Genomic DNA, 71178 nt, shown 5'->3' on the forward strand with positions numbered 1-71178 from the left:
AGCACGCCTGCTAGAGTACAAATATTACCAGGAGCAAATACCTAGTTTCAACTCCTGCTCCTCAACTGCAAGGACAACTTCACAAGTGGAGGAAAAGTGTTGCGTGTGTTTCCCTCTCTCTACATCTCTCCCTCTACCAAAACAAAAGAAAATGGGGGGGGGGGGGAGTCACTGGGTATGGTGGAGCCATGCAGACACCAAACCTCAGCAATAAATCCTGGTGGTAGATTAAAAAAAAAAAGAGTTAAAAATGTCTTTAACATTTATTTGAAGTATATGTATCTTGAAGTCCCATATATATTTTGTTTAAATTTTTATATTTATTTATTTTATTTTCCCTTTTGTTGTCCTTGTTGTTTCTTATTGTAGTTGTAGTTATTATTGTTGTTGTTATTATGTCGTCATTGTTAGGTAGGACAGAGAGAAATGGAGAGAGGAGGGGAAGGCAGAGAGGGGGAGAGAAAGATAGACACCTGCAGACCTGCTTCACCGCTTGTGTAGCAACTCCCCTGCAGGTGGGAAGCCGGGGACTTGAACCAGGATCCTTACGCCAGTCCTTGTACTTCATGCCATGTGCACTTAACCACTGCGCTACCACCTGACTTCCCAAAATATATATATTTTAACTAGCACATTACAATCCAACATTTCCAGGACTCATGGGGTAACTGATTCTTCTGTCATCTAAATGCAAGATAGAGGTTGAACCATAACAGATTTCCAAATATGTAGTTGGAGTCATCAAAAAGAAAGAGCAGCCTTCTGGAGCTTGGAATGCAGAGGGTTTATGAGCAGAAAGCAGTAAGCTGAGTCCGGAGGCCCTGGAGAGGTAGCCAGACCTGGAGACAGACCTACTGACCAGTAGCTTGGGTTTTCCTGCCTCTTGAAGGCAGGAGCTGAGGTCTCAGGTGTGCAGAGAACACAAGGAAGGAATTGGATAACTCTATAGGACAGCTGCAGTAACAAACCAAGGACTGGAGACATAACACAATGGCCTCAATAGGATGGGAAGAAGTATATCCCCTCAACAAGAGACCATCATTGACCCTGTGCTGGTGATGCAACACCAACAGATCCAACAGAAGCAAATGCAAAGGCCTCAGCATCCCTGAAACGCACTCCATGTTCCAGAATGTTCACTGTACTTCATAGGGCAAAGGTCACAGCATTTATCAGATAAGGGGTGGTGGGAGGGTGGAACATTCAGACTGAGGACTTGTTCAAGCTCACAGGTCACATAGAGACAATAGTTGGGCCCGAACCATGCCCTTCTCTTCTGTATCCCTGACTTGATCAGAGGTCCAGATTGAGCAGAGCCCCTCCAGAGAATAGCTAGGAAATGAGCTGGTTCACGCTGTAGACTTCCTGGGAGCACATGCAACGGTGCCTTGCCAAATTGGGTGTTATCAGATTTATACCATGTCACCACAAGGCATATCACTTCCCCTCCCTCATGAAGAAAGGGATGTCGAGTGAGGGATACAGGGGGCTGGAGTGTCTGACTTTTAAAAAGTCAGAGCTTGTACCCACAGAGTGGGAATCTGTCAGAATCTGTCATTCTTTTTATTTTCTCCTTCGAAGTCACTTGAACTTTGGCATTGAGCTTATAGCTTATCTCTTCTTGTGTTTGCTAAACTTGTGGGTGGGAGATGTCATCCTTCTCTCTTAATTTAATGGAAAACTAGCTACAAGTGTTGCATTTGGAGAAGGTCACTCATCTCTGTGATCTCAAGACTCACGTGCATAAAAGTCCAGCCCAAAGCCTCAAAATTGCCCTGACTAGACATGAGAGAGAAAAGACCTGGCCTTGAATTTGCCGGTCAGTTTCTCTCCCCTTGGTTTGGGTTGTCTGTTTGCTGGTGGGAGCCATCCAATCGTCACTGGTGGTATCAGCCCCTTGAGCAGGCTCTGAGTGAGTCAAGTCCAGATGCTACAGGAAGTTCAGGATCAGACAGAACTGTGGGTCTGTGGGGAGGCAACTCAGTAGCCCAGCTCTTTGTCAGACACCTAAAAGGCGCTGCTGATCAAGACCTCCTCAGAAGCCTCTGGGGCATAATTTGTCTGATGGTGAAACTTCCATGATCCATTTCCCTACTCTGCCCCATTAGATATCAGAGAACAGCACCATCAAGCATGCCAATTACTATCTGCTGTCAATGGGTGTCCCTTTTCTTCCAAACAACATAACAGCATGGCTAGACACGCACAGAGAGAAACACGGGGGTTGGGGGGGAGATCCATTGATCAGTGGTGTTTGCTATCCTGATTATTTCATATCCATTCAGAGAGCAATTCTGATGCCTGTTTTTGCAATAATAGGTATTTCATTTCTTCATACACATGAAGGTAAAGACTCCTTGCCCTCCTGGAGGAGATTAGGGTCTAATACAGGCACCCTCAGGGGACCATGGCTGTGCCTCTTATCCTTTAAGTCACTTTTCCTACTCCCATCTGAAGGAGTTGTGATAACTATAAATAGCTGTGACTTGTCAGCACACAAGCTTGCAGCACGTTCTCCAGGAATAGTCCTGACCTGTGACCCAAAAGGTATTTTGTAACTTGGGCACTGTCAGGGGGTGCTGAACAGAGAGGACACTGCCGTCTACACTAGAGGGAGAGCTCGCTGGTGCTGGGGCTCAAGTGATGGCTCCCTCTTCCCCTGTGCCCCATGCTACACACACACTGCTCAGGGGGGAAGATTCCCTAGAGAAATAATCCAAACAGAAGTTGGAATAGAAGTACTTGGAAAGCTCTCTGAACCCAAGGACTCCTAGAGGAGGTGTCCAGGCAGAAGACGGAAGAAAAAAATAGGAGGAGCAGCAGGAAAGCCAGCAGGAAGGCCTGGGCACTTGAGAGAACTCTTGAGCTGGAGAAGAAGACAAGCAGGAGCCAGGCTGAGAAGGTAGACTAGAGCCTGGCATTTAAGGGCTAGCAGCCCTGCTACAATGTAGGAGGTGTTCCTCTTTCTTTCATGAGAAAAACTAGAACTTGTAGTGAGAGAGGTGCAAGTTACCTGAGGGTAGTGTCATGCCCAGAAAGTGATCCCAGGGCTGTGGGAACCTCTGGGCCAACCAGGACCCCATGGTCTTTGAATCTAGGTCTCTGGAGCAGAAGCAGCACAGGGCTAGCTAGTCCCTAACCATGGGGAGAAGGTGGAGGTTTGAAGGAGTAAATGTCAAAGTTCAAACAGAGAAGGGAAGGGTGAGCAGGCGGGTGGAGAGGGGTAGTGGGGGTGTTTCAGAGACCAGAAATGGAGACATAGGGATCCACTGGGGTCCTCTCTATGCTTCATGACAAACAGGGCCACCTGAACTCCCAGGGAGTGCTGCTGTTACAACTCTCCAAGGCTGGTGCCAATCAGGGATCCCCAAAAGGCCAAACTACCCAGCTAGAACCCCAACTCTCTTGTTCTGCCATCTAGGCATGTAATACCTTCTTTCTTTCCCCCTACTGTATCTATGCCTTTTAAAAGTCCATTTCAGGAGCTGGAGACATAGTTTACGAGGCAGGGCATGTGCCTTGCCATGCCTGAGACCCAGGTTTGAACCCTGCCAACACATGGGAGCACAGGAGGAAGTTCCAGTGTTTTGATGTCTCTCTCCTTCTCTCAGTCTCTCTTTCCACAACTGAATAAGGTCCAGAAGCAGTGAAATTTCACATACAAGAAGTCTCATCTCTACAATATATATATATATATATATATATATATATAAAATAATTGCACCTCAGGATAAAATAAAATAAAATGCATCTTGATGTTTGCACTCCTAATTTCAGTGATTTACACCTTCCCACTGTGTGCTGACTTAAGATTTCATAAGTGAGAGTGATATGGACTGTGGACAAGCCAGTAATCATCTAAGAGGAATTCCCAGCATACAAAATAGTCTCCCCACACCTATGGACATCTAATCTTTGACAAAGGGGCCCAGACTATTACATGGGGAAAGCAGAGTCTCTTCAACAAATGGTGTTGGAAACAATGGGTTGAAATATGCAGAAGAATGAAACTGAACCACGATATTTCACCAAATACAAAAGTAAATTCCAAGTGGATCAAGGACTTGGATGTTAGACCACAAACTATCAGATACTTAGAGGAAAATATTGGCAGAACTCTTTTCTGCATAAATTTTAAAGACATCTTCAATGAAACGAATCCAATTACAAAGAAGACTAAGGCAAGTATAAACCTATGGGATTACATCAAATTAAAAAGCTTCTTCACAGCAAAAGAAACCACTACCCAAACCAAGAGACCCCTCACAGAATGGGAGAAGATCTTTACATGCCATACATCAGACAAGAGTTTAATAACCAACATATATAAAGAACTTGCCAAACTCAACAACAAGACAACAAATAACCCCATCCAAAAAATGGGGGTAGGACATGGACAGAATATTCATCACAGAAGAGATCCAGAAGGCCAAGAAACACATGAAAAAATGCTCCAAGTCTCTGATTGTCAGAGAAATGCAAATAAAGACAACAATGAGATACCACTTCACTCCTGTGAGAATATCATACATCAGAAAAGGTAACAGCAGCAAATGCTGGAGAAGATGTGGGGGTCAAAGGAACCCTCCTACATTGCTGGTGGGAATGTCAATTGGTCCAGCCTCTGTGGAGAACAGTCTGGAGAACTCTCAGAAGGCTAGACATGGACCTACCCTATGATCCTGCAATTCCTCTCCTGGGAATATATCCTAAGGAACCCAACATATCCATCCAAAAAGACCTGTGTACACATATGTTCTTGGCAGCACAATCTGTAATAGCCAAAACCTGGAAGCAACCCAGGTGTCCAACAACAGATGAGTGGCTGAGCGAGTTGTGGTATATATACACAATGGAATACTACTTAGCTGTAAAAATAGTGACTTCACAGTTTTCGGCCGATCTTGGATGGACCTTGAAATTTCATGTTAAGTGAAATTAGTCAGAAACAGGGATGCATTGGATCAACCTTCCCGTGGTGCATCCCGTGAGTACCCATTCATTGGGGAAACTGACGAACCTTCCTAGCCGACTGAATCCACATGGATCCCAGTCACTTTCAAAGCCAGCAACAAGCAGCTCCTGACAGCTTTCAACCTGACGCTGTTGACTGGCTACGGAAGAAGGGCAAACGCTAGAAGAAGAAGAAGAAGAAGAAGAAGAAGAAGAAGAAGAAGAAGAAGAAGAAGAAGGAGAAGGAGAAGGAGAAGGAGAAGGAGAAGGAGAAGGAGAAGAAGAAGAAGGAGTCAGAAACAGAAGGATGAATATGGGATGACCTCACTCTCAGGCAGAAGTTGAAAAACAAGATCAGAAAAAGAAAAAAAAAAAAAAAGTAGAACCTGAAATGGAATTGGCGTATCGCACCAAAGTAAAGACTCTGGGGTGGGTGGGTGGGGAGAATTCAGGTTCAAGAAGGATGACAGAGTACCTAGTGGGGGTTGTATTTTTATATGGGAAACTGGGGAATGTTGTGCATGTACAAACTATTGTATTTACTGTTGAATGTAAAACATTAATTCCCCAATAAAGAAATTTAAAAAAAAAAAAAAAGTCAAGGGCAGTGGTCCAAGAGGTGGTGCAGTGGATGAAGCATTGGACTCTCAAGCATGAGGTCTTGAGTTCAGTTCCCAGCAGCACATGTACCATAGTGATGTCTGGTTTTTTCTCCCTCTCTCCTTTCTCATTAATAAATAAAATCTTTTAAAAAATAGTATGGTGTCTGATGCCAATATTGTAAAAAAATTAAGCTTGATAATGATATAGATGAGAAGAGATCAGGAGATTATGTAAACAACATAAGGTTTTGAGTATAAAGGGATTCTCTGCTATTCTTCTAGATAAAGACATAGATGGAAATATAAATAGCCTCCATTTAGATACACACATATTATGCACACACTTATATACACATACACACATCTTAAAAGAGACTGGCACCTTAGAGGCTAGTGGGTCATGGAGCTTTGCACTTGAACACACTGATGTTTGCTGAATTAGAGAAAACTTTTACTGTGCCCATCTGCCTATCCGCCCATCTTAGTGTGATTTTTTTTTTCTTTTATCACTGACCATTGCTCTCAGGAGTTAATATTTGAACTCGACCATAAAAAGAGTCGATGGCTGCTGACCTGTGGCCAACATTGAAAGGGGAAGGAGATTCTATAAATCAGCTCCACAGGGCGGCCGGGCCACCGAGCTGCAGATCAGCTGTGGAGAGAGGACCTCGTCGTCACCATGAACTTCTCCGGGAAATACCAGCTGCAGAACCAGGAAAACTTTGAGCCTTTCATGAAGGCTATTGGTGAGCATGGGATGGGGGGGGCACTTCTGGGGGTCACAGGAACTGATGGTGACTAGTCAGAGGCTCAGTGTAACAATGGCCAGGATAGGTCTAGCTTTAAACACACATGGCTACGTTTTGACTTTTGCAGTTGCTTGTAGCTTAAGCCTTGCTCCCAGGACAAGACCACTGTACAGATTAGTGGAAAGAGCATTGAATTAGGGTCTGGCCTAGACTGCACACACCTCTGCTGGTAGTTTAATGTATGATTCTGTTCATTCAGTCATGCAGTCATTCATTATTCTACCAAACACTGAATCAAGGGAATGTTGAGTCTTGTGCTGGATAGATTTTTCTAGAGAAAGAAGAGAATGCAAAACTGTGGTAAAGTGTTCCCTAGTTCCCATGTACTAAGGCTGACTTGGTGCCAAGTTCTTGAAATGTTATATTCTACTGGGAACTATCATTTTTCAGTTAAGGTAATTGAGGCCTAGAAAAGTTACATATAGGTAAGAGAGATGGTATAATGGTTCTACAAAAAAAAGAAAAAAGAAGAAGAAAAAAAAGAACAACAGCAGCAACAACAACAACAGCAGCAACAACAACAAAAACCTTTATGCCTAAGGCTCCAAAATCCCAAGTTCAATCTTCCACACCACAGTAAGCCAGAGTAGAGTAGTGCTCTGGTTTAAAAAAAAAAAAAAAAAAGGTGGGAGTGCACCTGCTTGAGTGCACATTTTACAGTGTGCAGGGACCCGGGGTCAAGCGTCCAGTTCCCACCTGCAGGAGGAAAGCTTTACAAGTAGTGAAGCAATGCTGCAGGTGTTCCTCTCTCTCTCTCTCTCTCTCCATATATATATTCCCCTTCCTCTTGACTTCTGGATATCTCTATCAAATAAATAAAGATAATTTAAATTTTTTAAACTAAGTTTCAAATGTTACTAATGTAATCCTAATCAAGCTCATGTACACATTGCAATTTGTATTGCAATGCCCTGTAGGGAACCTGTTCTGAGACCCAGCTTGAAGGATACTAGTACCCTGGCAGGTGTGGGAAGGACATGTACTCCAGAGAGGGAGAATTCTGTGACCAAGAGGCAGTTGACAAGAAAGGGTGCTGGAAGGAAGACAGCAAAGGCAGAAAGAGGATAAACTTTGGTGCCAAAAGTTTGAACCTGCCTCTAGGGGACGAGTCATGCCACTTGCATCTCTCATCACTTACCTGTGCAATATGACCCCCTACTCCAACATGGTTTGTGAACTTCAGTCCCCAGAGCAATGCATATATGCTTGGAAGTTTGCAAAGCTGTGTTCTGGAGCAGAAACTCCTTGTGCAGAAAGAAGGGAAGGAGAGGGAGAGAAAGAGAGGTGTGTATATAGGTGTGCCTGGCACAGTGTAGTTTAGTGTGTGCTCTGGCATCATTATTAAATACCTGCTATTCCACTCTCAAGAGTAACTAGGGGCTGGGAGGTGGTACACTCAGTTGCTTGCATAAGTTACCATGGACAAGGACTGGGATTCAAGCCTCCCCTCCCAACCTGCAGGGGGAAGGTTCACAAGCACTGGAGCAATGCTGTAGATGTCTCTCTTTCTCTCTCCCTCTTTATCTCCCCCACCCCCTCTTGAATCTCTCCATCCTAACAAAAAGAAAAGAAAAAAAGGGCAATTCATCTTGGGAGATAGACTATGTGACCCTTAGGAGACTGGGGCCTGAGTTGCTTATATTCAAGAGCAAAATCTCCTGGGACTAGAGGAGTGAGACAGGGTGCTTACAAGAGGACAGTTATTCAGGTAAGAGGAGCATCACATTCTTAAATGACTTGGCAAGAGAGCAGACAGGTCAGGTGAGTCCTTTGACAGTCCCCACAGAGGTCAAAGTCAGAGCTGCTAGTTGCTTACAGGACTCCAGTTAAGAGCCTGTGTCCTCTGAGAGACGTAGTATATCCCCACCCACCTGGCTCCCAAACACATCTTTCTCTTAAGACCACTGTACTGCCCCTCAGTCTCTGCCTCCTTTAAATTGCATGTGGCTCCCTCCAGGTCTGCCTGATGACCTCATCCAGAAAGGAAAGGACATCAAGGGGGTGTCGGAGATTGTGCAGAATGGCAATCACTTCAAGCTCACCATCACCACTGGCTCCAAAGTGATCCACAATGAGTTCACCTTGGGAGAGGAGTGTGAGCTGGAAACCATGACTGGGGAGAAGGTCAAGGTAAGATTCACCACCTCTCCACCCCCACAGCCACTCTCACTTCCAGCACTTTCCCTGGATCCTAGGCTCACAACTTCCTTCTTCAAGGCCACCACCTCAAAATTCACACCATGGACCTCATGTCTCACCCTGCTTCTGGGGTGAAGTCAGGGAAACAGAGACAGATTTTAAAAAAGAGTTGCCTAGAGCAGTCACTCTAGATGCTCCACAACTGTCTGGAGTGCTGTGCTCCCTGAATCTGAGCTCTCCCATATGGAAGATACAGGTGGTACAGAGCAGTGCTCCTAGGATCCGTGGTATCATGGACCTTTGAGCAAAGTCCAGCGGTAGACAAGGGGTATCAATTAAAAGCCTCTAACAGTCTTAACATCACCATGAACCCAAATAAAAATGGCTACTGCTGTGCCCAGAGTTGGTAGTCATGGGAGACTTCTTGGAGGAGGTGCTGACAATATCAGAATACCAAGCAGGCCCTCCAATTAAGCCTTCAGGGTCATCATTGAGCTGTTGCCTTAGTTCATCTGTAAAATGGGCAAGTCACTGCCTCTGGTGAAGGTAGGCAGGGCTCAGTACATTGGCTATTTGCCTCTTCTGATGGCTCTTTATTTCTGCCTCTCCTGATTTAACATAACAAGTGAAAGAATCTGTGACAAGTGTTGGGAGGGAAATTCTTTTGCCCTTATAAGGGGCAGGCCATGATGGGTTTGACCACAGGCCTTTTCTATTTTGGAGGCAACTTTTTAAAAATATTTATTTATTTATTTATTTATTTATTTATTTATTTTTGTTGTTGTTGGGGCAGCTTGGAATGTTCCTACTCATGACTACAGAATGTGAGCTCAGATCTACAAGGATGCAGAGGGCACATAGGCTCCTAAGTTATTTACTTTTAATGAAAAAGAGATGCAGAAGGAAAGAGAGAGACAGAGACCAGAGCATTGCTCATCTCTGGCTTATGGTGATACCAGGAATTAAACCTGAGATCTCAGAGCCTCAGGCAAGAAAGTCATTTGCAGAATAGCTATGCTGTCTCTCAAGACCTGGAGGCAAATCTTTAATTTTGACTATATCTTCTGCTTCCTGGTGAGTTTCTGTTACCTCCGCTGAGATACAAACAAGATTGCGATATCAAGGATAACCATCTGGGAGGAATAGTGTGTACCAAAGTAAAACATGTGTTCTGCCAACTGGTTGATATTTCTTTCTTTTTTGTTTGTTTTTTTTACTATTATCTTTACTTATTGAGTAGAGACAGTCAGAAATTGAGAGGGAAGGGGAACATAGAGAGGGAGAGAGGCACATCTTGCAGCACTACTTCATCACTCTGCAAAGCATTCCCCCTGCAGGTGGACTGGGAGCTCACACCTGGGTCCTTACGCACTATAACGTGTGCTCAATTGGGTGCACCACCACCCAGCCCCTAACTGGATGATATTTCTCAGTCTTCTGCTACCTCCCTTCAATTAGCTTGGAGAAGTGAGATGTCACTCAGTTTTATTATAGTGTTTGCATTTGATACCACTTAGGTGTCCTATGCTCATTAATAGACCAAATGCCATAATTTAAGTCAGACAAAAGAATCCTTGACATTTTCCTTAGCCCATAATGCACCATGCTTTTGTTTAGAGCCAGGGAATTAGGATGAAAGAGACAGTCATAGCCCAAAAGGACTGGTTTGGTTGCTATTACCAGAACTGGGGTAGGGAAGCCAGTCTCATCAGGAAGTGTCTCCTCCTGCCCCAGATCCTTCCTCACCAGCCATCCCTTCTGCCCCCTTGCAGGCAGTAGTCCAGAAGGAAGGTGAGAACAAACTGGTGACAACATTCAAAGGCATCAAGTCTGTGACTGAACTCAATGGTGACACCATCACCAATGTAAGTGAACAGTCTGAGCTCGGGGTTTCCAGTGCTCATGGGGTGAGGAAGGGTAAAGGGTGAGGAGCCCCCCTCCCTGGAGCCTTTCAGATTATCAAATGATCTCTGCTATCAATTACTGTAGACCCATTATGGACCCAGCAGCCTGAACACATTATCTCTAATCTCCCCCAACAACCCTGAATTTGCCAAATGGGGAGATAAAATAGCCAGGACCTGGCAGAGCTTGACGTCTTCTGAAGTGGGTCTGAGCACAGTGCACAGCTTTAGGGGGAGTTAATTACTATGTTATATAGAGATAGGGTAGGACTGTATACAATCATACACAGGCAGGAAGTTACCTTGTTCAAACAAACCAGTATAGTGTATTGTGATAATTTCCTAGTAGGTAGGAGCACTATATCTTAAGGAAGGCATGAACTTTTCTTTTATTCACCAAAGTCCTCCCCCTCCCATGTGTTGGCAGTGTGCTGACAGACTATTCCTCAGACTATTTCTACCACTTTCCTGATAAAAGTTGTCCTCTCATCTCCCTAGCTCTTTCTCTTGTCATTCCAGTCCCCTCTCCCCCTTCCTTCACCAACATAGGACAGGAGGGGAGTTGGGTAGAGGAGATGGGGTCCTTCAGAGTCACCAACACAGCCCACCTGTCCTGTATCTACTGAGATGTGATTACAAGACTTGCTCACAGACACAAGAGCAGAAATCTACTCATTCCCTTCTGAGGCCCCAGTGATTCTCGGCTCAGTTCTTCCCACAGACAGCACCTACATGCAAGAAAGACTTTGCATGGCCCCAGAATAGGTTCTTTCATTACTTTTTAATTTTTTTAAAAAATTTTATGTCATTGTAGACATTGCTCCTAGAATGCCTCCCTTCTGTCTCAGCATTAACTAGTACGTCACAAAGGCCTTCCTCTGCCCTATAATTCCAGGTCACCCAGTAAGGTCGTCTTTGCCCTTTTGCCATTTATATATAAGGAGAATCATGTTCCTGGCAACATTATGTCATCTTACAAGCCTGGCACACTCTCATTGTGATATTATACATGGTGCCTGACTGTTGCCACATTCTGTCCCTAAATTGGGGTAAATGGGAATGTTGGAGGTCCTGCATTTGCATTCCCCAGTCTATCCCAGAGGTGTGCTTTGGGGAGTAACAGAATACAGAACACTCCCCAAGGGGATTTTCATTACTCTGGTCAACTGGAAAAATCCTTTAAATAGCTTGAGAGTCAGCCATGAAAAGTGTGCCCCACCCCCACCCAGGACACTAACAACAAACATGGCAAGGGAACATCAGCAGGGCAGCAGGAGGAGAGCTTGACCCAGACTCCATATTGGCCAGAGTCCTTTCATGTGGTCCATCTCCCATGATCCTCCATCTCTTGTAATGGAGGCAGAATGAGGAACTCCATAGGCAGGCAGCCCTGTCCTGAGTCATCCAGCTAAGGATGAAACCATGTCTCAAACTTAGCCTTTCTGTTTCAGTCCATGTTGCTGAAACTACAGAACTTCTTTTTAACTCTGACACTAGTACCCCATGGCATGGCCACAGTCATGTTGAAAAGAACCAAAACCTGGGAAGGGTGGGAAGAAAAGGAGCATTCCTCAATAACTAATGAAATCAGTGGTTTCACATATTCTTCAGCAGGGAGGAAAAGTACATACTTACCTACTAAATTCCAAGCCAGTGCTTAGGGGCTTGTATGTATCTGTGTCCCTGGCATTCAACACACAGTTGGCATATTAGAGGCACGTTATGAATCTGAGAAATGAGTCAGATTGAACTGGTTTGGATGGTCTTGCTATATAATAGACATGATATAGAACAGAATTCAGTAAAACAGAGATAGGAGAACACTCCATGAGGAAGAGCTGTGAGATAGATTTGGTGAAGGAATTTCAGCAAAGTTCGCCACTCTTCCTCCTCCAGAAAACAGAGGAATCATTGAGTTGCTTCTTGTTGTCAGCATACTTGGACTTATTTTCCAGGAACAGTTATTTTTCATAGCTCAGAACTTGCATGTGCATTTCATGACTTCTTCTCTGACTTTCAGACCATGACGCTGGGCAACATTGTCTTTAAGAGAATCAGCAAGAGAATCTAGACAAGTCTGCAGTTCCTATTCTTTTACTGTGTAAAAATAATGTAATAAAGTGAAATTTGTTTTAAAATATTTGTTCTTCTTGGTGGCTTGTCATTGTTGGTACTATTATTATTGCTGTGTACTGATCACCCATGTGGTTATCACCCTTGATAATCTGCAAATTGCATCCTATTGGGTCAGGTCTGAATGGTGGTTTCCTTTTCTTTCCTTTTTTTTTCTTTCCTTTCCTTTCTCCCTCCCTTCTTCCTTTCTTTCTTTTTAATTTCCTTCCTTCCTTTATCTCTTTTTCTATCAGTGTCATCATGGGGGCAGAACAGCCCTGGAGTGGCCTTTCCCTGACACTCACACAGGTAAGGAGTTGGTTTGAGCAAGAAGGAGTAGAGACTAAGTGTTCCAAAGTCCCACCTCTCCACAGAGCCCTACCCCACTAGGGAGAGATAGAAAGAGGCTGGGAGTGTGAGTTGACTTGCCAATGTCCATGTCCAGTGGAGAAGCAACTACAGAAGCTAGACCTTCTACCTTCTGTACCTCAGAAAGAATTTTGGCCCATACCAAAGAGGGATAAATAGGGAAGCTTCCAATGGAGAGGATGGGACATGGAACTCTGGTGGTGGGAACTGTATAGAATTGTACCCCTATTATTTTACAATCTTGTTGATCATTATTAAATCACTAATTAATTTTTTTTAAAGAGGGGTTAGGGATGCTGACCCAGAGGACAGCTTCCTTTGGGAAGAGAGCTGGGCAGCAGAGGTGTTTTTTGCTTGTTTTTTTAAATTTCTTTATTGGGGGATTAATGGTTTACAGCTGACAGCAAAACACAATAGTTTGTACATGAAGAACATTTTCCAGCTTCCCACATAACAGTTCAACCCCCACTAGGAGCATAGGGGCTCTTAAGTCACGAGTGTGGTCACAGTTGTCCCACTGCCGCTAGCCACTGAGCCAGCAAATAAACTATTATCCCTCCCAAGGAAGCACTGAGAGAGAAACTAAGCAGGAAGCACCAGAGGTGGAAAGAGGAAGTTCATCTGGAGATCCCCTCTATCTATGGGTAGAAACGGAAGAGGGAAGGAAAGGGTTTCTTCTGAATAGCACTTTGTCATGGGTTGCGTTTCATCTCCTGCAATGTGCATGTTGATGTTCTGACCCCAAGCATCTCTTTGTGACGTGATCTTCAATAGCCATTGCAGATGAAATTGCTTACAATGAGATCATAATGGAATATGGAGATCCCCAGGTCAACATGGCTAGTGTCTTTATTTAAAAGGGAAATTTGGTCTTGGGGAGGTGTGGAAGCATAGACCTCTCACCTTCTGCATCTCATAAAGAACTTTAGTCCATACCCCTAGAAGGAAAGAATAAGAAAGCTTCCAATGGAGGGGATGGGTCATGGAACTTTAAGCTCCCAGAAGTGAATCCAGCCCAGGGAAATCCCTTATCAAAGTGCCTTAATTAATGAGTGACTCAGCCATGTCCCCCACCACCTCCTCTCTCCCCAGTTCTAGAGTCAAACCTCACAACTTGACATCTCCTTGCCTCTTTTTCCTTGAACTTCCACCAGCTCTCAGTCACCATCTTATAAATAGCACACAATCTTCCAAGTTCACCACCTAGAAGCAAATTCCTAAGCCTGTATTTAAGAGTCTCTCTCAAGGGTCAGTAAACTTTTCTGCAAAAAAGCCAGCGAATAAATATTTTCAGCTTTGTGGGTCATCAGGTCTCTTTCTCAACCCTGCTATTGTGACATGAAATCAGCTACAGACAATACACAAACAAATGGACATGCTCCAAAATTCACAAACACTGAATTGGGAATGTCGTATAAGCTTTTTATATCAATAAAATAATCTCTGGGACAGAGAGAGAGAGAGAGAGGGAACCAGATAGTACTCTGGCATATATGATACTAGGAATTTGCTTTATTTGGTCATTGCTTGAACTTCACTGCTCCAGGCCAAACTTTTTAGAGAGACAGAGGGAGAAAGGGAAAGACACCATAACATTGAAGCTTCCCCCAGTGCACTTCCCTCAGGTTTGAACCTAGTCTGCATGTGATAAAGCAGATATCCTTCCTTGGTGAGCTATCTTGCTGGCTCACATCATTCTTCTGAAACTGTGTTCACGGTGTCTTTTGTCATATGAAACTTTAAGTATTTGAGGTAGCAAAATGAATTATTCTTTTCTTCATAGCTTTTGTGTCTTGTTTAAGAAGATCTTTATACTTTAAGTCATTAATCTACCATCATGTCTCTTTATATATTTCATCTTTATTCATCTCTTTAGTTCACCTGGAATTTGTTTTTATTTGTTTGTGCTATGACACCATGCCCCCCCCCCACATACTCTACCCCACTTATACCTATCTTTGGGTTTATTTTTTTAATTTTTAAAATTTATTTATAAAATGGAAATATTGACAAGACCATAGGATAAGAGGAGTAGAACTGCACACAATCCCCACCACCAGAACTCCATATATAGTCCCCTTCCTTGATAGCTTTCCTATTCTTTATCCCTCTGGGAGTATGGACCCATAGTCATTGTGGGAAGCAGAAGGTGGAAGGTCTGGCTTCTGTAATTGCTTCCCCATGGAACATGGGCATTGGCAGGATGATCCATACCCCCAGACTGTCTCTCTCTTTCCCTAGTGGGGCAGGGTCCCGGGGAGGTGGGGCTCCAGGACACATTGGTGGGGTTGTCTGCCCAGGGAAGTCAGGCTGGCATCATGGCATCTGGAACCTGGTGGATGGTTGAGATCAGGCCCAAGAGCTATTGCTGGGTTTTAAATGATGCTCTGATACTCTGTTGTAGTTCCTAGAATAGCAGTCCCTTGATTTTTCCAAGATCTCCCTTCATGGGACAGAAGGAAGGAAAACCTCTAGGAAAATAACCTAGGGTGGACCATTAAATGAGAGAGGTCTACATTGTCAGAGAACTATTTATCAGACAAAGCTTATTTGAAATGAAGTTTAGAACAATGGCAACAGCATAATATTGTTCATGCAAATTTTATTGAACTGTAAAAAATGATCTTCAGTATAAATATACATGTATACTTCTGACCAAAATATTTGGAAAGCTGGGTAATAGAGATTATCCCCGAGAGTTGTGAGAAATCAACAGAACTTTTTTATATTATCTGTATTTCTGAGTCTGTTTTTAATATTTATTTTATTTATTATACATAAGAGAGAGAGGTCAATGTACCACATTCTGTTACATGTGGTACATTGACCCCTCTCTTTGGCCACATATAAATCTGGGGGTGATAGCATAATAGTTATTCAAAAAGACTTTCATGTCTGAGATTCTAAAGTCCCAGGTTCAATTTCCCACACACCGTGAGCCAGAGCTGAGCTATACTCTGGTCTATCTCTGTTGTACTTTCACTTTCTTTCTATATCTCTCTCTTTAAAATAAAACAAATAAAAATTTTAAGAAAGAAAAAGAAACCACTTAAACTAGCTTAGGCCAAAGTTAATGGAGAAGGTGTTTGGGAGGAAGTTACTGACTCATATAACTATTGATAGAAAGAGCAGATGGGCCCAAGCAATCTCATGTCACATGTCACTAGCTGCTACTCTATTGAACAACATGGATATATTTCTACCATCAAAGAAAGTTCTGTTAGAGAGCACAGAACTAAAATGATTGTCAAAAAGAAAAGAAAAGAAAACAAAACAAAACAAAACACACACACACATTTTCTTGGAAGCACAGTGTTTAATTGCTTTTGTTAACTGTTGTAACATACAAACTCAAAATACATAGTTTTGTGTCTCTTCTGCTCTAAGATAAGCAAATCCATTCACTTTTTCATTCATTCATCACAAATTAGCTGAGCACCTGCTAATTTCCAAGGTCTGTTTTGGGTTCTGGAGTTACGAAGACGAAGAAAGGAACACAGTTCACGCCATCTAGGAAATCACAACCTCTGGAGGGAGGCAAAGAAGTAGAAATAGCAATTGTAGTGCCATGATCAGCCTTCTGTTGAGGGATACATTGGTACTAGGAGAGATTCTGAAACATGGCCAGCTAATCTAAGTCACTCAAGGAAGGTTTCACAGAAAAAGTGATCTCTAATTGGGTGGTGAATGATGAAAAAATGTTGACTAGCTCTCAAAACACAACGTGAGGCATGGGAGAATACTGGTAACCCAGGGGCCCTCAGAGAGTGAAGTGAATCTGATTGACGTATAGAAGGCAATTGAGATTTGGGAACTGGTTCTTGCAGGTGTTCTGAGGTGCTGTGCTGAGGAAGAACAGATGCAAGAGAGAGAGAGAGAGAGGAAAAAAAAGGAAAGAAAATTCCATGTTGGAAGTGTCCAGTTTGATGATCCCGAAAAATGTCTACAGGAGTATATGGGGCTAGATGGAGGATGGAGCAAAGGACTGGCTGAGCTCACACAGGGAGGGCTCAGAGTGAGAGGAGAATGAATCTAAAGTGTCCAGAGTGAACAAAGGCAAATCCAGGAAGTGTCACAAGGGGCAAGTAGAGAAATGGGAGCAGGAAAGGAATCTGAGAAATCACATCAGAAGATCAGCACAAGGAAGTGCTGTCACAGGAATCAACAGCTAGGGTTATCAATGGATGCAGGGAAGTCAAATTATATAAGAATTGAAAAGTACCCACTAGACTTGACCTTGGCAAGAGCTATGTTAGTGGAGTTTAGAAAGCCAGTATGCAATATGAAATATAACTTTTCAGTATGAAATTGAAATGTAAATGAAGATGAGGAATAACTATAAGAGACAGATTCTTACTTTAAGAAAAACATGGCTATGAAGATAATGAATTGAAAGGTCTCCAGAAAATTTCACAACTGAACTAAAAAGTCTATGGATAAAGAAATGCCAAGGACACAGGATGGAGAAGGCCTTGGGCTATAGGAGGGACAAGGTCCAGAGAATAGGGGAGAGTTTAACTTTGGAGGAGAAGAGAGGTCCCTATCCACTGATCTGAGGAGAGAAGGAAGAATGTATACAGACATGACATATGTTGATTTTGGAAGAGGGAACTGAGAAAATCCATTTTCTGGCCTCTGTTTTCTTCATAAAGCAGGAGGTAAGGTTCTTCTAAAAACCAAGAATTCAAGAATAGATGTGAAAATTTGACATAGCAAAGGGAAAGGAGGCACAAGGAATCATTTCTGGGCTGGGCCCACAGGTCATCAGAGGTTTGAGGTGCATACATAGGAATACCTGAGTCCAGGTGGCTGTGCTCAGCACCCCTGATTATAATAAAGGAAAAGCAGAACGGTTGCATGAATCCATGGTTGGGACTCTGTCAGGCAGGAAGGGAGAACTGGCAGAATGGAATGAAGGCAGATAAACTGAATCATTTGACAGGGAGAGAAGACAGGAGGAAAGTGAACAGCAGAGGTGACATGACAACATGGAGTAATTTGGGATGGGGAAAAGAGATGGAGAACATTTTAAAAGTAGGAAATAATGACCAGGAAGTCAGACATCAAAAATTAAAAATATGACAGGTGGTGACTGTCTAGGGTGTGACTGGCAGAATGTTATGAACATGTAGAAAATGGAGAGGGCAGAGCCTACACATTCCATGTCTTGCCGGCTGCCCTCTTATGGCTGCCCCCTTGGGAGAGGGGCTTCACTACACAGACCGGCTGACGCGGACATCGACCAGCACCTGGCAAGCCCACCCCACTAGGGAAAGTGAGAGACAGGCTGGAAGTATGGATCGACCTGTCAACACCCATGTTCAGCGGGGAAGCAATTACAGAAGCCAGACCTTCCACCTTCTGCATCCCACAATGACCTTGGGTCCATACTCCCAGAGGGTTAAAGAATAGGAAAGCTATTGGGGAGGGGCGGGGATATGGAGATCTGGTGGTGGGAATTGTGTGGAGTTGTACCCCTCTTATCCTACGGTTTTTCAATGTTTCCTTTTTATAATTTTTTTTTTTTAAGTCTGATAGCTGTTGGACTGGGTGTTGCAACATTTGCATTTGCAGGTCTCTAGAACAAGTAATCACAGAAACTGCAAAGAAGATTTCAACTCCTAGCCTTTTGTCCTACTACAAAGGAGGAATTTGAACAGAAAATGAGTAGACAAGAAGCTAGTCTTATTTGGGGTGTAAGCCCATCTGCTGGTAAAACCAAGATTAGAACAGCTCACAGGAGAATCACGATTTTGAACCACCCAGATAAAGATTTTATTTATTTATTCATGAAGAAGATAGGAGGAGAGAGCACACTCTGGTATATGTGCTGCCGGGGATTGAACACAGGACTTCATGCTCAAGAGTCAAAGGCTTTATCCACTGCACTTCCCTCCCAGACCACCCCTCTCAATTTCTGTCTCTATCCAAAATAAATAAATAAAATTTAAAAAATAAAAAAAAAATGGAAAGAGATCTAGGAGTGAGTCTATGAAGCAAGAAAACTAGATGTGAGAGAACATTAAAGACACCAAGTCTGAGAAAGACTGACTAGAAAACAAGATCTTAAACAGGAGGGGGAGGACCAGTGGCAAATAACAGTGATAGAGAGAGGCTGGGGGAGAGGTTTTATATGAGATTAGAAGAGTAATCATATGAATGTGCCAGCTGAATCCCCAGGAGAATGCTGGTACCATCTCTAAACCTGTAGTATGAGAATTGAAGTAGTTGTCTTTCTTCCTGTGAAAGCTTCCAAAGATGGTGGTATTCTCAAAGAAGAGCCAGGTACAAGTATTTTGCAAAAAGGTGGCACATCTGAAGAGTTTATAAGGAGACAGGGAGTCATTCTGAGAATGAAAGGGTGGGTATGGCAAGCTAATGCTTCGTGCAAAGTGGCACAGATGGGGTCTGGTAGGAATAACTAATTTCAAGGCACTAGCAAGAGTTCTGGGGACAAGAGTGGCTCCAGATGATGTTGAAGATTTGGCGACACCCCAAGGTAGAAGAGTCATCTCCAGAATCTTCTAAAACATTAGTGAAAGCTTGGTGTCCTCTCAAGTGGCAGAAAAACATAACTGGTTGATTTCTAAGAACTTCACTCCTGAGTGGAAAACACACAACTGCCCGGGACATGAAAATGCACACGCATGCGCACACACACACACACACACACACACACACCACATGCACATGCCACATGCTCTCCTCTGAACTTCACTCTGCATAGTTTACCACTGCATTTATCATTAACCTATGTTTTAATCCTTTGTTTTACCTCCCAGCCTAGGTTTGGGGCTTCCCTATTCCTAAGGTCTAACACTCAATAAAAACCTGTAGGATGAGTTGCACTGGATTGGGCTGGAAGTTCTGCTGAATTGAATCAAGTTGAAATGAACCAAAATGACACTAGGGAACACAGTACACTCTTATATCAACACCAGTGACAGCTACCTCATCTTCCTCACCAAGGTCTCCCCAGAAGTCCTACCACCTCCAGAATCTCTCTTGGGCCCCAGTTACACTATCTCCACCCTGCCGGGCAGGTCCTCATTGCTTCTTATGGAACAGAGCAGGGGCTGGCTCGTTGTTGGGCTCAGCCATGACCTGCATGGGCTGGTTGTTCAGAGCAGCCTCCCGCATCTTGTGGTACATGAACTCATTCTGGTGGAACATGCGCAGCTCCATCTCAGTTTGCACTCGCATGGCCTGTAGGATGCAGATAAGCAGTGACAATAAGGCCCAACATGCTAGTCTCTGACTTACTTGGCCACTTTGAAAAAGATAGACAATGGGGTAAATGACTCAGTCACTAAGACTTGACTCTACCCCCTCAGAACACGTGCGCGCGCGCGCACGAGCACACACACACACACACACACACACACACACCACCTTCCCCCACCCCACACACACTTTATTCACTAGGGTCTAATGTTCTTGCAGTAGGCTCAATTTGTTAAAGAAAAGGAGTCAGACCCTTGAGAGAGAAACTTGAAAAATTATTTTCAGTGAAGAAAGTTGATTCTCAGGTAATGTTAAGTAGGGACCTTAATTAGCACTCTGGACTAGCAAAAAAACTCACCTATTTACCATATGCATGACCCAAATTCAAGCTTTAACCCCCCCACACACTGCACTGGATCTTTGGTGCTATGAAACCACCACCCCCCTCTCTCTTTCTTTCTCTCTCTCTGAAAAATCATTCCAAAATGGTAAAGAGGCTTACCATTGTAGGGGCTTAGTCAAGTGGCTTAATCATCAGCTTCCTCACACATAAAATGCCTGAGACTCCATCATACTTTACAATCCCCTGGGAAGACTATCACAATCACTCTCTCTCTCTCTCTCTCTCTCTCTCTCTCTCTCTCACACACACACATACAGCCTCATCCTCCTGCATCCATTCAAGAAATAATTATCAAAGGCCAGCCATCACTGAGGTTTAAAGTAACACAGTAGGACTGGCAGAAACTGTTTTTGACAAACTTAACATACTAGACACAAAGTTAGCCTTCTTGGCTCTCTCAGAAAGCACAGACCATGGCCCAGTCTCAAAATGCTACTTGCCTCTAAGTCCTTGGTGATGGGATGGGAAGGTCCATGTGTCACCAGGAGAATGGCATAGGCTTTGCAGATCATCCCGTGGCCTGCCTCTATGTTACCTGCATGCCAGTTGGTCAGTCCTGCCCGCATCACAGCCATACCCAGTTGTGCATTGTTATGGTGGTAGAGCTTCCTGGAGGTGCATAATACATAATCTTAATAGAACCTCAATCTTCCTTAAACTGTACAGAATTCAACAACCTATAAAGTACCCTCCTTGGTGATACCCATCTGTTCCCTCAACCATGCTGTGAAGTGTATGAAGCCTGTTGTGGGGGATGAAGGTTCAGCAAAGGGAAGTGAATTACCAAATGTCCCACAAGCACAGTTATAAGAGCTGAGACTCTTACCGGGAACACCAAACCAGGCCCTCATGGGAAAAGTGACCAGTATTGCTCTCTGAACTTGAAAACAGGAAGCCAGGAAGTGTCAGGAGCACCCCTTCTCCCTACAGCCCCACCCCTGTCCTCTCCTCCTAACAGGGCTTCCTTTGAGCATGCTTTACAGTTTTCCCACATTTGGTTTGAGTTTCATCCTCTCTCCAAGATGAACATCACTATGCCAATTTATCCATTTGGTCAGACATACACATTCACATCCAATGTGAACAGAGAGGTAAGATAGGACTTAGTAGGGAGAAGGCAAGGGAGTCGCATTTTGCAATTTATAAGAAAGGAATACTGGTTCAAACCCCTGGCCATTACCTGCAGTGGGGACACTTCATGAGAGGTAAATCAGGTCTGCGGGTGTCCTTCTCTCTTCCTCTCTATTTCCCTAGCCCCTCTCAATTTCTCTTGGTCCTATTGAATAAAATTTCAAAAGAAGAAGAAAGAAAGAAAGAAAGAAAGAAAGAAAGAAAGAAAGAAAGAAAGAAAGAAAGAAAGAGTTAAAGGAAGGGAGGAAGGAAGGAAGGAAGGAAGGAAGAAAGGAAGGAAGGGCTGTGGATGTGATAATTCCTAGTGCCAGCAGTGAGCCCCAATAATAATCCTGAAGGCAAAAACAAAGAAAGAAAGAACGGAAGGAAGGAAGAAGAAAAGAAAGGAATACCTCTTGTATTTCTTAGTGAAAGGATTGCCTATGTTGATTATCAGGGGTTGATCTTAAAAATCAAGTTGGGCTTAAGTCATAAGGAAATAAAAAAGCAGAGAAGTCACCCAAGTGACAGATAAGCTGCAGGGTTGGGAACAGAACAGGAATGTCAAATAGGTTTTATCCTGAGTATCAGCTCTGATTCTTTGGTCACTACTGCTCAGAGCACCATGTCATAGAAAGAACCACGGTAGCTGTGATAAGTACAGGAGCAGAAAGCAGCAACATGCTTACCATCTTCCTGCCATCACTAGCATATACATATTTCTAAGAAACTGTCTGAGACCTAGTACCACCACATACATGTAGCCATCCACCATCCTCCTGGCATAATATGAGGCCTCCTCAAAGGCCTGAAGGTAAGACAGCACCTCCGAAACAATGCTCAGCAGCCGTAGCGTGTAGAGGTTGGTGTCAGCAAAGACTGGCTCCTGCTTCTGCAGACACTCCCGGCACAACTTCACAACCTAGAGAAGACACAGACCTCATTCATCCATGACCACTGCACCAGTGCACATGCTTCATTCACATGCAGGAGCGTTAGGGTGACATTGGACCCTCAGGCTTTGGAGGGTGAGGAAACCACTAACTATGGTGGGAAATCACTGGTTTCTAATTCATATAGCAAAGTGGTTCAATTTGACTAGGATACAGGGGTAGAAAAGGTTACAGTGGGAGAGATATGGCTGACATGGCAGAACAAAAAGCTCTCATATAATTCAGTGGGTAGGGGCTGCATCGTGGTACACCCAGTTAAGTGCACACATTACCATGCGAAAAGATCCAGGATCTAGCCCCCACTTCCCACCTGCAGGAAGAAAGCTTCACGAGTAGCAAAGCAGGTCTGCAGGTCTCTCTGTTTCTCTCTCTCTCTCTCTCTCTCTCTCTCCCCCCCTTGCCTCTCTGTCTCCTCCTTCTATCCGTCCTATCAAATAAAAAATACAAGGAGAAACAGTCACCAGGAGCAGTGGATTTGTTGTATAGGCACTGAGTCCCAGCGATAATTCTGGTGTCAATTAAAATTCTGGAGTTATAAATGTGTGCATACCACTTATTTTACCACCAAGGCCATTGCTGGAGCTTGATGCCTACACAATTTCACCATTCCCAGTAGCAATTTTTTTATTTGACAAAGACTGAGAGACAGAGTAGAAAAGAAAGAGTGAAAGACAGAAAGGAGAGATACATACAGCAGTGATCTACACTTGTGAGGTCTCCCCACCCCCTCCAGATGTGGACCAGAGCCATGTGCATGATAACATGTGTGATCTAATAAGAGCCACCACCTAGCCTACCAATATGTATATATCCTAACCACCTTTCCCATAATTATGAACCCTAACTATATTCTGGGATCACTGGGAGAGCTTTGGGAAAAATACCTATACCTGGGTGCTCCCTCAGGCCAACCAAAAACAAATATTTGAGATAGCAATCATAGAATCCACAACTTTTACAGGGGCATGGGCTCTTCTGCATAGTGAGGATAGAGGCTATCACCTGGTAAAAGTACACAAGATGAACCAACAGAGAAGGAGGATCACAGAAAGCAGGAAAGCCACTAGGAGAACACCACATTGACCTGGTAAGAACCAGATGGGCTTGAACTCAATCAGCTCAGAGTCAGGTTTTTCTTACTGACTTAAGTACAGACAGAATCTTAAGTTATGCTTTACAAATCTGATGGTCTCTAAATTTTGGCTGGTCATTATTCTCTTTTTATGGAGTGAAATACCAAATAACCCTTATACTTCTAATGAGTGGAAACTAATCTCGGAGACCTCCCTGGAGCCTATTAGGTTAAGAGTGTGTGTGTGTGTGTGTGTGTGTGTGTGTGTGTGTGTGTGTGTGTGTGTGTGTGTGTGTGTGTGTGTGTGTGTGTAAGCTAATCAGTCCAGTCAGAAGACAATCCTCTTAAACTAATAGGATAGTGTCCAGACCTATACCAGGCCCTGGATGGAGCAAAGGAGATATGAAGAGAAGAGAAACCAGGGGAAAGGGAGCAAGTGAGCCTTCCTGATTGTTCCAGCTCCAACCCTGTGCCTCTGTCACAGATTTTCCACATTGTATAATACTGCTTAGTTCACCTAATTCTCTCCCTCAGTCACCAGAATTCTTTTGAGGCAAGAAGCAGAACATGTTGGTCACTGTAGTAATGAATCAAAAATAAGCAATGACTAGGTGACTGAGGGAGGGAAAAGAGGAGGAAAAGAAATAATCTCACACATCAATTAACATTTCCCACACTGTCATGCCCTAGTGGCACCAAAGTCAGCTATACATCTGAATTTTTTAAGGAATTTGAGGGGGGGAAATGCTGACTTGTGGTTCCTGAGTTCTTTTGCAAACTATATTAGTCACACCTTGAGTGTTAAGACATAAAAAGCTGTATTTTATCTTTTTTTCCCCTTTATTGGGTGAGGGATATTAATGATTTGTAATCAACAGTAAAATACAGTAGTTGATACATGTGTAACATTTCTCAGTTTTTCACATAGCATAATCTAACCCCCCACACACACACCTAAGTCCTCTTCTGCCATCATGTTCCAGGACCTGAACACCTCAGAGTCCTTTACTTTAGTGCAATACATCAATTCTAGTCCAAGGTCTGCTTTGTGTTTTCCCTTCTGTTCTTATTTCTCAACTTCTGTTTATGAGTAAGATCATCCCACATTCATCCTTCTCTTTCTGGCTTATTTCACTTAACATGATTCCTTCAAGGTATATCCAACATGGAGTGAAGAAGATAAATTCATCATTCTTAACAACTGTGTAGGGGGCCAGGCAGTGGTGTACCTAGTAGAGTGCACACTTTACAGTGCACAAGGACTGGGGTTCAAGCCCCCAGCCCCTACCTGCAGGGAGAAGCTTCATGAGTGGTGAAGCAGGGCTGCAGGTATCTCTCTGTCCCTCTCCCTCTCTAGCTCCCTCTCCTTTCTCAATTTCTCTCTGTCTCTATCCAATAAGTAAATAAATGAATAAAAAAAATTAAAAAGAGCTGAGTGATGTTTCCTTGTGTATATATACACCACAACTTACTCAGCCACTCATCTGTTGTTGAGGAATCTATATTTTCAACAATCTTAAATTATATAACAAATGTTGGAGTCTGAATATCGGGATTTTTCAATTATTCTAGTGAACAACCAATTGAGAACTCCTGATGCTTAAAAACCCACAGTTGAATGTTCGGTTAGCAGAGACTGGAAACTGTGGCCAGGACATGCATTCAGATACGGAAAAGTGAGCAACCCACTTTTGTCTGTACTAGTGACATCTCTAGTACCCCATCTCTCTTAACAACCTGAAATATTAAAGATTCTCTAGGAATATTTTTAGGCAGAAGAGTCACTGAGAACACATTCCTATGAGATACAAAGGTTTAAGTACAAGAAGAGTCCTCGTCTCTACCCAAGAGATAAGCAACAGAAAAAATAACTCACTTGATAGCTTCTTCAGCCTTATCTTTCTCCCTCTAGCCTTCCCACACTCCTCCATATCCCCCACTCCAATCAGAATGAATTCTTACCTCATGGTACAGACCCTCTGAGCGAGCCTTGTCAATTTTTTCCAGAGTGTCCTTAGAGATTTGTATAATTTCCTTCACCACATCCTGAGAGGGCTGGAAAAGGAAAGGACACTGAGTCGGAGACTCCTTCACTAGGCAACTCATTGAGACTTCCAATGGTTGGCGTCTTTAATGTTCAGAGTAGCACAAGATTAATACCATGCTCATTCCGAATGCTTCATCTGTACAGATGCTGTTGAAGGTCCTTTCAACTCTCCAGTTGCCTCATCATGCTTTTGTCTCAAGTAGCATTCCACTGACCACACCTGAGAGTCAGTCATCCCCATCCTCTACTCAGACTGGCTACAGCACCCAAGTGCAGTGTGCCACTTATCCTTGTGTGCATTCTCTGGCATTTTAGATACTCATATGTCACCCAAAAGAGTTTCCAGCCTTCCTCTTTACATTGATCCAATCATATATTCTGCAGTTATGTCCTTGTGCTTTTTTTAAAAGCCCAAGCCACTAATTTAAGTACTCAGGGATCTTTGCCCATCCACTCTTGATATATGCAATTCTCAGCATTACTTAGTCTGAAAGGGACAAAGAGAATAACAGAAAAGTATTGTCTAATCTATATACCACTTCCTTTATACATCTTGCTTAATTCCTATTAACAATCCCTTGTAGTGGGCACCTTCATTCCTATTTTACAGAAGAGGAAATTGATTAATTTTCCCCAAACTCAAGTACTTGGCAAGTGGAAGCCTCAGGGCCCTAGTTGGACCTGTCTGCAGTGCTCTGTCCACCACTGCACAGCCTTTCCAAGGGTTACAGTTTGGTCCTCTGGAACTAATGGGCTTGTGCGCACTGAATAGCTGTGAAATTACCCTTGACTGGGGAGAAGGGGCACAAACACCAGGGTAGTAGGGCTATATGTACCTTTGGGTCATCTTTCAGTCCCAGGAAGAGGTCATCTTTCAGCCTTTTTTGGCAGTGTTCACATGTGCAGTCAAAGTAGTACTGCTTCTTCAGCTGCTTCTTGCGTTCCTCACTGACATTAAGGAAGTCGATATAGGACACTGTTAACTCCTCTCCTTCTGAGATCTTGCCCAGGGCCCGGAGCTCAATTCTGGAGCAGGGTAAAATGGAAAGCAGAGTAAACTGAAACCAGGGTTATCAGAGTGAGATTTGTATTACTCAAAGTCTCAGTGAGTTGTGTCTCAGTGATACTGACTTCTAGCATTCTGAGAACATTCCCATTCTCCCACCCTACATCCACCCCCACAAGGTCAGTTTACTGGGTAATTCAGGTCTACTCATTATAAAAATCAAGACAGTTCCCTTCAGTTAGTTATTCTAGAATTAACTCAAATATACTCCCAATAGAAGGCTGGGCTTAATCATAAACCATATATACCTTCCATTTCTGCAATTACCCCTGTATATTTTGCTACTGTCATTTGCTATTGTCATTTCTTTAACCTCCCATGAGTCAGACACTGTGTGAAAGGTGATCAAGATGCCAGCACCACAGAAGAAGGAGCCCAGTTAAAGGCAGCTTATATGCCCAATAAATGTGATTATATATATCCATTTAGGGTGGGACTTAAGAAAGAAGGGAAGACACAGCAGGAAACTTTAATGAGCTGTGGTCCACTGCAGCAGATACAAGTACTCTAAATGTAGGGGACCAGAAAAGTGTTTGGAAGGTGTTGGGGACCCCATGTTCTATGGTGGAGGCAAGGTGGTGTAGGGTGAGGTATGCTATTGCACCTGTGTAACAACAGTTTTGTAAATCAATATTTCCCCCCAATAAATCAATTTTTATACGCAAGCAAAAGGTGGCCCAAGTGGTGGCACACTCAGCTGAGTGTGTGTACTACTACAGTGCACGAGGACCCAGGTTTAAGCCTTCAGTCTTCACCTGCAGGGGGGAAGCTTCCAAGCAGTGTAGCAGGCCTATAGTTATTTCTCTCTCTCTCCCTCTTTGTCCCCCTCCTCAATTTTGTCTCTATCCAAATAAGTAAGTAACCCATATGGAGCCTGGAAATATCTAAGGACCTATTCATGTACCAGTGGGACTTCCTTCCTTTCTATCTCACCTCAGCTTACAGCAGTACTAGTTACTGAACTGCTAACAGCAAGAGGAGGAGAACCTGTGTGTGTCTAATCACAACTCAGTTTATAATCCATACACTATGTTCAAATAGCAAAGGATCAAACTCACCATCTCAAAAAATGAGGACCTGCAACAAGAGAAGTGAAGCAACTTCCTCTAATACCTCAAAGCACTTTGCAGACAGAGCCACAATTAAAACCCAGTTGCCATCTATGCTTCCTCTACCTGTATTCAGTCTACCTCTGGTATATGATTCTTGGAAGGGAGAGAAACTGAAGTCCATGATTTTAGGACTTTGCTGCCATCCTAAATAGTTCTATTTGAGCAACCTCTGGACTGTTGTTGAGTGTGAATCTCTAGTGTTTTTTCCTGGTGGGGTAAGAGAGCAACTCAGCATTACTCATACCTTTTACCGACCCAGTCACTATAGTGACATATCCACATTCAACACTGATCAGCTGATTTAAGGTTTGCCATAGCTAACCTTCCAATCATAACTAAATCAATTCTTATAAGACCTCAGGGTGGCTTAAACTATTTCAATAGTGTCAGAGAAAATTTTAAACCAAATTAAAGTAGTGCTTCTTTACAGTGAAAAACATGTACACATATGCTCCACTTTACCTAAGCTGGAATTGAAGGCTGGGAAATGAATAGTGACTACCGCTCCATACTATCTCTAATACTCTGCAATTCTATAATCCAGTTAATTGAGTAACAAGTAGACGCTTTACTTAAGTACTTCTTGCAGAGATTAGAAATAGATCCCAGAGACTCAGAACTAAGAAGGTCCCTTGTTGTCCAGGAGGTGGCGCAGTGGCTAAGGCACTGGACTCTCAAGCATGAGGTCCTGAGTTTGATCCCTGGCAACACATGTACCAGAGTGATGTCTGGTTCTTTCTCTCCCCATATTTCTCATAAATAAATAAATAAAATCTTAAAAAAAATAATAAGGTCCCTAGAGATACTTTCGTATTGACCTTCACTCCTACAGATACGGAAGCAAATACCCAGGAGGTGATGTAAATTGTGTAAAGGTACATGCATGAATCCAGCATAGTCTCAGCACACTAATTCTACATCTACCTTTCCAAAGCCCAAAATTCCCACAAAGCATTCTATTTTTAATCTAAAGAAGACTTCAAAGGAGCCAGGTGGTGGCACACCTGGTTAAGCGAACACATTATAGTGCACAAAGACCCAGGTTCAAGCTCCCGGTCCCCACCTGCAGTGGAGGGAAGTTTCATGAGTGGTGAAGCAGGGCTGCTGGTGTCTCTCTGTCTCTTTACCCTCTCTATCTCCCCAGTCCCTCTCAATCCAATAATAATTTTTTTTAAGTTTTAAATAATTTTAAAAAGAACATATCTTAAAAGAAAGGAAGAGAAGAGAAGAGAAGAGAAGAGAAGAGAAGAGAGGAGAAGAGAGGAGAAGAAAAGAAGACCTCAAAAACTTTCAAGCCCATCCTAAGAAAAAGACCCATCCAGAGACATCTGGTTATCATTAGAAATGTCAAAAGTAGGGAGTCGGGCTGTAGCACAGCGGGTTAAGCGCAGGTGGCGCAAAGCACAAGGACCTGCATAAGGATCCCGGTTCGAACCCTGGCTCCCCACCTGCAGGGGAGTCGCTTCACAGGCGGTGAAGCAGGTCTGCAGGTGTCTATCATTCTCTCCTCCTCTCTGTCTTCCCCTCCTCTCTCCATTTCTCTCTGTCCTATCCAACAACGACAACAACAATAATAACTACAACAATAAAACAACAAGGACAACAAAAGGGAATAAATAAATTAAATAAAATAAATATTAAAAAAAAAGAAATGTCAAAAGTAGGGAGTCCGCGGTAGTGCAGTGGGTTAAGTACACATGGTGCAAAGCGCAAGGACTGGCGTAAGGATCCCAGTTCGAGCCCCCGGCTCCCCACCTGCAGGGGAGTCACTTCGCAGGCAGTGAAACAGGTCTGCAGGTGTCTGTCTTTCTCTCTCCCCTCTCTGTCTTCTCCTCCTCTCTCCATTTCTCTCTGTCCTATCTAACAACAATGACATCAATAACAACAATAATAATCACAACAACAATAAAAAGGGCAACAAAAGGGAAAATAAATAAATATATAAAAAAGAAATGTCAAAAGTAAAAATCTAACTTAAGTCACTAATTCCTAATTAGCCAGAACAAATTAACAGATGACTATAAATAAACACTTATTAAAAATATAACAGACGAGGGTGATATTTTAAGAACCCAATCTGGATGAGAAATAAACATAGTACTTTAAAGTGTCAGTAGTATTAGTAGGTCAGTCTTCATTTCATGGTAGGTAGGGTTCAGACAGACAGCAGTGGTTTTTGCTAAGATGAGGACTACAAGGGGCTGTCATGCAACTTCTTTGTTTGTTAGTGGGATAGTAAGAGATCCCATGTTTTTGTTTTTGCACTCTATCTCTAACTGCACTCTCTTAGGACAGTCTCCAACCTCTCACTGAGGATGAAGGAATGGAAGAAGAAGGGTAGCAAAGTAAAGCAAAGGCATGGCAGAGAGTAGTGAGGAACAAAATGATTAATGAGAATGGTCTGAAAATACAGCACTTAGCAAAGATGAGACTGTGTGGTGTTAAAGGGTACTACAGACAGAGCAGCCAAGGAGTCCTGGGCAGGGTGGCCCCAGCACACCAAGCGAGTGGAAGAGGGAGATGGGTCAGAGGAGTCGGGATGCATGGAAACACTGACCCACCTCATCTGGGTGTGAAACATGGATTTCACTGCCTCATGACTGAAAGACAAAACAGATACCCAAAAGGAAATCATTACATTGACAGGCTAGCAAAAGTGCCTAGCATTCCAGGTTACGAAGTCAAAGCTTTGGCCATCACAACCTCTACTCAAGCCCACCCTACTTTTGCTCACTTGACAAGACACAACCCCATATGGCATAAAGTGCACTAGATTTGGTATGAGAAGTTCCAAGTTCAGAGGTTCTCAGCCCTGGAAAAGTTATTTCCTTTTCCTGTCTTCAGTGTTCTCATCGGAGACTTGGGGGTAATGAGATTGTCATGAGGTGATGTCATAAGTAGGGTGTAGGGACTGGGCAGTTGAGCTGGCACCGAGTCTCAGTGAAAATCCTGTTGGCAATAAAAATAAATAAATAAATAGTGCTAAGGCCAGGAGGTGGGGCACCTGGTGGAGCACATGCATTACTATATGCAAGTACCTAGGTTCAAGCCCAAGGTCCCCACCTATATGGAAGAAGTTTCATGCGTGGCAAAGTAATGTTTCTTTGTCTCTCCTCTTCAGTATCTCCTTCACTCTCCATTTCTCTCTGTCTCTACCAAAAAAAAAGTTTAATATTATAGTGCTAAAAACATGGGGAGCTATCATTATCCCACAAGCAAGCAAGTAAGTTGGACAATAAATGGTGCTTTCTTTGGTGTCTACCTTGCAGAGAGTTTGGACTGTGTGTGAAGAATGGTTACATCACACAGGTAAGCATAGAAAATATTGGGATTAGAGTTGGGCTCCTAGCACCATGTTGACTATTCTTTCCACTATGGCAGACAACGAGGCAGTAAGTAACTATTGTTTTGTTTTGCATAACAGCCAAGAAGTCCAGATAAAATGTGAGTGCTTAAAATTAGTGTGTGTAAGGAAGTCAGAGCAGACATCAGAGATTATCTAAAGGATCCCCAGATGCCTGTGGCTGTCACATATAGTGAAAAAGGAGCCTTGAGTCACCACCTCGTAGGAGAGTGATAGCCAGAAAGATCAACGCTGTATGTGGTTGAATTTGATCCCCTCCACCTCCCAGGCTTAACCATGGCTAACCTCTCTGAAGAGGTTTTCATAAGACCCAGACCAGTGGACTGAAAAAGGCTTAAGAAGGAAAAAGCAAAGGGTGAGGAGAAGCTATCATCTAAGGTCCAAAATAAACTTTCTTATCTTGACTGACTTTCTCATTTGTTTATGAATCTGGTGCCAAGAGGCGTTGGTGGTATAGTGATGAGCATAGCTGCCTTCCAAGAATCTAGTACCATGCAGACACAGCTTCCAGAAATAGAAGAAAAAGAGATATCTGAGTCCTTGATACATTGGGACCTGGGCTTGATTCCTAGCAGATAACTGGAAACTATTGTCTTTTGTTTCCTGGAAGCTGCAGGGAGGGAGATAGGCCGTTCATTGTTGATGACTAAGAATGGAGCTGCTTCTATCAAAAGAACTTATCTCTAAAAGCAAAGGAAACTACTTTGCTTGACTTTCACTGCCCAGTTCTCTGTAGCCTGAGCCATGGACTAGAGGCTCATTTGTCCTGTTTTTGATTCTTCTGCATTTGTGCCCCACCCCATGATCCAGTTTCCCCTTCTATCCTCAGAGCTGTGCCTTCCTGGGCTGCCCAAAGGGTTGGGTAGCTTCAAGAGATTCATTATTTAGCTTCCTTTGTCCTCGAGCTTCCGATTGGAATCTGATCCATAGGAGATCATGTGGTAGGAGGATAAAGGTATGCAGTCTGCAAGATATGCAGTTTCTGCCCCACTGTGGTTCCAGCAGTGACTGTTTCTGCTATAGGCACAGTCACACTGCTGGGTGGGGGTCGGCCCGGCCTCTAGATCTCTAAGCTCAGAAACAGTACTTCCTTACTTTCCCCTCCAGTTCTAGAGGTGGTAATGATATCTTGCTGATATCTGACCCTGATGCCCTGCTATTCTTTGTTGGTTCCTTAATTCTACTCACATTTTGAGAATTTTTTAATTAAATTGTTTTCAGGTAAACTTTTTCTGAGTCTTCTGACTTCTGCTGAGATGCCTGCCCGGCACCTTCTCAGTTGACATTACTCTACAGTGAGCTCTAGATTGATCATCTCAGGCTTCAAGTTGTATAGTAGCAGTTAGAGGTTTAGCTAATATGACTAAGCAGCCTCAACAAACATGCAAAGGCTCTCAAATTACCCACATGAAATTCTCTGTCATTCTTCTCATTATCTTCCTCCTCTCCACAATTAATCTTGACCAGAATGTCTATTTGCTGCCCATGTGAAACACATACTAGTTCATGCTAGGGCCAACATTTTCCCTTGGGTTTATGTCAAGTGGAAAAAATAACATGTCTCCCTGCCTCTCCATCACACCAACCCCAGTCGAAGGCATACTCACTTGCCATTGTTAAATATGACGGTACAGTTGGGCCAACAGTCATGGTTCACCAGACCCAGGTTGGGGAAGATGCCCACACCCACTGCCTGCAGGCCTCTTTGATCACTGAGTGTGAAACCATTGCAGTTAATCTACCCAGAGGAAAAAGGAAAGAGTTAGCTAACAAACATAGTTGAAAGACACATACCTACCTTAAAAAAAAATGCACATTTATGTTCATTGCATCACTATTTACAACAGTCAAGACATGGAGTCAAACAAGTTGCCTAACAACAGGTGAGGGGCTCAGGAAGTTGTGTTCAGGGTCAGGCAGTGGTGCACCTGGTTAAGCACACACATTATAGTGCACAAGGACCTGGTTCAAGCAACTGGTCTCCACCTGTAGGGGGAAAGCTTCATGAATGGTGAAACAGGATTGCAGATGTCTTCTGTCTTTCTTCCTCTCTATCTCCCCCTCCCTTCTCAATTTCTCTCAATCTAGATCCAATAAAAATAAATAAGTGAAGTTGTGTTTAATATATGCAGTGGAAAACAACTCAGTTATGGGGAAAAAATGAAATCTTGCCCTTTGCTAGAACATCCATTGAACTGGAGGGATTGATGTTAAGCAAAATAGCTCAGAAGGAAGACAAAAATTGGATGATCTCACTTATATGTGGGATATAAAGAAACAGAGCAAGAGAGCAGGCAAACTGAAAGGAAAACAAATTCTTAGACTCTGACAGTAGAACTGAGGCCACAAAAGGGAAAGTGGGTGGAGGGACTATCAGGGCAGATAGAGTCCAACACACTTTGGTGGAGGGTTATTAGGACTTTGGTGATGGGCATGATATGTAGCATATATCAGGAAGAGGTGTGAAGTTGTACCCCTAAAGTATACAGCTTTGTAAATTTTTTAACTAAGAAAGAAAAAGGGTGGGAGGAGAATACCTGGTCCTACCCTAGAAATATTTAAAGATTCTGGGAACAAAATAATTCCTCTCCTGTTTCTGCATAACTCCAAATGACCCACGTGATCAGTAGAGAAGAGTCCCATATTTGTAGCGCTGCTATGGCACCATGGAAGTTGACCTGCAAGCATTCCCAGAGCTAGTTGTGATAGACACTGCAACAGTGTAGCCTTTTCCACTCAGATCATCAGTCACTCAGTGTTATATCAGCACCACTGACAAGCTTGGTTACTGGGAAATTTTCCTTCTCTAAGCCCTGGTGGTTTTGTTTTTATTTTTGTTTTTACCTGAGCACTGCTCAGCTCTGGCTTATGGTGGGGTGGGGGATTGAACGTGGGCCTTTGGAGTCTCAGACATGAAAGTCTCTTTGCAAGAGTCAGGCAGTAGCACAGCAGGTTAAGCACACGTGGCGCAAAGCGTAAAGACACCGGTTCGAGCCCCTGGCTCCCCACCTGCAGGGAGGTCACTTCACAGGCAGTGAAGCAGATCTACAGGTGTCTATCTTTCTCTCCCCCTCTGTCTTCCCCTCCTCTCTCCATTTCTCTGTCCTATCCAACAACAACAACAACAGTAATAACTACAATAAAAAAACAAGGGCAACAAAAGGAAATAAATAAATATTAAAAAGAAGAAGAAGAAATAAAGAAAGAGAGTCTCTTTGCATAACCACTGTGCTATCTACTCCCACCCAGCCCTGGTTTTCCTAGTTAGTAAGGTGAGCTAGGTGATCTCTAAGGTCCTTTCAGCTCTATGGTGAACAAGCCAACTTGTTCATTGCATCAGTATTTACAATAGTCGAAATATGAAATCAAACAAGATGCCCAACAACAAATGAGTGGGTTAAGAAATGGTGTTCTCCATATGCAATGGAAAACCACTTAGTTATGAGAAAAGGTAAAATCTTGCCCTTTGCTACAACATTCATTGAACTGGAGGGGTTGGTGTTAAGCAAAATAGCTGTAATCCCTAGATCATTTTAGGGTGCCCAAAATCATTTTATGACACCCACCCACCCCAAATCAATGTGATCAATGTGGCATAACTCTTAAGAGTAGCAACTCTAGTACCACACAGGCTACTTCTAATTGTCCCTTAAACATTAGTTCACTGTACAGCTTTTGGAAATAATATAACTTCTCTGTGCCTAGGTTTTCTGTCTATAAAATGGGAATATTAATTCATTTTGTTACTTTAAAAAGTACATAAATATTATATGTGTAGCTCTAATATAGACCAACCATTATTGTTTGTTTTACTGTTAACTCTTTATATCTGTGAAGTTACTTTTTGTATGAGGGAAACATATTTACTTATTTACCTATTGACTAGAGACAGAAAGAAACTGAGATGGAAAAGAGAAATAAAGAGGAAGAGATACATCTGCAGCACTGCTTTAGCATTCATGAAGCTTCCCCGCAGGTAAGGACAGGGACTTGAACCCAAATCCTTGCTCATGGTAGCATGTGCACTCAACTAGGTAAGCCACCACTGACCTCCTGAAGGAAACATTTAAATCAGTGACTTTTGACTGTACTGTACTTTGTAATATGGGTGTGACTTAGCCAGTCAGCTAGACAACTTAACAGAACAGCTGACCTCCCCTGAGCAATACAGAGTTCTATAAGTAAACTGAGAACTGGGGAGGTAGCATATTATTCATGAAAAGGAACTTTGATGCCTTTCACCTTTGGTTAAAGGTTCCATGTTCAATAAACCAGAACTGAGCAGTGCTCTGATAAAATCATCATCATCATCATCATCATCATCATAATTAAATAGACAAACTTTAAATACACAGAACTGGAGAGATAGTTTAGTGGTTACATAAAAAAAAGACTTTTGTGCCTGAGGCACCAAAGGTCCCAGGTTCGGTTTGCAGCACCACCAGTGTTCTGGTAAAAATACATGCATACATACATGCACTAAATTGGATCATGACCTCTCTGGACTCAAACTTAAATTCTCCTTGTATATCCAGCTTGCTGGTCTATTGGCAGATTTTTGGATATACCTAGCTGTTCCAATCAATAAAGCCAATTCATTTAAATACTGTAAATATATATCTGTCTATATATATATATATATATATATATATATATATATATATATATATACATTTTCTATTGGCTCTGCTTCTCTGGGGAAATCTGTTACAGAAGTACTGGTACATGGTAAAGATTCAAGAGATATTGTGATAACACTAGTATTGCCATTAAAATCATTACAGTGGCCTCCCTCTTCAGCTCACTCACCAGCACCACAGATGGAGCCTGAACTGCCAGATGGAAGATATCTACCCAGAAGCTCAAGGTCTGAGACCACTGCTCCACTAGATTCTACTAGATACCCTCCTTCTTAAACAATCATGGCCACAGGAGACGTAGTGTTGTTGCTCTAAGGCATGAACACCCTCAAAAAAAGAAAAAAAAAACCTTCCTCTCCTCTCCTTTCCCTGGCTTCCAGACCCCCTACTCCAGGCTCCTTAATATCCTGTCTACGAAATCTGAGAAATGGAAGAGTTTTATTTCCCAAGTGACAGGTGGTTCGTGATTAGGGATGGTGATTAGATCTTTCTTCAAAACGGAGAGAAAAATACGTAAAGGACACAAACATGAAGGCAAATATCATCCAGATTTCCCACTGACAGGAGGTACTGAGTAGAGTGTGCGGAGGATGTCAGATTCAGCTAGGGGAGGAATGAATTCGGGAACATCAGAAACAAAAATGAGGGGTCTTCATTTTGAGCACTGGTACCTAGCCCTCCAGTTCTTCTCTTGGTCTCCCTTCATTATTCTGGTCTGAAAGCTTCTGGAAATTTCCCAACTGGGCCATCCCAGCTGTCACCTAACCACCCCAAAGTAAGAGGAAATCATACCACGCCGAAGATGTGTGAGATGTATTGCATGCTGAACTGCTGGCAGTGGGGAGGCCAATACTGCATGAACGTGTCCACGTCCACCCGCAGCTCTTTCTGCTCCTCCTCCCCGAAGTGTTCCACGTGGTTCTGCAGATCATCCACTGCGACCAGGCAGCCCTCAGTGAGCCCAGTGCCCTCTCTCTCCACCCTCCACATGATGCGTGCAGCCAGCCTGTGGAGGAGGACAGAGTTAAAGAGGACCCACCCCATTCATTCACTCTACACTTAGTGAGTGCCCAGTGCATTCCAGGCATAATGTTGGGCTAGGCTTTAATTAGATGGGTAGAACTTCACTTATCATGAAACTTCTCAAATAAGGGAGATATGATTCTTTTCAAGATTCATTCATTTATTTTTTTATATTTATATATTTTCCTTTTTGTTGCCCTTGTTGTTTTTCATTGTTATAGTTATTATTGTTGTTGTTATTAATGTCGTCATTGTTAGATAGGACAGAGAAAAATGGAGAGAGAAGGGGAAGACAGAAGGGGAGAGAAAGATAGACACCCGCAAACCTGCTTCACCGCCTGTGAAGCAACTTCCCTGCAGGTGAGGAGCCGGGTGCTCTAACCAGGATCCTTACTCCGGTACTTGCTCTTCATACTATGTGTAATGCAGAGTTTACTTTGGGCCTGAAAGACTAAGTAAGATATCAAAAAGAGAGAGAGAGAGAAAGAGAAAGAACATGCACCCCTATGCTCACTACATTATTCACAACACAGAGATATGGAAACAGTCTAAATATTCACCAACAGATGATTATATAAAAAAGATCCTGTGGGTGAGAGAGATAGCATGATGGTTATGCAAATAGAATCTCATGCACCAAGGCCCATGGTTCAATCCCCAGCACCATTATAAAACAGAAATGAGCAATACTTTGGTTAAAAAAAAAAATCCTGTAGCTACACAATGGAGCATTATTCAGTCATGAAAAAGGCAATCCTGCCCTTTTCCAGACCTTCTAGGATAAGTCAAACTGAGAAAGAGGAACACTTAGATGTAGAATCTATACTTTTAAGTCAAATTCATAGAAACACAGAAGAAAAATGAGAGAAGCTGTATGCAGAAACTTTTATTTCTAAGATGAACAAGGTTTGGGACCTTCATATAAATTTTATCAAGTGGTAATTTTAGTTGATAAGGACAAAAGAATAAGTTGGGAGATGATGGAAATGTTAACTAACCAGATGGAGCAAACTTTTTGCAATGTGTATCAATTAATACACTTAAAGATATTATTTATTTATTTATGAGAGAGCTAGGAGGAGAGAGAGAGAGAAGCAGAGCATCACTCTGTATATGTGCTGCCAGGAACTGAACTTGGGACCTCATGCTGGAGAGTCCAATGCTTTTACCCACTGCATTACTTCCCAAATGACTCAAATTGTACACTCTAAATATGTTACAATTTGATCTGCCAACTAAACCTTAGTAAAGCTGCAGTGTGCAAACAAATATATGTTTCACATGCAAAAGTACAAAAGAAAAGGAATTTCTATAGCTAGAACTAAGGGGCAGAAGAGGCTGGCTAAACCATTTCATTTTATAGTTGCCTGAGAATTAACAGGGTATGAAGATTCCACACAGTTGTTTAGCTTTACACTCCATCCACACAGTGAAAATAAGCCCAACTCCCCAGAGCCCCTGCTCTCCACCAGAGACCTCATGAGCACATGCCTGCAACCTAGCAGCTGGTCCTGACCTAGAGTACTGGCTCTAAGAATTCTAGCAATAGCTACAAGGAGAGACAACTAACTGTTGCAAATGCCAATGCCTTTCAGGTGTAGTGAGTTGTAGAGTCTGTGTGTACATAACCATCAGAAGAAGTGAGGCTGTGGAAACTTGAAAAGCTCTGTAGTTTGGAGGGGGGTATGGAACTACGCTCTCACTATCTTATTATTGTGTAAAACATTGACTTATTAATAAATTACTAATAAAAATTAGTAATTGTTTAAGCTCCTCATTTGCACTCAACATGGTTTCCCTGGACCTCAGGCTGAAACTGGGAATCCCACGCACCAACCCAGGGACCCAGTTTAGACCTGATATTCTCATTGGGCACCTTCCCAGATCTCTTGATTGCTGAACATTCATTCTTGTGGTTCAGCCAAGCATCCTTCTGGCAGGTTCGGTCACAGTAATGAGCAAACTTGCACTGCCCACAGCGGTGGAGCTTCTCCTGCCTCTTGAAGCAGGTGTGGCACACGACATTCACAAGGCTAGAAGTGAAGGGGGAAAAAAAAAAAAACATGATGGAGAGGAAGTTCACTCTGGGAAGGGCATGCCACATAGACCCTGTGGGGACCAATGTTCAGGCTGTGGCTCAGGAAGCCACTCTGGTCTAAGCTTCAGAGTCCCACTTTCCAAAATTCCCTCCTAGCTTTAACTATATCTTTGGTAGAATTTTTTTTAAGGTTTAGTTATTTATTTAGTGAGAAAGAACAAGAGCATTACTTTGACATCAGCAGTGTCAGGCATGGGAGCTGGGACTATGTGTGTACAAGTCCTATACTCTACCTCTGAGTCATTTCCCTGGCTGCAGCAAGTTTTAAAACTTTTATAAATGTGTTAGAGATCGGCAGAGAATAAGACACCAAAACACTACTCCAAACCCATGGAGTTCCATGATGATCCTGTGGGGGCTGGAAATCAAACCCAAGGCTTCATACTTAGAAGGCATGCACTCCACTGCGAAGCCACCTCCCAGGTCTGCTAGTAGATATTTTTAAGTAAATCCAAATACCTTCTAATTCTCATCATGAAAAGAATATCCTCTGTTTCCAAGAACAGTTAGTCCATTCCTAACCAGTCTTAAATTTTATTGTATATTTCCTTCTTGTGATAAATGTAAGTATGTTGCTACAATCTAATTTGTCCAGTAGAATAAACTTGGTCAGACCAGATCTTCAAGAATTTGAAACCCTGTCAGGGCTCCCAGTTTATCACCCTCATTTTCCTTCTCCAAGTTAAACATTCCTAGTTGCTTCAATAGTTCCTGTACAACAGTTTGTCAAAGTCTTACACCATTCTGGTGGTCTCCAAAATGGCCGTAGCAGGTCCTTGTGGCCAAAGGACGGTGGACATACCAGGGCAGTCAAGCCACACCCAGAAACCAATGCTAAGATGTCAGGTTCAAGGGCCCCAAAGCAGAGCTCAGTGGTCCCAGGATAGTATCAGGAAATGGAGAAACAGGCATAGAGACAAGATTAGGTTCCTGCAAGGACTACCCCTCTAATCTAGGTCCTGCAAGGACTACTCCTTTAATCTAGGTCCTGCAAGGACTACCCCTCTAATCTAGGTCCTGGGTTTTCTGGAACCTGTGTAGTTGTTTTGTTTTTGTTTTGTTAAAGACAGAGATTGAGAGGGGAGAGAGGAATAGAGAGGGATAGAGAAAGAGACACCTGCAGCATTGCTTCACCACTCATCATGGGTGAAGTGGTATCTCACTGTTGTCTTTATTTGCATTTGCATTTATTTATTTATTTGCATTTCTTTATTTATTTGCATTTCTTTATTTATTTGCATTTCTGTTGTTAAAATTCGGAGGCTCCAGCTGGCCGGGCTAGCTTCACGGGCGGGTAACAGAGACGACCAGAGACATACGGCTGGGCAGGCAAGCTGTATTTCTTTATTCAGGAACAACGATTCATAAACTAAGACAAACTAATCACCAAACAGAACTCTGCTGCCTCTTTGCCCCGCAACGGCGCCAAGCACTCTCTCACTCTGCAACTCTCCAACTCTGGAACTCTGGAACTCTGGAACCCTCTTGGGCGGGGCCAAGCGGGCCTGCGAAACTAGCAGGACTGATCCAAATTTTCTTGGCAGGGGGAGAGCTAGAACAACCCAATGTAAAGCATACAACAATTCCCCCTTTTCTTTTTAACTAAATGACTACAGTATCAAGGGTGTGGGGTGAACAGAAACCTATATCGTATAGGCATTTTTAAAAAAAGAAACTGGCACAAACATGGAGAAACATGTAAGCAAGTAACAAGAACCAGTGTGCTGCCAAGGGAAGGCCTGAGGGGGCCATTTTTTGCCTCTGTGGGCAAAACTTTATCAGCTTAAAAAAAACATTTCTTGCCTCTGGGGGGCATACTTGCCTCAACAGGCATTTGCATGGGGGTGGGGAACGGCCTAGAGTCCCAAAGGCAGCTGGCTGCAATTTACTTACTATGAAACAAAACTTATTAGCATAACCATAGCACAATCTAACGTTTCTAATAGAGAAGGAATTTGAGACTTTTACATATCAACAACGTCTTTTTAACTTTTTGTTACACCCATTCAAGATGGAGACACACCCTAGGTGTGCATAGGAAAGGAAACCTCAGGCATGAGAATAATTAGCATAGCCATTGTGTGATCTACCATTTCTAATAGAGAAGGTAATGGAGAGTTTTACATATCAACAAGTCTATTTAACCTTTTGTTTAGACCAACTTAGTTAAAATATATTGATTGTTAACTAATTTTTACCTCAGACTTTAAATGTAAGTTAATTTTATCTTTATGAGAATTACGTTGAAAACCTTTTTCATTTAACTTTGACTAGTAAGAATTTAGCCTTAAAGTTACTGTTTACCAAACTTTAAACATACACATAAACATGGCCATTAATGCATAAGGAGAGAAACCTTTGTTACGAAGACATGTCATTTTAAACACGAATTTAGATATGTACTGTCTTAGTTGTTGGGGGGGTACGTTGTCCAGTGGTGGTCTCTTGGGCAGCTTCACTTCTAGGAATTGTAGGTTGTGATCTCTGCACAAATCTCTGTGTACTCCAGCTTGTCTGCCTTCAGACCGGACCTGAGGATCTCTGCCAGGATGTCCAGTTTTGGCAGGGAGCCTGGGAGGTTCGGGATCATTCCAGAATTCATAGCACAAGGGCGGGCGGGCCAGCCTTGTAGAAAGTGTGGGCCGAGGTGCCCAGGGGTGGCGGCCATGATAGGCCGCCGCGGCCCTGCCCCATGGCCCTGTCATGTCTGCTGCCCTGCTCGCAGTGGCTGAGCAGCATGGAGGGATCACACATCCAGTGCCCTGCGCCACGTGGTGGAGAGCCGGCTCCTGTGGGCTGGCCTGCGTGCTGGCATTGGGCTCCTGTGTGGTGGCATCAGGCTCCTGCGTGTTGGCATCGGGCTCCAGTGTGTTGGCATCAGGCTCCTGTGTGGTGGCATCGGGCTCCTGCGTGCTGGCGTCGGGCTCCTGTGTGCTGGCATCAGCCTCCTGCAGGCTGTGGGGCTGCGGGGCTGCGGGCACAGTGCGCAGGGTTGTCTGGGCGCAGCCGGCTGGCTGGCTGTTCCACCAGGTGGAAAAGGCAGCTCCGCGCCTCGCCTCTTGCCCGCTGGCTCTTCCCGACTCCTCTGGCTGTTTTGAGTTCACCCAAGTGGGTGGAAACCACAGAGTGGTCAAGAGATAAATGTTCCAGAAACAGCAAAACAGTCTCGTGAAGAAAGAGCAGAGGCCTTTGGAGATCTCTTCACAAGCAGAAGAGAAGGCCATAGTACATAGGTAGCCAAATTGTCTTCACTTATCTGAGAGATGCGCAGATCAGGTCCACGTGGGCACCATTTATTGTTAAAATTCGGAGGCTCCAACTGGCCAGGCTAGCTTCATGGGCAGGTAACAGAGACGACCAGAGACATACGGCTGGGCAGGGAAGCTGTATTTCTTTATTCAGGAACAACGATTCATAAACTAAGACAAACTAATCACCAAACAGAACTCTGCTGCCTCTTTGCCCCGCGATGGCGCCAAGCACTCTCTCACTCTGCAACTCTCCAACTCTCCAACTCTGGAACTCTGGAACTCTGGAACCCTCTCGGGGTTCCTTGGGGTGGGGCCAAGCGGGCCTGCGAAACTAGCAGGACTGATCCAAATTTTCTTGGCAGGGGGAGAGCTAGAACAACCCAATGTAAAGCATACAACAATAATCAATGACTTGGAGCATTTTTTCATGTTTATTGGTCTTTTGGATGTCTTATTTGATAAACATTCTGTTCATATCCTCTCCCTACTTTTGGATATTGGCAGGTTGATCCATACCCCCAGTTTCTATCTTACCCTAGTAGGGTAGGGCTCTGGAGAAGTGAGGTTCCATGATACATTGGTGAGATCATCTGCCCAGGGAGTTCAGGATGAAATTACAATAGCATCCACTGTTTAGTGGCTGAAATGAGTTAAGATATAAAGCAAGACAAAATGTTTAAGGAATAGGAACCATAAAGTTGGAACAGAGCAGATGGGAATAGGTATTTTAGGGTGGGTAGAAGCTAGGAAGCCTATTTTAGGTATGCTCCTAGGGTCCCATGACTGTGGTAATTTTTTCTGGAGCTTGATAGCTAACCTGCAGGTGGACTAAAAATATTGTCTGGGTAGATGGTGTCAGAGTTGATAATAAGACTAGAAAGCTGGATCAGGGCAGAGAGTATCTCCCAAACTTGAAAAGAATTCATTATTTTTAATAGCTGAGTAGTATTCTATTAGTGTATTATATTACAACTTTCTTAGCCATTCATCTTTGTCAGACATGTGAGTTGCTTCCAGGTTTTGGATAGTACAAATTGTGCTGCTATGGTAGGTATATACAGATTTTTTTTTTTTTGGAGGGGGGTGAGTGTGTTTGCTTCTTTAGGGTGTATTCCCAGGAGAGGAATTGCAGGGTCATAGAGAGGGTTCATTTCTAGCTTTCTGAGAGTTTTCCAGGCTGCTCTCCATAGGAGTTGGACCCATTTACATTTCCACAAGCAGTGTAGGAGGGTTCTTTTACCCCAGCAGCCCCTCCAGCACTTGTTGTTGCTATTGGTTTTTTTTTTGTTTTGTTTTGTTTTGTTTTGTTTTATCAGAGCACTTCTCAGCTCTGGCTTATGGTGGTACGGGGGATTTAACCTGGGACTCTGGATCCATGTGCAGTAAGATAGAGAACTTTAAAGATAACATGACATATACCTCAGCTTCCATCAGTCCCCAAACATGACTGGTAAAAAAACTCAATAAGCAAAATGAAATGTGTGTTTAAGAGTGCTGATAACTATAAGACTCAAGGAAGAACCTGTCCAAATGCAGTGGAGATGAAGAATCTGGGAAGTGTCTTACCTAGGAAAGGAGGAGGCAGGGGGGGAGATAGCATAATGGTTATGCAAAGAGACTCTCATGCCTGAGGCTCCGAAGTCCCAAGTTCGATCCCCTGTACTGCAGTGCTCTTATGTTTCTCTCTGTGTCTTTCTCTCTCTGCATCTCTCTCAAAAATAAATACTTTTTAAAAAAAGAAAAGAAAAGAAAGGAGGCAGTGTTCTGACCTTCTAGAGATACACTAAGTCTCTGCTCAGAAAATAGCCAGCTCTGCCACAGAGAGGCACTGGCCTAAGCCAGGGGCTTCATTCAGCATTGAGTGGTGGTAGGAAAGGGGTTACTGTCTAGGAGACAGGAATATTTACTTGGCAAGATCAAAAGGTGCACCATATTAAGAAATAATGTCTGTCCACCGATCACAACCTAACCAAAGCAACGATTGCCACTTCAACATGCTTCACCTCAGACTGTGTCCAGAGATTTCACGTGTGGAATGACAACCCTTCAGCTTCATTACTCGGATGAGACCTTTCCTTTTATAGTACACTCTAATTTCATCTCAGGTGGTTCACCTTCTAACAAAGTCCCATAACCTAGATATACACCAGTTTCTGTGAGAGAGAGCTTATGTGCACATGTATCCATAAACTACTGCAAAATATATACCTGAAAGCAGAAGTACACTAGAGTTTGCAGTGAGTACCTCCCTAACACTTCCTCTCCACTATTCCAAGCTTGGGATCCATGATTGCTCAACAATTTGTTTGGCTTTGTATGTTAACTCTCTTTTCAATCACCAGGTTCCAGATGCCACCAGGATGCTGGCCAGGCTTCCCTGGATTGAAGACCCCACCAATGTGTCCTGGAGCTCAGCTTCCCCAGAGACACACCCTACTAGGGAAAGAGAGAGGCAGACTGGGAGTATGGACCGACCAGTCAACACCCATGTTCAGCAGGGAAGCAATTACAGAAGCCAGACCTTCTACCTTCTGCAACCCTCAATGACCCTGGGTCCATGCTCCCAGAGGGCTAGAGAATGGGAAAGCTATCAGGCGAGGGGGTGGGTTAAGGAGATTGGGTGGTGGGAATTGTGTGGAGTTGTACCCCTCCTACCTTATGGTTTTGTTCATTGATCCTTTCTTAAATAAAAATTAAAAAAAAGAAAAAAGAAAGAATGTCTGAAAGAGGCCCACACTGTGGGGGAACCTAAGGAGCCACTCTCACTACTATGTCCTTTCTCTGTAGGCACAGAAGAGTGACGGAAGGCTCTTGGAGAGAGGAGGAACAGTTTGTATGCTCATTTCCCCTCTTTGGTGTCTACTTAGTGTTGTTTTAAACAACTCTTGCCAGCCCTGAAAGGGAATTGCTGGATTCATATTTGCACTGATTATGACATACCTTATCATAAGAATGTAGGTGGCACTACTGCCTTAGGTAGAGCCCATCCACATTATTTGGAACATCTCTTATGAAAATGTTAATTCCCAATATCTCCTCTGCCATAATGCACATGAGGAGGTGCATACGTCCACTCAGGCCTGCATTACTTCACATGTTCTGGCTATGACCAAGTCCCTCTTGCCTTGCTCAGAACACGTCTTCAGATGCAACTGAATGACAATGACACCTTTCATTTGACCTGATCTATGCTTAAAAGGAAATTATTGTGGGCTGAGCAGTGGCTTACCTGGTTGAATGTTTACAATATAATGTACAAGGACCCAGATTCAAGCCCCAAGTCTCCACCTGCAGGAGGGATGTTTCAAGAGTAGTGAAACAGGGTTGCAGGTGTCTCTCTGTCACTCTCCCACTCTATCTCCCCCCCCATCTGTCTCAATTTCTCTGTCTCTATCCTGAATTAATAAATAAAGGGTAAATAAGCATTAGGAATGTCTAAATAATTTAAGAAAGAAATTATTCCTGAATGTCTGGATTTAAGGATTATTTAATGGAAATGTTCAATCAGTGCATTCAATGACCTATCAACATGCCCCGCCTTGACTGCTAGAAGTGACCAGTTAAACGTATACATCTACTCTGCTGTGGTTACTCTCAGCATCCAAATGTTCGATGTTGTAATAGGAATACTCCAATGAATTGCTATCCACTCATTTTCTGAGCAACTGTTTAAAGCCTCACTAATCCCTTTATTAGATTATGTTCATTTATAGCATCACTTATCCCCTTCCCTGCTCCTCAGCTGTTATCAGATTAGAGGTCACACAAGTGTTTGTGTCTCTGATATGACTAATGCTGGTGTTCTTCCAGGCCCACAGAGGGTCATACCAGCTAAAACTCCCAGCTGGCTCCTCTGCACCTAGAGAATTTTATGACTGGTTTGAATTTCAAAAAAGGCCTGGGTGACAGTAATTTCTTTTGGAAAACTCTCTATGTTCTCAATTTTGTTTTCCCCTACATGTACTCATATGCATGATCTTCTGGGTGCTTCAAGTGCCTTAAGCAGAATTAAGTAGGTGTTGGCTAAGTTTTTATTTTTTATTTTTTTATTCAGTTATTATTGCATAGAGACAGAGAGAAACTGAGAGAGGAGAGGGAGCGAGATAGACACCTGCAGCCCTGCTTCACCTCTCATGAAGCTTTCCCTCTGCAGGTGGGGACCAGAGCCTTGAACCTGGATCCTTGCACACTGTGATGTAAGCTCTTAGCCAGGTGCACCACCACCTGGCCCCTTTGTTTTTGTTTTTTGATCTATAACTAGAGAATGAACCATGGACCTCACATACAGCAATGCTTACTATGTTGCTGGATGACCTCCCTGAAATTTTTTTTTTATTTTATTAATGATTCAATATTGATTTAGCAAATTACATGTCAATAGGGGTATAATTCCATACCATTCCCACCACCAGACTTATGAATCCCCAATCTCTTTATTATAAGCTACAGCAGTTTTCTCCTAAGGTTGTAGATATGGCTTAACTATCTGTCTATATTTTTATATAATTGATTTTTTTTTGGTTCCATCTTCTCTTCCTTTCCAAGCTATAACCTTATTACTATTATTACATCCAAATGTCCTTTTGTTTTCCCTCCTCTCTCTCTGGGTCCTGATGGAATTGGAGTTCAGAGCCCTTCTATCCTCTTCTTCCTATCATTTCTCCCCCTCTGGGAGTATGGATCAAAATTATTTTGGGGGTGCAGAAGGTAGCTCTGGCTTCTGTAATTGCTTCTCTCTTGCTGGACATGGACATTGGCGAGATGACCCTACCCCCAGCCTGTTTCCATCTTTCTCTAGTGGGGTAGGACTCTGGAGAGGAGAGATTCCAGGATACATTGGTGAGGTTGTCTGCCCAGAGAAGTCAAGATAAAATCATGACAGCATCTGCAACTTGGTGTCTCAGTTGTAGCTGGTGGGTTTGGTAAGGTCTATAGTTGAAGATATTTGTTATTTTTGGGGGGAGGGGTCATTTCTGTTCCCTGTTGTTCAATGGCCACTCCTGGAAGTCCCAATTTTTTTTTTATTATTTTATATACCTAGAGAGAAAAAAATAAGGAAGGGAATGGGAGGAGAAGACATTAAAGTACTGCTCCAGCATCCATGAAGTTCCCTTGGCTCTAACCCTCACAGAACATCAAATATAATGGGAAGACAGAAGGAATCATCCACACTGACAGACCAAGACAGTAGCTTGAAGAAAACCCCAAATTCAGAACAGGTATATAAATTTCCTGATGAAGACTTCACAGCTGCAGTCCCAAGGATGCTCACCTAAAGAAAAGTTCAATGGAAGAAAACTTCAACAAAGTTAAAGTATTAAAGTCATAATAGAAATCAGAGGAAGAAAAAAATAATACTAAGCTAAAAAAAAAACATACAAAACAGCTGTACCACTGCTTCACAACTCATGAAGTTCCCCCACCCCAAAAGGTAGGGACCAGGGACTTAAACCCAGGTTCTTGCACACATGTGACAGTATGCTCATACATGATCTTATCTGATCTCGGTAATGGTGTGCTCTCCTGGACACACCACCACCCAGTCCTCCTATTAAACTCTTCAGTGGCTTGAGCTCTGGCTAGTACTTCACACCGTCTCTGATTTTGACTTGAAATATGACTCTGTGACTTCTGTTCAAGGTGTCTGTTTCTAATTATTCTGGCAGTTAGGAAAAAGTTTAGAATCTTTTCCTTTTTTATGTGTATATGTATACTATAAGAGGTTCTCTGAGGTAACTGTAAAACAAGTTTCAAATTTCTTCGTATGATGAGTTCTGAATCTATTCCAGTTTAGCCCTGTATCTATTTTCTATAAGTATTGTTTCAAGATTATGGTGATGATGGTGATGGTAATAAAGAAATTTTGGAACTTGGGACCAGGCAGTGGCGCACCTGGTTAAGCACTCTCATTACAGTGCGCAAGGACCCGGGTTCAAGCCCCTGGTCCCCACCTGCAGGGGGAAAGCTTCACAAGTGGTGAAGCAGGGTTGTAAGTGTCTCTCTGTCTTTCCCCCTTTCCATTTCCCCCTCCCCTCTCAATTTCTGGCTGTCTCTATCCAGTAAATAAATAGAGATAAAAATTTTTTTAAAAAAAGGAAATTTTGTAGCTCCAGTGGCATAGTCAGTTATCACATGGTACTTATATGGTACTTATAAAGATTTTTATTTTTTAATAAAGAGATTGTTTTCGGTTTTTGTTTGTTTTTATTCCTCATCAAGAGTGCACCATTCCTGGAGTTACTGCAATACCAGGTCGATGCATGGAGTGGACAGAGCAAGACCCTGTTCCATCTCCCTGCTCCAAAAATCCATTTAATATATTGTCCTTGCATAGAGGATGTATCAGATATTAAACTGATAAGAATAGATACTGTAGTTGATCTTAGCCAAAAGGCTGAGAAGTGATAGCTTATATTCATAGTGTAGGAAGTTATACCTCATGTAGATCTCATCTGTAGATCTACTGAAAAAGATGGAATTTCTACTTCAGTGGTCTGAAAGACTCCTTCCAACACCAACCAGAAAAAAATACAAGTATCTAATATCCTTGCTTGCTGAAGGGGCGGGGGGGGGCAGAATACTTCATGATCAGTGAAGCAGGTCTGCAGTTGTCTTTCTGTCCTTTTCACCCTCTATCTCCCCTCCCCTCTCAATTTCTCTCTAGTCTATCAAATAAACTAGAAAGACAAAATGGCTGTCAGGAGTAGTGGGTTCATAGTGTTGGTACCTAGCACCAGCACTAACCCTGGTAGCAATAAAAATAAGTAAATAAATATTTGTTAAAAAAATTAATGGAACACAAGTCGAACCTGAAATGGAATTGGAATATTACACCAAAGTAAAAGACTCTGGGGTGGGTGGGTGGGTGGGGAGAATACAGGTCCATGAAAGATGATGAATGACATAGTGGGGGTTGTATTGTTAAATGGGAATCTGGGGAATGTTATGCATGTACAAACTATTGTATTTACTGTTGAATGTAAAACATTAATTCCCCAATAAAGAAATTTAAAAAAAAATTAATGGAACTACATCAAACTGAAAAGCTTCTGCACAGCAAAGAGTTACCATCATCCTTACAGAAATACATTCTTCAGCGTGGGAGAAGATCTTTATACAATATAATTCAGATAAAAACTAATAGCCAAAATTCATAAATATATCTGTAAACTTATCACCAAAAAAAAAAAAAAATCAGAAAATGATGTGAATATATGAACAGAAACCTTACAGAGGAAGAGATATAGAGGGTCAACAGACACATGAGAAAGTGCTCAAAGTTATTATCAGAGAAATGCCATAAAGACAGCAATAAGATACCAGCCTACACCTGTGACAATGTCGTATATTAGAAAAGACGGTAACAACAAATGTTGGAGAGGATGTGGGGAAAAGCAGACATTCCCACGCTGCTGGTGGGAATGTAAACTGGTTCAACCCTTGTAGGAAACAATCTGAAACACTAGAAACAGACCCTATGACCCAGCAATTTCTCTCTGGGGATTTATCCAAAGGAAACAAAACCACCTAGCAGAAGAGATCTATGTATGCCTATGTTCATAGCAGCACAAATTGTAGTTACCAAAACCTGGAAGTAACCCAGATGTTCAATGACAGACAAGTCACTAAGAAAACAATGGTATATATACACAGTGGAACACTACTCAGCTGTAAAAATGATGAAGTCATCTCCTCTGCATCACCTTGGATAGACCTTGAAAACATCAAGTTAAGTGAGGTAAACTGAGAAAGAGAAGGACAAATATTGGATGATCTCACTCATAAGCAAGACCTAATAAATAAGGACAAGGAGCGAGAAAGCAAAGTGCAATGTGAACTGAACATGATGCATTTCATCAAAGCAAGGAACTCTGGGGAGGGAGAGGGGAGAGGGTTGTAAGAGAACTTTGCGGTCCAGGCACTTAATGAAATTATACTCATGTGAAAATGACTGCAGTGTAAAACAATAAATACAATCCAAAATAAATAAATAAATAAAAACAAATAAAATCTCATGCCTGAGGCTCCAAAGTCCCAGGTTCAATCCTCCATATCATCATAAGCCAGAGCTGAACAGTGCTCTGATAAAATTAATTAATTAATTAATTAATAATAATCTTTGTTTAAAAGAAAGACAACTTGTGACACACAAACACACAGAACTGATTGGTTTCATTGGTTACACAAGACTATATGAATGAATAATAAACATCTGAGAGAAAAAAGCCAGGGGCATATATCCACATGGAATCATTTACTTAAGATCCAAAAGCAAAGTATAAAAATGAAATAATACACTATTTAGGAGTTGATGTGCATGTGATAATATAAATACTCAAAATACAAGGGGCCAGAAAAAATTGGCAGGGATGAGGCAATAAGATAGCTCACCATGGAAGGAAGGCGCCTAGTCTGCTATGCTTATGGTCTAAGTTCAAGCCCTGCACCCCCCACACTGGGGAAACTTCAGTGCTGTAATGTCTTTCCCTCTCTGTATGTTTCTGTCTCTCTGTCTAAAAATGTTGACTGGGAGTGGTGAAGTCCCAACAATGCAAAATAAAGGAGGAGAAAGAGGGGGGAGGGAGCAAAAAGGGGGAGGAGGAAAAGAACAGCAACAAGTAAATAGAAAATCTAAGATCAAATTTAGAACGATAGTTACCTTTGAGATAGGCTTGAAACAGGATACAAAAAGATGCAATTGGAATATTCTTTTTAAGGTGAATTTAAAAAAAAAAATTTATATTTATTTATGTTCCCTTTTGTTGTCCTTGTTGTTTTTTATTGTTGTTGTAGTTATTATTGTTGTTATTGATGTCATCATTGTTGGATAGGACACAGAGAAACGGAGAGAGGAGGGGAAGACAGAGAGGGAGAGAGAAAGACACCTGCAGACCTGCTTCACCGCCTGTGAAGCGACTCCCCTGCCGGTGGGGAGCTAAGGGCTCGAACCGGGATCTTTACGCCAGTCCTTGTGCTTTGAGCTACTGCGCTTAACCCACTGCGCTACTGCCCAAATCCCTTAAGGTGAATTTATAGGTATTCCATTATTGCTATGCTTCATAGCATACATATATACACAGATATACATGCTTACATACAAGCATATATATCATATACTGCTTGCAGTAACTTTCAATTGAAGCAGAACTTGGCTAAAAATAAAACCATTCTTTATATTTGTGTTTGGAGAATAGGGAGAAATCTTAGCTTACAGTAACATGGATTTCAGCATACTTCTTTATTATACAGTGACTTCTGTGGATGATCGAGTCCTATCTCCTCAGTCAGGTTTCATGTCTACAGTTGGCTCAGTTTCACCAGGAGATTAAAATGGGAAAGAAGACAGAACAAGCACCACTTTGCTTCGATGCTTCTCCAGGTCATCTCAGAGTACCCCCACCTTCCCCCACCTTCACCACACACAGAACACCCACTCAGCCAAGTCCACTGGTGTGGTAAGAAAGAACCCCCAAAGCCTTTGTTCCCAGAAATCAGAGCACGACACATTGAGAATGACCCTTTCAGAATAAAAAAAAAAAAAAAAATTAACTAAAAAAAAAAAAACTTGGCAATGACAAGTTTAGGTAAGCCACTTTAAAAAAAAAATGTCTTTAGACTTATTTTAAAAAATCCCTTTTAACCTCATGTACACCAATTATCCTAATTTCATTACTCTTGAAATAGTGATATCATATTTTATGTACAAGCTCTAGAATAATATCTGAAGGAAGATGTCATTTCTAAAAAAAAAAGCTGTAGCTATTTATTTTCATAAGTGTGGATATATGTAATACACACACACACACTTAAGAACTTTCTTAACAGGAAACATTAAAAGCATAACAAGATTAGCTCTGAGGAAAGATAGAGGGGACTGCAATTAGGAGTAGGGAAGATAAAGTGAGTCCAGCTTTCCTAGTGATAATCTAATTCTTCAAACATAAGTAGATTTGGTATAATTATAGACTTAGGATAACTTTCTTAAAGTCCCAGTAATTACAATGCCCTTTGATATATGTGACATTTCCAGGAAGTTAAAAACAAGGGGGTTTCTGCATGAAAATGTTTCACATGGTACTACACCCACCTTCCCTCCACCTTCACCACACACAGTGCACTCACTTAGCCAAGTCCACTGGTTCCGCAATAAAGAACCCCCAAAGTCTTTGTTCTTAGAAATAAGAGCACACCTCGAAACTTTACATCAGGCTCAACCTGACGCTGTTGACTGGCTACGGAAGAAGGGCAAACGCTAGAAGAAGAAGAGCACACCACATTGGGGATGACCCTTTCAGAGAAAAAAAAAAAGTTACACCAGAAAACAACTGTCAGTCATTTAAAACGATCACAAAGAATCTGTCTCTTTCCCCTTTTTGAGAGCAGAGTGTGGCACCAGCCAAACCAACAAGAAAGAAAAGACAGCTCCCCACACTTCATACCTGTCAAACACTACTGCTGAATATGCTCGCTCTGCAAAGATGACATCTGAAGCCCAGAACTCCTTAGTGGCCTTCAGACCCCTGCCTTTACCCTCAGAAGAGAAGACCTCCACATTCTCCATTCTCCCTATAGTCATCTCAGGCTTTCAAGCAGCTCGGGGATTTAACATCTAGTGGCTTGTCCGTGCTGCTATTTCAGCACCTTCAGCATCCCAAAGAACAAACCTATAAATGGACAAGCCACCTCCCCTTCCCTACCCCCTCTCACCACTTGGCCCTCCCCTCTCCCACCTCTGCCATTTTTTCTGGAGGTTGGGAGGGAACAGGCAAAGAGATCAGTGATCTGTCCCTTTTATCACCTGGCAAAGGTGACAGAGTGCAAAGTCAACATGAGTTTGTGAGCTTCTGAGATTGAACCTGAACGCATCTTTCAAACGTCTGAAAAGAATTTTTATTTTTCTAGAAGCTAAGTCCTGGATTGCAGTCATGCTCAGCTTGAGTTGTAATAGGTTGCAGTTGGTGTGTAGGGTATTTTTAGCAGCCAGATGTCTTTGTCAGTCCAGAGTAGACAGCTGAAGTGGTCTGAGAGAGGAGGAGAAGTGATACTCACAGCTCTTGGGACCCTTCCCCAGCAGGCTTGCAATGTTCTCAAGTGAAAATAGGCCCCTTGACCCCCTACTCTCTCCCATGGGTGAACTGTTTGCAGAAAATAGCTGCTGCTAAACTATTTAGGTTCCAAGGGCTGCCTGTCTCTTCTCCAATTATCTGGGGCTCCCACAGAACCATGGTGATCTGAGAGTCCCCTGCTCTGGGCATCCCTGAAGATAGATATGTGCTGGACACAAAGGGATAGAGGAGACAAGTCTTAAAAATAAAACCCTCTGCTTCAGTTAACTAAATAAAACAGACTTCTTCTTTTTTTTATATTTATTTATTTATGTTTGTTTAGGAATTAATAGTTTACAGTCGACAGTAAAATACAGTAGTTGGTATATATGTGACATTTCTCAGTTTTCCACATAACACTCTAATTCCCCACCTAGGTCTTCCTTCACCATCAAGTTCCAGCACCTGAATACTTCCCCTCCCCCCACCCCCAGAGTCCTTTGCTTAGGTGCAATACACCAAAATAAAGCAAACTTCTTAGACTGCAAGATGAATCAGTATTTACCCGAAAGCAAAGGTGGAGAGGGCAGATAAATCAAAGAGGTCAATTGTATGATCAAGGACAGAACAGAACTTTTGAAAAGCATATATGTACATGATGATTTATAACAAAGCATATCTGAAACCTATATGAATGTACTACTGCAATGTTAGCTCAGTTTTTAAAAACTAACTAAATAGAAGTTTGTATTGAAAGTAAAGAGGGCTGAGGAGGGCTGAGGAGACAGAGTAAGTCTTGGTTATGCAAGACTTTCATGCCTGAGGCTCTGAGGTCCCAGGTTCAATCCTCAACACCAGCAGAAGCCAGAGCTGAGCAGTGAGTGCTCTGGTCTTGCACTGTGTCTTTCTGTATTTCGCTCTCATTAAAATAAAATTTAAAAAAAGAAAGTAAAGACATTTTTTAAACTTTTAAAATGAAAATCAGCAAATAAACATGTTCAAAGCCCATTTAAAAAAGAAAAAAAAGATAACAATCCTCCATTTCTACCAAGTATCCCACAGAAGGAGCCACTAGCCCAGCCAGATCTCATTCTACCAAGTATCCCTTAACCATGTGTCTGCTGCCTGAAAACTATCGACCTGCTCTGTCCTTGCCCAGGAGTCAGGACGTCAGAGGAACAATTCCAAAATTCCAGCAAACTAAATGCCTCACTGTTCTGGCAGCTCTCACTGAAGTGGAAGAGAAAGAATTTCAGATCCTGAGCTAGGGCTTATCTTCCTTGTAATATTTTTAGCTTCTGGGATGGATCTATTTACAGCAACTTTGTGCTCCTGAGCTGCGAGTGTAGTAGTTTTCAAGCACTAGCTTCTGAGTCTGGTAAATTTGCATTTGCATTCTGACTCTAACCACCCCCACCAACACCATCCCCCATACACACAGAAAAGAGAGCCTACAGAACAAGGGTAACCATTTCTCCCTCACAGAATTCATATGAGGGTTAGAGGTGTTAATACAGATAAGGATGAAAAACACAGCGCTTGGTCCTTTATAAAAACGAATTAAAACGGGAGTCGGGCAGTAGCGCAGCAGGTTAAGCGCACGTGGTGCAAAGGGCTAGGACTGACCTACGGATCCCAGTTGGAGCCCCAGGCTCCTCACCTGCAGGAAAGTCTTCACAGGCAGGGAAGTCGCTTCACACACAGGGAAGTTGCTTCACAGGCTGTGAAGCAGGTCTGCAGGTGTCTATCTTTCTCTCCCCTTCTCTGTCTTCCCTTCCTCTCTCCATCTCTCTCTGTCCTATCCAACAAGGACGGCTTCAATAACAACAACAATAATAACCACAACAATAAAAAACAACAAAGGGAACAAAAGGGAATAAATAAATAATTAAAAAAAAAACAGAAGTTGAGAAAGAAGAACAGAAAGGGAAACTCAAAGCAGGATCTGACTGAGTTTGGAATAGGACACCAAAGTAAAAATCTCTGGGTGGAGGGTAAGGGTGGATGTTCGACTTCACTAGGGGTTTGGGGGGGTGGGGTGGGGACAGGACGGGACACAGTCTTTTGGTAGTGGGAATGGTGTTTATGTACACTCCTATTAACTTGTAGTCGTATAAATCACTATTTAATTAATATGAGAGGGGGAAAAATTGATTGAATGTCTCAAACTCTTTAATGTGCAGACCATAAGCTGAGTCTTTGAAATGTTCACTCTCCTAAAAGCTTAGACCAGGAGAACAGAAGTACTTAAGATTTCAAACGTGTAACCAGACTGAACTTTAACAGTAATCTCAAATTGTTAATACATTTCTAATAATGACTTTTCTAAAAGCTTAGACCAGGGAGAAATGAAGAAACCAGTGGCGTTATTTTATAAGACACAGCTATATATAAATAATGTCAAAGGACATAAATTACACTGATGTTGGGTATGATACAGCAAATCCTAACAATGGGATCCACCTGCCAGTGCCCATGTTCAGTCAGGAAGCAATTACAGAAACCAGACCTCCCACTGTCGGGCTGCACCGCTAAGAAGCACCCCATAATGACCCTGGGCCCATATTCCCAAAGGGTTAAAGAATGGGAAAGCTATCGGGAGGGGATGGGATATGGATTTCTGGTGGTGGGAGTTGTACCCCTCTTATCCTATGGTTTTGTCACTGTTTCCATTTTATAAATAAAATTTAAAATCAATAAATAATAAAAAAAGAAGTCATACAATCAAAAGTTACCCCCTCACTTTTCTCCCGGGAGGTCACCATACTGATGCTGAATTTAGTGTAGACACCCAATTGGCATAGCTCACAGCAGGCCAGAACTCCTGGGCTCAAGTGATCCTCCAGCCTCAGCCTCTCAAGTAGCTGGGACCACAGGCGCATGCCACCATGCCTGGCACCCCCTCACTTTTCTAAAATGCTCTCCACATGGAAGAACTGCCTGAACCAAGCGCTATCAGTCATCAGGAAAAGCACACAGAAAATTTGAAAGGATTTCGTAAATCTTATTGGAGATGTTTTACTAGGGAAGAAAAGACTCAGGGAAAATAGGAGAGCTATTTTCAGTATCATACACCAGCATGTGGAAGTAGATTCAGTCTGCATTTCCTGGGAGATCATGTTAAGGACCAACATGGATAGAACCATGTGACAATAGAGTATTTTGCTGGAGATGACAGGCTTGTACTCGCCTGCTCTTTACAATCATGATCCTATAGATGAGCCTTTCTCTCCTCTAAGAAGACAGAAGCAACTCCATTGTTGATGATTTCAATAGCCATTCAGCCTTTCTTCTACATGTCTAGATTCAGAAGGGTGTAGAAAAAGAGAGGAAAATGAGACAGCTCAAATCAAATGACCCCCAGCTCAGCGAGAAGTCTGAGCTGGAAGGCTGCAGACATGAGATGATAGGAACAGCACTTTGACTTTTTTTTTTTTTTTGGTGATTTAATAATTATTAACAACATTGTAAGATAACAAGGGTACAATTCCGTACAACTCCCACCACTAGAGTTCTGTGTCCCATCTCCTCCATAGGAAGCTTCCCTATTCTTTATCCCTCTGGGAGTTAGGACCAAAGTTCTTTATGGGTGCAGAAGGTGAGAAGTCTGGCTTCTGTAATTGCTTCTCTGCTAGACATCAGTGTTGGCAGATTGATCCATACCCCACCAGTTTCTATCTTTCCCTAGGGGGGCTAGGGCTTTGGAAAGGTGAGATTCTGGGTCATATTGGTGAGGTTGTCTACCCAGGGAGGTCAGGATGGAATCATAGTAGTGTCTGAAACTTGGTGGCTGAAGGCTGTAAGATATAAATCAGGGCAAACTGTTTACTATACAGGAACCCAAAGGTGGGAATAGAGCAGAGAAATTAGGGGTCTTCATGTGGGAAGAAGTAAGTGTATCTTAGATATGTTCTAAGGGGCCCACGATGTTGGAAATTTTTGCCTGAGCCTGTAACTAACATGAAAGTGCATTAAAAACATTATCTGGGAAGATGCTGTCATAGTTTAGAATAGGGCTACAGAGTGGCTCCAAAGCATAAGAAAATTTTATAAATATCATTGCTGTTTAACTCATCTATCTGACCAAGGGCGTATATATATTCCTATTTAGCACATGAGCCTTTGTGACCTCTGAGTCCCTGTCAGTCTGAGCTGGAGTCCATGGTCACATCTGGGAATAGTCTAGGCTGCACTCATTTCAGGACCAGTCTTTCTCGAGTGGCAGAGTAGTCTGGCTCAACCTCCCTTCCGAGAGTGGGGCAGTCCCTGCCATTGCTGCTTTATAGTGAGGACATGGTCCTGAAGAGCTAGCTCCACAAGAGGGCTTATGATGATGCTCCTGATGGCAATGACCAAGCACTGTTACTCTTTTTTTTAACATTTATTTACTTATTTACTCCCTTTTGTTGCCATTTTTTGTTGTTGTTGTTGTTGTAGTTATTAATGTCGTCGTTGTTGGATAGGACAGAGAGACATGGAGAGAGAAGGGGAAGACAGAGAGGGCAAGAGAAAGATAGACACCTGCAGATGTGCTTCACCACTTGTGAAGCGACTCCCCTGTAGGTGGGGAGCCGGGAGTTCGAACCGGGATCCTTATGCGAGCCCTTGTGCTTTATGTCACTTGTGCTTAACTGGCTATGCTAGCAATGTTATTCTTATCCACTTCTGTTTCAGCTGAACTTCCCTCCTACCTCATGTCATTCATAAACACATGCCAAGACCATTACTATGGCTACCAGATAATCCCAGGCCCTAGAAGAGGCATGAGGCAACAGCTACAGGATCTGCTAAGCAAGATTAATGCCAGGTCTTGGATCAATAAAGATGATATGGAGAAACCAAAAGTGGAGAGAGATTTGGAAAGAGATATCAGTGTATCATCACATGGGCACAGATATGGGTTTCAGGCATCCTCTTAATGTAAGCTACACTTATTAATGTCCATCTGAGGTAGAATTTGCTTCCATATCCCACTTTGCAGTTCCCAAATCTTTAAGTCTCCTGCAGCAAATCATTTCAGGGGTCCTGAAATAATATCATCTGCCCAACCCCACCAATGTGTCCTGGAGCCCTGCTTCCCCAGAACCCCACCCCACTAGGGAAAGAGAGAGACAGGCTGGGAGTATGGATCGACCTGCCAATGCCCATGTTCAGTGGGGAAGCAATGACAGAAGCCAGACCTCCCACCTTCTGCATCCCACAATGACCCTGGGTCCATACTCTCAGAGAGATAAAGAATAGGAAAGCTGTCAAGGGAGGGGATGGGATACAGAGATCTAGTGGTGGGAATTGTGTGGAGTTGTTCCTCTCTTATCCAATGGTTTTTGTCAGTGTTTCCTTTTATATAAATACAATTTTTAAAAATATATATCATATATTTCTTCTGATATGTTGATGTTGCAATTCAGGAAACAAATGTGAAGGTGAAAATGTAAGTGAAGCTCAGAATAATAGTTTGTGATAAATCTGGAGTAGTTTGTGTGCCCTGAGTAATAAATACTCAAGTGGCCCATCTGCCACATTCTAGAAAAAAATATATAATCAAAGGGGCCAGGCGGTGGTGCATCTGGTTAAGCGCTCACATTACAGTGTTCAAGGACTGGGACTCAAATCCCTGGTCCCCACTTGCAGAGGGAAAGCTTCATCAGTGGTGAAATAGGGCTTCAGGCGTCTCCCTGTCTCTATCCAATAATAAATTAATTTTTAAAAGAAAATAAAATATATAATCACCCCTTTTATTGAAAGAGCTACCACTGATCCGAATGCTTCAATGGATCGCCATCTAGTGGTAAATCCAGGGAGCTGCAAGATTTTAAACCTTTACAAAGATCCGATTTAGTTCAACCTTATTACTAAAGTCCATATTCTTTCTACCTGGAACTGTGCATCTAGGCTTGGGGATCAATAAGTATACTTTGGACTTGTGAGTGAAGAAATATCTGTACCTTCATTAGTGGTTGGGAAAAAATCCAGAGAGATTATTTTCTAACACTTGAAGAGTTAGAAAGAGTTGAATGAAATTCAAATAATATTAGAAAACAGACATACTTACACATTTACATGTTTTCCACGGATTTACTTATAATACACCATCAGAGTTGAATATCTGTTAACAAAAAAAAAGAACATATAGTGCATAACACTGAAAATATTTACTATCTGGGCTTGTACAGAAAGCATTGGTCTATCAGAAAAGTCATAACACACTTTTGCATAGAAAAAACAGGAAAATATGTCATGGCCTTTCTGTAAGCCCAGTACTTGTCAAGTCCTGCTTTAGAATAATAAGAGCTTAATGGGCAGGGGTAAATAGCATAATGGTTATGCAAAGAGACTCTCTCTCGTGCCTGAGGCTCCAAAGTCCTAGGTTCAGTCCCCTGTACCACCATAAACCAGAGCTGAGAAGTGCTCTGGTAAAAAAATAAAATAAAATAAAATAAAATAAGAATAAGAAGAGCTTAATCCCAGGCAATGCTAAATAGGCCAAGACAAAATCATTGCTTCTCAATGTACAGGGCTAATTCATTCATTCATTTCATAATTGCTATGAGTGACACAAGAAAAAATTCTTGTGCAATGAAGCACTCATATTTTTACAACACCCCTTGAGGTGATTATGGAGTTAAAAAGCAGAAGTGTCTCCTACATATAAACCCCGAAAACATGCTCACATGTGTGCACAAGGTAAACGAATAAGAATGTCAAAGGAGTCTATAGCCATACTGCCCTGAACACACCCAATCTCGGAAGAACATCAAAGGAGCATTCTCTTAAAATGCAAAAAGGAGAAATAAGATCAATGGTTACCAAAAGGAAAATGGACAGCAACAGGCATATCATACTTTGGTTTGTTGTAGAGCTGTGAAAGTTATGTGTTAATCTTTTTTTTTTTAAGCGATTCATGAAGGCCACAGAGATACATACCTATAGTGCCCAGGATTTGCACATGCAAGATCCCAGGTTCCATCTCTAGCACCACCCATAGCCAGAGCCGGCAAATGGTAGAGTAGGGCAGGGTAGAATCAAAGTGGTGAGTCAGAAAAGCAAACTGTGTAAGAATAAACAGTATGGATAATAACATGTATATTGTTTTAAATTGTATATATATTGCCGATACTTCTTGCTACTGAGGGATGCAAGCATATGTAGTAAAAGTATAAAGAAATACACAGGGTTAAGAAATGCTGGACTCGGGGGTGAGGCGGTGGCGCAGTGGGTTAAGCCCATGTGGCGCAAAGCGCAAGGACTCACATTAGGATCCTGGTTCAGCCCCGGGCTCCCCACCTGCAGGGGAGTCGCTTCACAAGCAGTGAAGCAGGTCTGCAGGTGTCTATCTTTCTCTCCCCCTCTCTGTCTTCCCCTTCTCTCTCCATTTCTCTCTGTCCTAACAACGAACAGCGTCAACAATGGCAATAATAATAACCACAAGGAGGCTACAACAACAAGGGCAACAAAAGGGGGAAAAAATGGCCTCCAGGAGCGGTGGATTCAAGGTGCAGGCACCGAGCCCAGCAATAACCTTGGAGAGAGAAAAAAAAAAAAAAGCTGGACTCATCATTATTTTACTTGAGAGTGGAAGAGGGAGCATTGTCCAAGATGAATGGGCAGCTTATATACAAAACTAAGTCATTCAGTTTCTTTGTATTTATAGGATTTTCCTGAAAGCTTTATCATTGCTAAGTCATAAAATGAAAGCAGGGCTGGAAGGTGAAAACAATATAATCAGATCAGGAAGGGTGGGATAGGTAACATAACAGTTATGCAAAGAGACTCTCATGCCTGAGGCTTCAGAAGTCCCAAGTTCAATCCCTCGCACCACCATAAACCAGAGCTGAGCAGTGCTCTAGTTAAAAAAAAAAAAAAAAAATGGGGGGGGGTCAGCCGCAGCGGGTTAAGCGCACGTGGCGCAAAGCGCAAGGGTCTGGTTCGAGCCCCGGGCTCCCCACCTTCGGGGGAGTCGCCTCATAGGCAGTGAAGCAGGTCTGCAGGTGTCTTTCTCTCCCCCTCTCTGTCTTCCTCTCCCCTCTCCATTTCTCTCTGTCCTATCCAACAACGAACGACATCAACAACAAGGCTACAACAACAAGGACAACAAAAAAAGGGGAAAAATGGCCTCCAGGAGCAGTGGATTCATGGTGCAGGCACTGAGCCCCAGCAATAACCCTGGAGGCAAAAATAAACAAATAAATAAAATCAGGGAAGTGTGTAGAATTCTGGTAGTACTCATGTTTAACCTCACCTAATAGGCAATGGAGAGCTAGCAATAACTTCTAGATAACGTCTTTTGACAGTAACATAGAGAATGAGTTGGAGTGGTGAAGTCAGAAAACAATCAATAAGGCAGCTATAGCCATGGTTCTAACTAGAGATGACGAGAAACTGAAATTAGATTATAGCAATGTAAGAAGAAAAGAAGAGAATACCCAGGAGACACTTATTTGGTGCACTAGGAGCTATGCTTCTCAAGAGGAAAATGGGGAGAGGGGGACTATGGGGACTATTATACAGCAGTGACGTGACTAAACTAACACCTATTTACAACAGCTTGGATGAAACTCAAAATTTTAAGTGAAACAAGTCCCAGTACTAAGTAAAAAAAAATCATCTTATGAAACTTAAAATCAATATAGCCTTCTTTTAGTGACGTGTGTGTTCATGTGTGATAATAGACATACACAGAAAAAGAACTAGATGACTGAGTAGTGTCACATCTGGTGAAACACACCTGTTAAAAAGGGCAAGGACCCCGGTTCAAGCCCACCACACACACACACACACACACACACACACACACACCTGCAGGGGTGGGGGAGAGGGGAAATGTCACCAGCAGTGAAGCAGTGCTGCAGGTGACTGACTGTCTTCCCCCTTCCCTTTCAATGTCTATCCACAAATAAAATTCAAGAAAAAAAAATACTAGCAACCAGGGCCATACTTTCTTTAGGAGATGTAAGATAATCGCATGCACGTATGTGCGTGGTATTCTTGGGTCTGTAGGTCCGGGCACATATATTGAGAGGGACAGGAAGGTCATTTCTACATCAGTGATCATATTATCATAACCAAGTAGGATGCTCAGTCTACTCTTATTCAGGACAGATGAGCGTGGGGGCTGGAGGTCCGATTCGCAGTATCCAGACTCCGCCCCCCCTACACATCCCCCCTCAGTTGGCGTCGGATTCACTGTCAGAAAGGACAGTCCCTGCAACACGACGGTGGAAGGGCTTCCCAGCACGCAATGGCCGAGCTAAGGTGAGAGGCGCAGCCCCGCCCGCGCCGAGGCGGACTCGCCGGAGACGGGAGGGGTAAGGGGCGGGGCTAAATGTGGGCGGGGCCGAGGGCGCATGCGCATCCGGGCGCCTCGCCGCCATGGCGCCGGCGCCGTCCAGTCAGCCGCTCGTGGTTGCGGCGACTTCCCCTCAGGAAGCCGCGCCTCCGCCTCCTCCTCCTCCCCCGCCCGCACGGCGGCGGCGGCGGTGGCGGCGGCGGTAGCGTTTGTCCCTGCCTCTCCGCCACCTCCTCCTCGGCCTTATCTCCCGGCCGGCGGTGTTGGCGGGGAGGGGGACAGTAGTTGTAGACGCCCGCCCCGGCCTGAGAGAAGGTGAGTCCCGCCCCGGCGGCGGGGAGGCCCCGACCTAAGCACGTCAGCGCCGCCGGCCCTGAGAGGCCCCGCGCGCCCCCAAAGTGCGAAATGGCGGACGGGCCGGAGTCCCCGTGCCCCCCCCCCCGACCCACACGCCACCCGCGGGCCCCGGGAGGGGACGCCCGACCGCGAGTGGCTGGTGGAGGGAGAGGGGGCGCCCGCCTCTGAGGAAGCTGAGGTTGGAGTGGGGCGCAGGCGGCCCGGCCCCCGCCGCTCTCGAGTGTCAGGCAGGGCCGGGGGGGCGCGGACACCCCGAGGTCGCGGGGACGGAGGCCGAGACGCGAGCGGGATAAAGCCTCGCGAGAAGCTGCACATCCCGGGAAGGACGGACGCGACCTCCGGGGAGGCGGCGCCAGGGCCTCGAGGGGGCGAGTGGGCCTGGGAAACAGCCGGGGCACCGCACGGGAAGGTGCAGGGACTTGGGGACTGAAAGGTGGCCTGGTTTTTGTTTGGGGGGGGGTCACTTGGGAGCGTTTCCCCGTCTTTTTTGAGGATCAGACTCTTGAAATAAGCTTTTGGCACATAAGACTCCTAGCTTGGAAGTGATCTGGGTTTTATTATCTGTCAACGTCAGGGCTATCCAAGCCAGCTCAGTTGATGTTTACATATAACATATATATGTAATATATACAACATATATGTTTATGTATAACATAAATGTGATACAATAAAATAGAGTATAAATGTTACATAATATATATTAGTGATCTAATAGTAATGGTTTCCAAGATCATTATTTTTATTTATTTTTTTTTACCAGAGCGTTGCTCAACTCTGGTTTATGGTAGTCCGGGGGATTTGAACCTGGGACCTTGGAGCCTCAGGCTTGAGTGTCTCTCGTTGTATAACCATTATGCTATCTAGCCCCGCCCTACAAGGTTATACTTTAAAAGAACTATTTATAATAATAGACTTGATATATATTTACAATATTATATTGGGGGGGAGGGGAAAAAAAAGCAGCCAGACTTTAGAGTGGTGGGAACATAGTGCCCTCTCCCTACTGGTGGTTGGGGAGAGACTGCGCTCCAGCCCGCGGTGACTGAAGGGGAGGTGAGGGGGTACCGGGGAGAAGCGAAGAGCGACCAGGACTGGTCAGTGCAGGTGCCACCAGGCCCCTAGGAAAGTGAGGGCTGTGTTCTGACACTGAGAACTCAACCCCTGTCCTTCCCGGAGGGGTTCCGGCTCACGATGGCCCTGGAAAACACTCGAGGCTAGAATGGTACACGGTGCATCTCAGAGGGGCTAGAGGAAGGCCTCCCGTAGCAAACCTCTTTAGTAAGTATTCTTTTAAAAACGGAGGGAGTCTGGGTCGTGGGGGGAGGGGGACTGTGGTCTAGTGAGCTGAACACATACATACTCTTGAGTTTTCCCCAGTGCGAGCCAGAGGGAACTGAGTCATCCCAGGGGTTGGGCAGTGGGTATCTATCTGCTTCAGGTTTGGTCAAGTCTTTGTGTGTGTGTGTGTGCAGAAGTTGGGTTGGAGAGTTCTTAGAATTTACAACCAGACACATTTCCCCTCAAGCAAGCTAACAAAGATTTCTGGATCTTCTCAATCCACAAGCTGTTTTGAGTTCTTATAAGTACTCTTACCTGGGAACAGCCTCATTGTTCCACTGTGAGATCAAATTTTAAGGCAACTTTGGAAGTTATTATTTTTAACCAGAGCACTGCTCAGCTCTGGCTTATGGTGGTATGGGGGACTGAACCTGGGACTTGGAGCCTCAGGCACGAGAGTCTCATTGCGTAACCATTATGCTATCTACCCTCCGCCCTGGAAATTATTTTAGCGTTTGAGGAAGTCATTCAGCCACCTTCAACTTAATAATTCATTGTTATTTTCCATGTTGCCTTATGTTGCATTTTTGTCTCCAGTGTGAAATGATGGGGTTATTATAGAATAATTTTGGTTCCTCTTTTTTCTAGAGGGACATCAATAAATATAGTAATCTCAAAGTTATTTTGTACACTGACTTACATTACACAGTCTACTTTTGTGTGCTATTCCATAATCTTACTATTAACTTTGGAAAAGTCAAAGTAAAATATTACAAATTTCTTAAATCATTTTTCTAAGTTGTTTACATAAATATTCACTGAGAAGGGAAGTTAGAAACCCATTATTGGGTGGGGGTAGATAACAGAGTGGTTATGCAAAGTGACTCACGCCTGAGGCTTCAGAGTCCCAGGTTCATTCCCCCGCACCATCATAAGCCAAAGCTGAGCAGTGTTCTGGTTTTTTTAAAAACTAACAATAAATTTTTAAAAATCCATTATCGGTGTGGTCCGAGAGGTTGTGCAGTGGATAAAGCATTGCACTCTCAAACATGAGGTCCAGATTTCAGTCTCCGGCAGCACATGTACCAGAGTGACAGTCTGATTCTTTCCCTCTCTCCTATCTTTCTCATAAATAAAATCTTTTTAAAAAAAAAAAAATCCAGGGTGGGGCAGTACCACCGCCGGTTAAGTGCACATGGCACAAAGTGCAAGGACCAGCATAAGGATCCCGGTTAGAGCCCCCTGTTCCCCACCTGCAGGGGAGTCGCTTCACAGGCGGTGAAGCAGGTCTGCAGGTGTCTATCTTTCTCTCTTCCTCTCTGACTTCCCCTCGTCTCTCCATTTCTCTCTGACCTATCCAACAACAGCAACATCAATAACAGCAATAATAACTACAGCAACGATAAAACAACCAGGGCAACAAATGGGGAAAAAAAGCACACTAAGATCTATTGCAGCCAAATGAGGTTCCATTAAGTCATGTAGTGAAGGGAGCGAAGATTGGTCTCAACCACTTTGGGTTAGTATCATTGCTCTAAGATTAAAAAATAAAATATTGATTTTAATTATTTAATATTTTTGATAGGACAGAGAAAAGGGAAGGGGAAATGAGAAAAAAGATACCAACAGTACTGATGCTCATGAAGATTCCCCTCTGCAGATGGGGCCTAGGGACTTGAACCAGGGTCCTTGTGCCTGGTAAAGTACACACTTAATAATATGTACCACCACCCAGCCCTAAATACTGATTTTAAAATTTCATACCAAATTTAACCACCTCTCACCAGTGAATAAACCTGAGAAGTTGTAATAGGTGTCAAGACTGCAATTCAGTTTGGTTTTAATAGCCAGTTAGTTTACAGCAAACAGATTCACATTAAAAAAAACGGGCAAATCCAGCTTGGTGAGATTTGGAATTCTGTTCTTGAGGACAAATGATAACAGTTCACATGACAATAATAATAACCTTTCCACATTACTTTAAGGTGGTCTAGTGAGAGTATTGACTAGTAGTAGCTCCTAATGCTAGTAGTTTTCCATTGGCAGAATAATTCTGAGTAAATTTCATACTTTTCGGAACTTGGATCTTGTCATCTTTAGGAGGCGGCAGTAGACTAACCCCACTAAGTGTGCCCCACCCCAAAGGACATTTGGAAATGTCGGGATTTTTTTTTTTTTTACCACTGGCCTGGGAAGGGGGTGATGAGCACAAGTGCTGCTGGCATCTGTTAGCTGTAAGCCAGAGATGCTATAAACAATGCCCAGGGCAGACTTCCCATGAGAAAGAATTATCCTATCCAAAATGCCACTAGTGTCAAGGTTGAAGAAACTTTGCACTACCCAAACTCTGAGACAGCTTTAAAATTCTTGACTAATTTTGCAGCTCCCTATTAGTATTCTTGCCACAAATTGACTGTTCTGGAACAGCAAAGCTGAAACTTTGACCTAGAATAGTCATGAGATAGATATTAAGAGAGTAGGATGTAGAGTTAGAAATGTATCAGTTGTTAACAAAATATCTCTTGCCCCTTTACTCAGGTAAATTTTTTTTTAATTGATTTAATTATGAACGACAAGCCTCTTTGATAAGAGGAGTACAGTTCCACATAATTCCCACCACCAGAGTTCCATATCCCATCCCCATCCATTGGAAGCTTTCCTATTCTTTATCCTTCTGGGAGCATGAACCCAGGGTCATTATGGGGTGCAGAAGATGAGAGGTCTGGCTTCTGTAATTGCTTCTCCGCTGGACATGGCCATTGGAAGGTCAATCCATACTCCCAGCCTGTTTTCTGTCTTTCCCTAGTGGGGTAGAGCTTGGGGAGGTGGAGTTCCAGGGCACGTGCCATTGGTGAGGTCCTCTATCCAGAGAAGTCAGGCTGACATCATGGTAGCATCTGCAACTTAGTGGCTGAAAAGCAGTAAGATACAAAGCAGAACAATTTTTTTTTAATAATTAGGAACCTAAAGGTAAGAATATAGCAGATGAGATTTGGGGTCTCCCTTTTGGGAAAAGTTAGGAAGTCTATTTTAAGCATATTCCAAGGTGCCCATGACTTTACTAATTCTTTTTTTTTAAGTGACTTTTTAAATGTTTATATTTATTTATTAATGAGAGGGATAGGAGGAGAAAGAACCAGACATCACTCTGGCATATGTGCTGCCGGGGACTGAATTCAGGACTTCATGCTTAGAATCCAATGCTTTATTCACTGCGCCACCTCCTAGACCACAACTTTACTAATTCTTGCTTGAGCCTGACAGCTAACATGCAGGTGGGCTAAAGGTATTGTCTAGGGAGATGGTGTCAAAATTGGGACTAAGACTAGAAAGCTAGATCTGGGCAGAGAGTAGCTCCCAAATAATGGGAAAAGTATATAAATACTATTAACTGTAAACCCCATTGATCTGATCTGGGGCCCATATTCAGCAGTTGTTAAATAGTTTTTATTTAGCTATTCAGTCAGTTGCTACTTAAAACATGGAAACATTTGATAAATTACTTAAAATACTAGTAAAGCTCTATTTTTTAGTTTAAATATTTATAAAGTAATAGAACTTAGTATCTCTTTTTAAAAAATATTTTTATTTATTATTGGATAGAGACAGAAATTGAGAGGGGAGGGAGAGAAACAGACATTTGCAGCCCTGCTTCACCACTTGTGATGCCTGCCCCCTGCAGGTGGGGACCAGGGGCTTAAACCTTACGCACTGTAAGGTGTGCACTGAACCAGGTGCGCCACCACCTGGCACCAATCTTGTTTCCTCAAAAGATTTTGTTAGATTTCTCCAAATGTTATAAAAGAATTGTCTTGCTTTCAGTCATGAACATTCAACTCTCAAGTTTCTGCTAGGGACACTAACACTGATTTAAGGACCACCTGCTAGTCCATTTTCACCTATAGCTGTAGCACTTCTGTAAGAAACTAACCTACATTGGATTTAGTAATAAACAAATTTCAGTAATAAAAAATGTCAAGCAGGGAAGATAGAGAAAGTGAAAGATTACACAAAGGGTATAGAAAAACTAAATCAAGAAGCCCAGTAAATAGTGTATGTCCGGACTTAATGAAAAGAAATACTCAAATTTATGGTTAAGATTTCAGGATTTCCCAAGACAGTTTGTAATTCATTCAGTGAGTTTGCCCAAATATTTTGACAAAACTTGTTTTTCCACCAGCAGTGGTATTCCTGAGGAAGTAGTAAAGCCAAAGCCTCACAAAGAATTCATGTTTATCTGGCTTTTTATTATCTTTATTTATTGGATAGAGATAGCCAGAAATCCAAAAGGGGGGGAGAGATAGAGAAGGAGGGAGACAGAGACACCTGCAGCCCTGCTTCACCACTCTCAAAGCTTTCCCTCTGCAGGTGGGGACTTGGGACCCAAACCCGAGTCCTTGCGTATTGTAACATGCTCTCAACCAGGTGCACCACCCACCCTGACTGGTTTCTTTGTTTTTGTATTTTCTCCAGAGCACAACTCATCTATGGCCTGTGGTGTAGGGGTATTGAGCCTGGGACTTCAGAGCTTCAGGCATGAGGATCTCTTTGCATAACCACTATGCCATCTTTCCTGCCCTGTCTGCCTTTTTAAATAACATTTTTAAAAGATTTATCCATGTTTATGAGAAATACCATTCTTGCTACCTATGGTGTCAGGGATCAAGCCCAGAACCTCCTGCACTCTACCTGCTGTGCCTGAATATAGTTTTGTAATGGACATTTCTGAATTGGAACATAGGCATTGCCTAAGCATGTTTTTCTCATACGAAACAAATTCAAATGAAATGACATTTCAGTACTAAAAAATTGTAGATAAACTAGTTACAACCCATTTAATGAGCTCAGCAATAGTATTTGTTAGCAAGTAAATAGAGGAAACACTATTTTAGATATGTATCAGTCAGATCTTGAGATACTATCAGTTCTTTGTTTCATATGAACCTGTCTTCTGCACACAGCACATTGCCACAGGCATACCAAAGAACTTTTAAATCTAATGTTGGTAGCTGAAAACCATAACTGAAAGAGAAGATACTGAAAGAGACCCTAATGATTGTTTCAGATCTGCTGCCATTATTATCAGTATGTCATAATATTTTCTAAGAATGGCAAAGTAACTAACCTGAGTTTGTCCTCACTGTATTCATCACAGATGGTAGGACACAAGCATTGATTTTTTTTTTTCTTCCCATCCCTTATAGACATACATTTACTAACTCTGAAGGAAGAGTGCCTGATATGTCTGCCTTTGATCCAAGTAAAACTAGCTTCACAAGCCATAAAGTACTTTGGACTAACTGATTTTCCAATATTGTGTTTAAATAAAGATAGAATTTTTGTATTAAGCATGTAACTGGTATTCCTAGTTAATGGTCTTGTCAATTCTCTAGTATTTTAGCATTGGAAATATGCCATAGTAAGGATATATATATATATATATATATATATATATATATGTGTGTGTGTGTATATATATATATATATACATATATATATGTGTGTGTGTGTGTGTGTATGTATGTATGTATATCTTTTTTTTAATTTATTGGATAGAGACAGCCAGAAATTGAGAGGAAGGGGGAGGTAGAGAGGGAAAGAGGTAGACACATGCAGCCTTGCTTCACCACTCGTGAAGTCTTCCCCCTGCAGGTGGGAGCAGGGGACTTGAACCCAGGCCCTTGCACATTGTGACATGCACTCAACCAAGTGTGCCACCACTGGCACTGCCATAGTAAGTATTTAGTTATTTTTTTGTGGTAATTTTACTAATGTTAAATAGTTAGAGCTTGATAAACATAAATCATATAAGAATCTCTGTGGCCCAGAAATGGCACAGTGGACAAAGTGTTAGACTTGTTGGAATAAGGTCCTCAGCTTAATCCCTGGCATTAAATACACCAGAATGATGCTCTGGTTCTTTCTCCCTCTCTTATTAAAAAATAAAAATAGGGCCTGGATGGTGGCACACCTGGTTGAGTGCATAGACTACAGTGTGCAAGGACCAGGGTTCAAGCCACCAGTCCCTGCCTGCAGGGGGAAAGCTTTGCGAGTGGTGAAGCAGGGCTACAGGTGTCTGTCTCTCTCGCCCTCTAACACCCCTTTCCCTCTCAATTTTGCCTGTCTCTAGCTAAAAAATAATTTAAAAATTAAATAATTTTGTAAAAAACAGATACTAATCTGTTTTCCAAAAATGATAGTAATTAGCACAGCTAAAAATATTGATGATTCATTCCAGCATTTGCAAGGCTGCATTTCTAGCCCCATTAAGATCTCTTAAGAACTTAAATGGATTTGACCTTTACAGGTGAAAAGAAAAAGTTTTGACAAAGTTAACAATGTTAAGTTACCTAGTATAAAAAGTAGTGCTTTGTTCTCCTATTGTTTTTCTTGAGATCATAGTGGTATTAAAAGATTGCAAAGCTCAAGAGCAAGGCAAGGATGCCTATCTCACCACTTACATTCATTTATTGTACTGGAGGCTCTATAAGACTAAGGCAAGAAAATGGGGTTGGGGGAAGGTTTATAGATTGGAGAAGAATAACATTACCTTTAGTTATGGATTATATGAGCATCTATGTGGAGAAAATGCGTAAGGAATTTCAGAAAGGGCTACTAGAATGAGTTTATTTTTTAAAATAGCCACAAAACACAAGGTTGATATACACAATAATAGTATTTCTAAATGTTAGGAGCAAGCAATTAGAAATTCAGATTTTAATATGATTATGCCACAAAATACTTCTGAATAATATACAATGAATACATAGCAGTGCTGAGAGAAGATGCAAATAATGAAAAGAGAAAATGTCTCCTAATGCTTCTTAGTGAGTTATTCAACAGATTCCATAAGTCTAGGAACTTGTCATTTATTAGGCATATTAAAGGAGATGAACTACATACACTAAAACTAATCAACATCCTAATTTTGCTCAAAAATTTTTTTTTCTTCAAAGACTGA

At 42.7% G+C, this 71178-nt stretch overlaps 4 protein-coding genes and 1 non-coding gene across 11 annotated transcripts in view; 2 read left to right on the forward strand and 3 right to left on the reverse strand.

Annotated features, from left to right (window-relative positions):
• The first annotated feature begins 6106 nt into the window (after window positions 1-6106).
• Window positions 6107-12547, forward strand: FABP1 (fatty acid binding protein 1). Its single transcript, XM_007533895.3, has 4 exons — window positions 6107-6301; window positions 8322-8494; window positions 10276-10368; window positions 12428-12547. The coding sequence occupies exons 1-4, from the start codon at window positions 6235-6237 to the stop codon at window positions 12476-12478; spliced, it is 384 nt and encodes a 127-aa protein (XP_007533957.1). The 5' UTR covers window positions 6107-6234; the 3' UTR covers window positions 12479-12547.
• A 3637-nt stretch (window positions 12548-16184) lies between these two features.
• SMYD1 (SET and MYND domain containing 1) lies at window positions 16185-52904 on the reverse strand. 2 transcript variants are annotated; one of them, XM_007533896.3, is made up of 10 exons: window positions 52691-52904; window positions 38759-38935; window positions 36672-36885; window positions 32847-32977; window positions 30437-30475; window positions 26534-26723; window positions 25613-25705; window positions 22384-22547; window positions 20956-21124; window positions 16185-20094 (listed from the first exon to the last, which is right to left on the reverse strand). In XM_007533896.3, the coding sequence occupies exons 1-10, from the start codon at window positions 52825-52827 to the stop codon at window positions 19936-19938; spliced, it is 1473 nt and encodes a 490-aa protein (XP_007533958.1). In that variant the 5' UTR covers window positions 52828-52904; the 3' UTR covers window positions 16185-19935. The 2 variants fall into 2 exon arrangements, with proteins under 2 accessions (XP_007533958.1, XP_060043344.1); XM_060187361.1 differs by lacking the exon at window positions 30437-30475 and having other exon boundaries at window positions 52691-52877.
• Window positions 48467-48657, reverse strand: LOC132537768 (U2 spliceosomal RNA). The gene has a single exon (XR_009549220.1). It is a non-coding gene; the product is annotated as a U2 spliceosomal RNA (small nuclear RNA).
• A 9710-nt stretch (window positions 52905-62614) lies between the features above and the next one.
• Window positions 62615-64548, reverse strand: LOC132537587 (collagen alpha-1(I) chain-like). The gene is made up of 3 exons (XM_060188436.1): window positions 64533-64548; window positions 64130-64226; window positions 62615-63377 (listed from the first exon to the last, which is right to left on the reverse strand). Exons 1-3 carry the CDS (start codon window positions 64546-64548, stop codon window positions 62615-62617), a joined length of 876 nt encoding a protein of 291 aa, XP_060044419.1.
• Window positions 62759-71178, forward strand: part of KRCC1 (lysine rich coiled-coil 1) — a 21630-nt gene continuing 13210 nt past the window's right edge. For 2 of the 6 annotated variants that reach the window (XM_060187363.1, XM_007533897.3), the window contains exon 1: window positions 62760-62897. The gene's annotated coding sequence lies outside the window, so the exon portion shown is untranslated. Of the gene's footprint in view, window positions 62898-64127; window positions 64218-71178 lie in introns of those variants that run through there. The other 4 variants (XM_060187365.1, XM_060187367.1, XM_060187366.1 and 1 more) reach the window with 4 other exon arrangements.

Source organism: Erinaceus europaeus, chromosome 3 (assembly GCF_950295315.1).
Source record: "Erinaceus europaeus chromosome 3, mEriEur2.1, whole genome shotgun sequence".
Taxonomy (NCBI): Eukaryota; Metazoa; Chordata; class Mammalia; order Eulipotyphla; family Erinaceidae; genus Erinaceus; species Erinaceus europaeus.

Excerpts from the sequence above, each read along its gene's own strand:
- FABP1 (XM_007533895.3), top strand. The coding sequence starts at position 6,235 with ATGAACTTCTCCGGGAAATACCAGCTGCAGAACCAGGAAAACTTTGAG. Across the intron at positions 6,302-8,321 it reads GCCTTTCATGAAGGCTATTG|GTCTGCCTGATGACCTCATC; the intron begins GTGAGCATGGGA and ends GGCTCCCTCCAG. Across the intron at positions 10,369-12,427 it reads ATGGTGACACCATCACCAAT|ACCATGACGCTGGGCAACAT; the intron begins GTAAGTGAACAG and ends TCTGACTTTCAG.
- SMYD1 (XM_007533896.3), bottom strand. The coding sequence starts at position 52,827 with ATGACTATAGGGAGAATGGAGAATGTGGAGGTCTTCTCTTCTGAGGGT. Across the intron at positions 25,706-26,533 it reads GACTGAAAGATGACCCAAAG|CCCTCTCAGGATGTGGTGAA; the intron begins GTACATATAGCC and ends TTCCTTTTCCAG. Across the intron at positions 22,548-25,612 it reads CAGAGGGTCTGTACCATGAG|GTTGTGAAGTTGTGCCGGGA; the intron begins GTAAGAATTCAT and ends TGTCTTCTCTAG.
- LOC132537587 (XM_060188436.1), bottom strand. Across the intron at positions 63,378-64,129 it reads GAGTGTTTTCCAGGGCCATC|GCCACCTTTCAGTCCCCAAG; the intron begins GTGAGCCGGAAC and ends AACAAAAACCAG.